A 72,089-nucleotide genomic window follows, 5' to 3' on the forward strand; every position below is an offset into this window, starting at 1 on the left:
CTATCTAACTGGTGTAATCTTGTATCACTTCTCTGCAATGTTTCTGTTAAACTCATTTTTGAATGTTCTTTAACTTTTGCTTTCCAGCTGCTGCCAAGGTTTATTAATACAACAGATCATTTCTGCTTTGTTTCAGTGCCCAGGAGTCTTGGTATCATGCAAAAGAAAATAACGAAAGGCAGATAAGTTTGGGAACACAGGAGACACTGAGGCCCGCCCAAGCCAGAGTAAAGTTAGAGATAAACACTAGGCACTCGTTAGCAGTCTCGCTAGGCTAATTTTCTTCTTCGTTATAATTGGCAAGTGGAAACATACAGTAACGCAAGCACCTGAGACCTTTCCCCTGGAGTCGGCAGTGTGAGAGATGTGTGTTGCAATTAAACAAAGACTAATCAGACAGAGCTGAATCCCAGAGCACTGGGAGTATTGGAAACTGCAATCTCTGAGGTCCAAGCTGTTATTCAGAGTCTCTGCTAAACCTTCTATTGTAACCTCATAGCTTGTCATTCATACAGTACATGCTGCTGTCAGACACCAAGTGACCATACAGTATCTGTCCTGGTGCTTGCTGGGTACACTAATGGCATTGACAAGCTGGTGAAGCTAAATTAATTATGCCATAATCACCTTTATTGTCAGTTTGAGATATTAATATATTATTGCAAATACAGCACTTAGGATGTATGAGACAGGTGGATGGGGTATGGGACATTGGGTTGACCCAAATTAAGTTGACTACTTATAAACTACTGAAGGTCGACAGGCCTAATACTGGCCACACATCAGACCAACTTTCCTCCAACCATCCAACTAGTTGGTTGGACTGAAAATCTGGTACTGTATGAAAGCAAATGCCAATAAGCAATTTGCTCACAAACTCAGGAGAATGGATACAAACATTCAGTGAATTTGTTTAAATCAAATCGGTCCAACTACAGTACATTGTGTGAGTGACAGTTGTTGTCCATTTGGGAAACAAATGACTTAATTACAAATTACAGTTGCTCCTATCCAGTACCAGGTTTTTATTCCATCCAACCAACTAGTTGGATGGTTTGGGGAAAGTTGGTCTAATATGTGGCGAGAGTTCCCTACCTGACCCTCTCCTTCAGGGAGAACATGCTCTGTTCCTGGACTTCCCTGGTAATGTATGATTGCCATCACCTGTGGTGACACACCTTTGTTATCAATTACCTGGCTCCCCACAGGTGATGGCAATCCTACATTACCAGGGAAGTCCAGGAACAGAGAATGTTCTGCCTCATGGAGGCCTTAGATTGGTCAACACACGCATAAGGTCGACTTGAGTTTTTCATGTTTTTTTAACCCCTGAATGTCGACACAGTCTAAGTGTACCATGCCCCCTCGCATGGCTCACTATCCATATCCAAGTGGACGTAGATAATGCATTGGGTATTATAACGATCTTGGTATATATATATATATTTGTGCACATGCGCAACTTTTTTCTCGAGCGTGCATACCTCATCACGCGAACGCATGCGCCGGACATGGTTGCGCCACCTATCCCTGCTTGCATCACTATGTGATGCCCCGCTCTCTCCTGGACCCCAGTGGCACACAGAGAGAGCCGCCGGATCCGCTGCATGTCCAACGGCTCTCTCTGTTTGTGATCTCAGGTGTTTGCTTTGGAAACTGTGCTGTTTACAATGTATGGAATAAATAACAAAAAAGCCCCACCCTTGATAATGTGAACAGAGGCCCTTATTCTGGTTGACTCACAAGGCTGCGAGTCTCCCAGACGCTGCCTGCTATCCTCTTTCACCCCCCCTTAAACCTGCAATCTTTGTGATGCATAATCATCTATTCACAGCCTAAGGTGCGGAGGAGAAATCATTCTAAGGTCGGCAACCAATGAATGATTTCACCAGCATTCACAAATCTGAGACACCTCTATGGAGTGCCCTGTGCGGTGAAGTTGGTCGGGCAGCTTACAACTGCTGAAATCAGCTGTCCGGCCCTCGCACCCGTGTCACTGGAGAAATTTGCATGGGAACACCAAACATTTTCATGAGAACAGCCATTAAATGCTGGGCGTTCCCACGAATCCCAGGGGCACCACCCCATGCCCCCCCCATGGCCCCCGTCAGGACTTCTGTGTGCGAGTGCTATAAATTCGCCAAAAATTGGTCCCCCCGTGCGAGCGCTCAGTCAGATTCAATGAGAATCACCCCCAGAGAGTAGTGGTAAATGGTAAACATTCCAGTTGGGGAAAGGTCCAAAATTGAGTCCCGCAAGGATCATTATTGGGTCCCACCTTGTTAAATATATTCATGAACGATATAGGGGATGGCCCAGAAATGAAAAGTGCAATATTCGCAGAGGACACAAAACTGAGTAAGGACATTAACTCAGAAGGGGAGGTGGAAGCACTGCGAAATTACTTAACCCTTTGAGCGCCAACGTTGCTGTGAGAGATCCTCAAAATATCCGTTAATAATGCCAGCGCCGCTCACAGCAACTGTTCTTTTTTTGGGTGCAATATTTAACTAAACTTCAATTCATTGACTTGGCTGTAATTGTATTCCCTGCGCTGGGAGAGCCAGCAGAGAGGTGCTCCATCTGATGGTGACGCGCGAGCATCTCATATTCATACATGTCCCCGTCACTCAGCGGCGGGGACCGAAATCCCTGCATGTCTCCATTTCAGGGAGATGTGCAGGGTTAGGGGGGTGTGGGAGGCTGCGGGCAGTGGGGCTCAGATGGAACGGGCGCGGGAGTGTCTCGTGCGCTCGCGCCCCCCTCCATCTGATGGTGGATCCTGGCAGTTGGCGATAGAATCGCCAGGACCCGTAAGCATGACAGGCGCTCCATATGTATATATACACTGGAAAAACGGAAGTTGAGAGGAGATATGATTAGTATGTTCAAATAAAGTATTGGAAATCATAAGGAACTAGGGGGCAGATTTATTAAGCTCGGTGAAGTGATAAAGTGTCTGGTTTTTATCACCGGCCAATCAGCCAACTGTGATGTTACAGGCTTGGTTTGAAAAATGACAGGTAGGAGCTGATTGGCCGGTGATAAAAACCAGACACTTGATTACTTCACCGAGCTTAATAAATCTACCCCTGAAAGACTTATTGAGGTACAAGACTGAACTTAGGACGCACGGGCATGCACTGAGGCTCAAGGAAGAGAAATTCTGTACGAAATTAAGAAGGGGTTTCTTCACCATAAGAGCAGTTAAGTTCTGGAACTCTTTGCCAGAAAATGTAACAGAAATTACAGTAACTGAGTTTAAAGTAAAACTAGATATTCTTGGCCACAAACTGAATCATACTGTATAGTTATGACTTAGACTAGTTAAACAGGTTGAACTCGATCAACTGACATATGTTTTTGACCTAAATTGCTATTTTACTATGTATGACCCGAGTTCAGGCCTCGGGTATCACAACAATACTATTTTGTACTAAGTTTGATTGCAATGCAAGGTTTGTGAAATACGTTTCTGGATGCACAAAAATATTTTTATTTACAAGTAAGTTTTAATATTTTTTCAGCTAGACCAGTCTGAAGCAGGATGAAGTTCTCCACTGAAGCTTCTGGTGACCCCAAATTAATCCCACACATCTTGCGCTTGATTTGTGGGAACACAAAGAAGTCACAGGTGGCCAGGTCTGGACTGTACAGTGGATAACCAAGCTCCAGAAAATCCAGCACTTTTCTTGTGGCCAATAGCATTATTTTGTTGTAGAATGGCACCACAAGAGCAAGTTCTTTAATGGCATATGGAAATGACTCCCAGCGGCAGCTGGAAGTAATTTCTATGATTGTGCAGGCATTACTTGGCAGTCCAGTCCCTAGTTGTATGGTAGTTACATGATTAGTCTTGCCCACAAAAATAGCCATCATCTGCTTGTCCATACTGCACTCACATCAGAGAACGTCTGTGGTGGTGCGCCTCCAAGTGTGGTCCACTCAAGGTCAAAAGTGTAGATCCAAGATTCTTTGTCACCTATGATCTCCCAGGCAGAGTTTGAGCAACTTCCATCAAACCAGGCCAGCATTTTGCACCTCCAAGTCACCAGAGCTTGGAGCTCTGCAGAAACCTTGATTAGGCCAAGATTTTGATGGTGTATGAAGCAGATGGATCCCGTGAGATGCCTATCTCCTTCTAGAACTTCGCCATTGCTGTCCCAGTCAACTATGGCCTGCATGGCAGCAACGTTGTTCTCAGTGAAGGCGAACACAGGTTTACCGCAGTACTCCTCTGCTTCCAGGGATCGTCTCCTGCTCCTGGTTTGGTATGGTGCCATCTTCCCAAAAGCATCTCACAGTCAAAAACCATCTGCTGTCACAGACTACTTTTGTAATCGTCAAAAATCACGGTTCACAAGTGGCGTCTGATGAGCTCCATAACGAGCTTGTGAAGTATAAACATGCTTCTTTGGCGTGCAGTGCAATAAAATGACAGTATTTCAGGGGGCAGAAGAAGGATGCAACCGTGACTTAGAGAAAACATCAGAACAAAACAAAAATGTGTATAATCTCTATCTGCAGGCCGGGCCCTTATCGCCGCCGGCTGACCAAGGACCAGGGGTGAAGTCAGAACTTGTATCCATCATGGACAGCAGTGGCATAACTACTAAATGAGTCTGCTGTAGCCATTTTGTGACGGTCAGTTTTCATAAGTAGCAGGAGCCAGGAGGAGAGCCGGGACCACAGACAAGTAAATCTGTGGGTCCCGGGCACAAACGTGGCAGGTCCCGGCAGGCGGCAGCGGCGTAATAATAGCCCCGCACCCCCCTCCCCCGCGGGCGCTCACACTTCTCAGCACCTCCCCACCGCCACGGGGTCTGCGGGGCTATTAATACGTGATCTTGCTGATGGACAATTCCCGAACTGTTAAAGTTACTGTGAGCTTCTTATCACTGTACTGACCATTTACTGCCCCACTTACTGCATTACTGTTGTCTAATAACTACTATTACTCTGTTTATTATTACTTTATGCCCTAGCTACTGCTTTTGTTTTCGCCATGTAGTTTCACTGCACTTAATACATTTGTGGAGCCGGCGGTTATTTTGGGATCCTAATCCTAGCGTCAGGATGCTGTAACCACCAAATTTGTATGATCTCTTCTAGGTAGGACCTGTTCCTCCCGGTGGAATCCTATTCCCATTCACTGGACAATGTGCCGGATCGGAGGACATATAGGGGCCGGTTCATACCCATTCGTTATGGGGCGAATTTGTCCCCATCCCCCGATATTCGGGGTTTGCACATGAACATGCCAAAGCCCCGGGAGCGAGTATCTTCGGCGAGTTTTACACTCGCTCGATCAGTAAGGGGAGGAAAGGGAGCGGATAGGGCGCGGCAGCACGTGAATCGCCAGTGTTTTATGGGCGTCACTCTGGGTCCCTCTGCTAACGCAGACATGGTGATGCCTTCCCCAAATTCAGAGTACAGTGGCCATCTGAAAAATGTAAGTATTGACTTATTTTCAGACCAAAGGCAGGAAAAAATCGATGGTGCCTGACCATCGAATGTTTTGTCCTGCAGCTTATACCTAATTTGCATGTACCTTCTCAGGCTGTCAAAATAAATTCCTTGATCTGTTTGTCCCTTTCAGTGCTGACCAAATGAAAATTGCTGTTATACAGTGAGTACTGTGCACATGGACATGTGGTTCTTCCATTTTACAACTGATGCTCAGGTATACAATGCATTTATTGTCCAATCCTGCCATCTAGTGGTGTAATGCTACATTGCTGCTATAATGCAAAACGTTACTTGATCTAACTTCTCAGATTACCAGTGATAGAAATGAGTACAGAATTTGCCTTATACATAATTACTGCAGCTACTATCCTGAACCCCCACTAATGCATAGTATTCACATGCTGAAAACATAAGATGCATTTTAAGTGCATTAAGCACTAGCTGTGTATCAGTTGTATATATACAGTGGGCAGGGCCAGAGCCGGATTAAGCCTTCGGGGGGCCCGGGGCACTTTAGAAAGGGGGGGCCCCTCCTACTTGTCATTACTGGCCGCAAACTGCAAGGGAGAATATTACACTGAGTAAAAGCAGTATAAACTTGGTTAATAGTCAATATATATATATAGGTACTTGTTTCCTAGCACGGCCACAACGATCATAATCGCGGTCATCGGGGGTAAAATCGGGGCCATCGCGGGCATCGCGGCCGCTAAAAAAATCGGGTGCGATGGGCCAGACGCGATGCCCGCGATTTCCCCATAGAGAACAATGTTAAATGCCTCAATTTACCCGCGATGACCACGATTTCCCATAGGAAACAATGTGAAATGGCTCAATTTAGCCAAATTATCATAGAAACAATAGTAAATGGGCCAAAAACACCCCTGAACATTGAAATGTCCCCCCAAAAGTAGTTGACGTCACCCCGCCATCAACGTGAACCCGAAGCGTGGCGAGCGCAGCGGTACGCGTCCTCCGACCTTTTCATGCCCTACTATCCACTAGGGCGTGGAGTGAGAATAGAATAGTGTGGCGAGCGCAGCGAGCCACCGAGCCCGAAGCGTGGCGAGCGCAGCGAGCCCCGCGAGGGGAAGCGGATACCTTCACAGTTATACGCGTCCCCTTGCGGGCTTCCCAGGTGTCCATGGCGACGCGGACACCTGGGAAGCCCGCGAAGGGACGTGTTTACCTGTGAAGGTATCCGCGTCCCCTCGCAGGGCTCGCTGCGCTCGCCACGCTTCGGGCTCGGTGGCTCGCTGCGCTCGCCACACTATTCTATTCTCACTCCACGCCCTAGTGGATAGTAGGGCATGAAAAGGTCGGAGGACGCGTACCGCCGCCCCTCGCGGGCTCGCTGCGCTCGCCACGCTTCGGGTTCACGTTGATGGCGGGGTGGTGTCAACTACTTTTTAGGGGGACATTTCAATGTTATGGGGTGTTTTTGGGCCATTTACTATTGTTCCTATGCTGATTTGGGTAAATTCATCCATTTAACATTGTTTCCTATGGGAAATCGTGGTCATCGCGGGTAAATTGAGGCATTTAACATTGTTCCCTATGGGGAAATCGGGGGCATCGCGTCTGGACCATTTAAGCATTTTTAGGTGCACACGACGCGACCGACCCGATTTTTCACTGTTTTCAATGCATTTCAATGGAAAAATCGGGGGCGTCGCAGGCCACTCAAATTACCCCCGATGGCCAAGATTTGTGGCCGTGCTAGGAAACAAGTACCTATATATATATATATATATATATATATATATATATATATATATATATATATATATATATATATATATACCACATGAAAAGCCTGTGTTTGTCCCTCTGTACCTTACTCTGTAGGAGCCCTGAAAGGCTCAGTGCTGCCTCTGATTAAAAACCCTCCCATGACGAGGCAGCTGCTGCTGCTGCTATCCTTCACTGGCCTGAGAAGCATATGATGACCTCTTGAGCAAAGTCTTATGGGACTTAGTCAACTCCCAGTAATGCACTGCACACTTGTGCAGTCAGTGTGCCTTGACTCCTGATGCTCAGCAACATTAATCATTGTCACATTGGCAGATAGGTGAAGCTGCAGCACTACCCCACTGCCATGCACAAAACAGTAGTGCCAACTCTTCCCAACCACCCAGTGTGTCTACAAACGTAACGTTTTTGCAGCAATTGAAGAATAGCCAAGGATCCAACAATATTTCATATTAAGTTCATCACATATACTGTATAATAATGTATATGTGTGAAGGGATTCTCCCAATCTCACAATTCTCCTTTGGGTCATTGCCTGACTCATGGACAGATAGCTCATTAGTTAGTGCGATGATAGTAATAATATTAATAGGCCCAGTCAGGACCTATAGACCTTTGTCCACTCTGTCACATAGTAAGGCAATGATGAGACCCCCCCCCCCCCTCAAATATATATATATTTAATTTTCTATACAGCCGTCAAGGTGGTGCACGCTGCACAGGTAAGGGGGTAGCGGGTAAGGAGTGGAAGGTGCTGGGGACGGCTGCTGGTAGGAGTGGGGGGTGTCAGGTGCAATTGCACCCCCCCCTTCTCTGGGCCACTGGCTACAGCCAATGAGAATGCAGTTGTTCAGTCTTGCTTTTTAATTATTATTGATCTGAAGCTAAGTACATGCTTGAACGATGTAACAAAGTAAAGGCGCATATACACTGGGCGTTTTTGCCCGTGAGCGATGTTATGAAAATCGCTCTCCGATAAATTGCTCAGTCCATCAGCAACACAGCTGATGCCATATATATTTGAAGATATATCCTCGCATAATGCTGTGTGTGCGGACGATTCGCCGCCCACCCGCACAGCGGTTTCAGGAGCAGCCAGTGAATGACAGCTCAGTGGGCAGGCGCCCGCCCATTTTGGATGTCAGTCTCGAGGGATCGGGCAGGCTGCCCAATCCGTTTGTAGATATATCTGCAGATTGATTGATATGCAAATAAATCTATTAGTGTGTACCCAGCTTCACTAGCCAGTCTTTTCTTCATCTAGCCCACAGGTTCTCAGACTCAGTTCTAAAGCTGCCCATATACGCTGCGATGTTCTCCGTACTTTTTATACTGTGCGATGTGATGTGCGCAGGAGCACACATTGCACCGCTCAGTGGAAAATGCTCAGTGCTTGGGCACCTTTAGTATACCTCCCAACATGACCCTCTCCAGGAGGGACACAATGCTCTGTTCCTGTGCTTTCCTCTTCATTTAGGATTGCCATCACCTGTGTGGGACTGGGTAATTGAAAAGAAAGGTGTTTTACCACAGGTGATGTAATCATACATTAAGAGGAAGTCCTGGAGAGGGTCATGTTGGGTGGTGGTATGTTTTAGGACTTTACACAGGGCATGTTTTCAGGTCTAGTCACTAGGGACTAGTCTGGGACACATAATAATTACACAGGTTTTGTGGCTGGCTTTCACCTGGTTTTAAACTGCCATAGAACCTGTGTAATTAATATGTGCCCCGGATTAAAGGGATCAGTTGGTAACCCTACTAGTCACAGATTCGCATGTGAAATAATTAGCTCGACTTGTGCATATTTTAAAATGTGTCAGTAAGTAATGAGTAGACCTGTGCAGCTGCTGGACAACCTGGGAAATGTGTCAGTGAGTAATGAGTACACCTGTGCAGCTGCTGGGTGACCTGGGAAATGTGTCAGTGAGTAATGAGTACACATGTGCAGCTGCGGGACAACCTGGGAAATGTGCCTGTGAATAATGAGCACACCTGTGCAGCTGCTGGGTGACCTGGGAAATGTGCCTGTGAGTAACGAGCACACCTGTGCAGCTGCTGGGAGACCTGGGAAATGTGAACTGTGTGGGTCCCTGAGGACAGAGTTTGAGAGCCACTGATTTGGCCTAACCAAGATGGCAGAAACATATACTGCCCCGCCCCTCCCCAATTAGGCAGAGATAGATCCTCCTGCAAACTAGAATGCTTTTCTGTGAGAATTATTGTGCAGGGCCAATGTGGAGGTTAAAATGTTCCACCTCACCATTAGAGACGGTGGAACTCAGTTCCACCCCATCCCCCCTCAGTTTAACCACTGACTGTATATAATATACAGGATATTGCACACACCTTATGTTACATACAGCCGATCTGACATAAAGCTGTAACAGATTTAATCCAGGGACAGATTGTATACAGTATGTTTTATGGAAAAAATATTCCAAACTAAAAAGGTTGTGAATTAAAGTAGTGTAGGTGAATACATGGGGCCATGCCATTTTGTGCCGGAAGTGCCATTTTGGGACATCAGCCAACAGCAGCAGCGAAAATTATCCTTCATATTCCATAGGAGTGCAAAAAAATGGTCAGTGTTGGGTTACCATATTGGCCCTTGTTCTGGTTCATTTGCAAAGGCAAATTCCTTCTCAAATGGACAAAACCATGTGCACTGCAGGTGGGGCAGATGTAACTTGTGCAGAGAGATTTAGGTGAGTTATTTTGTTTCTGTGCAGGGTAAATACTGACTGCTTTATTTTTACACTGCAAAATAGATCTCACTTTGACGTAAAACCCCACCCAAATCTAATTCTCTCTGCACATGTTACATCTGCCCCCCCTGCAGTGCACATGGTTTTGTCCATTTGAGAAGGAATTTGGCTTTGCGCGTGAACCAGAATAAGGGGCATTGTATGGATGTGAGTTGTCACACATTTCCATGTTTAGGAGCAAATGGTCAAAATTTGGCGCTACACCACTGAATGAGTGCACCTGTGCAGCAGCTGGGTAACCAGGGAAACAGGTCAGTGAGTAATGAGTGCACCTGTGCAGCAGCTGGGTAACCAGGGAAACAGGTCAGTGAGTAATGACTGCACCTGTGCAGCAGCTGGGTTGTCTGGAAAATGTGAACTGTTGGTAGCTCTCGAGGACTGGAGTTGGCTACCCCTGGTCTAGTGTGTACAGGCCTTAAGGAACAGAGGTGCTGTGAGCACATGGAGGGGAGAGTGGGGGTTTCATTACCCAGGCTTGACCTTTTGATATAACACTAGTGTAGCTGTAGGTTTCAGACAACCCCTCGAGACTTAAGTGCTTGAACAAGTAATCTTTTATTCCAGTACAATGGCTTCATACACAGGAATACCAACAGCAACTCCAGAGCATAAGGCTGCAGCTCATACTTGCTTACCTGACCCTCTCAGCAGAGGAAGGGTTAACATGCCGGAATCCCCATACACGCAACATCACACACAATGTGAGTTTACACATACGCGTTCACTAAGCTGCCCCGAAGCATTTTTATTCATCATAATGACCTGTAATGTTACCTTGTTTAGGAAATATAATCTTTTTTTTTTACACAACATTTTTTATTTGAATTTATATATCTCCTTTTTATCAGCGACCAGAGATGAAACTGCCGGGGGAGCCTGGCAGTGGTAATCAGCTGGTCGCAGGAGCATGTTCCTGCGACCAGCGATCACCACAGGGGTAAAAACGGAAGCGCGCACACGGCGATATACGCCGGTGCACACTCCCATCGTGGGCAATATGGTCGCTCAGCGATCATATTTCCCACGATATTATACAAAATCGCCCCCGTGTGTACGCACCTTTAGAGGTGGTGGAACTCAGTTCCACCCCGTTCCCCCTCACTTTAACCCCTGTTTATACAACTGGGAGTTGTATTAAGATTTGAAAAGAGATGTTAAGCAAAAGCAACCAATCAGCTTCTACCTGTCATTTATGTGCTACATAGCTGATTGGTTGCTTTGAGCATCTTCTTCATTCTATCTTCTGCCAATGCTTGATACATTGCCCCCACTGTATATAACATTGCTTCCTTAATCTGTGCCCTGGGGTGCGGATCTTAGCGTCAACAATACGTAGATCCACAGTGTGTAGATTGATATGCACAAGGTAGACACTGGGAAAAGGTTGACACTAGCCAAAAAGTCAACACAAGCTAAAAAGGTTGACATGGAAAGCCGACATCCACTTTTTACCATAGTCCACCCACAGTACAGTGTGAAAAATGTAAAAGCTCATGTCAACCTATCTGGTTCTCCCCCATCGATGGCAGAAGTATTCGATATCAGCCGTCAACCATCAATGATTATGAATCATCTGTGGACTAAAGCTACAAGGCTTCTGTAAACTAGTGGCAGCTGATGTTGCTAGATACAACGGGGGTCATCAAGCCCCTGCTGAGTTACTACTCAATTCCACTGCATGCCCAAAATAAATGTGCTCATGTACAACGCACCTCATCCATTAGAAGTAAAAACATTTTTAATATTTAAATGAACTATTTGCAGTTCTGACCATTTGGGGAAAAAAGTGGGGAGGGATAACCAACCAACCAATCAGCTCCTACCTGTCATTTTTCAAACTCAGCCTGTAAAATGACAGGTAGGTGCTTATTGGCTGGCTGTTTATCACTCTCCGCTTTCTCACTTTTTGAAGCTTGATACATCTGGCCCTTAGAAGCGTTAGTAAATTAACTCCCTGGTAGCATTTATGTAGAACATTCTAGGAAATGCTAGTGCGCTGCAGTTTGTCTCACGCCAGTATCAGCAGCTTCCCTGAATGTCTCATGTAACCACTGTCTGTGGTCTGCAGTGTGATAACCCTTCCTTCCAATGACCCCAATACTAACATGTCCACATAGATCCCTGGGCATGTTCTATCCGTGACCCAGAAATTGCATTCAGATGAAAGAGCCGTCAGTCAGCCTCCTCATTCCAGCATCGTGTATCCTATGCCGTCCTCTCGCCCAGCATTCCACTCCATCTTTTATAGTCCCTGTTCTGAGGATGCTCCTCGGTTCCCAATTAACACGTTCATTCCCGGCATCGTCCTCCTCCTCCTGCATCCAGTGTGTGTGGAAGCACGTCAGCTGTGGCTCACATTCCTGCATCCTGATTTTGCAGCATTCCCTGATAGATGGGGAAGGAGGGGGATGCGGAGAGATGATGCTGTGGATGCAGAAGGTATAATCTTTATCAGAGCTGGTGCTGATGCTGAGCGTGCGGTGAGGTCTCTGTGGCGCAATGGACGAGCGCGCTGGACTTCTAATCCAGAGGTTCCGGGTTCGAGTCCCGGCAGAGATGGTTTCCACTGTTCTCTTTTGTTTTACAGGCAATACAATAGTATTACATTTCTGTGCAATTGCTGCAGCCTCCTGTGCAGATATTAAATGATCAGTGCTGGGGAGAGATCTGTATCGCGCTCTCCTCTGTTACTATACAGTAGTTCTCCGCAATATGTCACTATTTTGTTTGTATGTTAAACTATACATTGTTACAGCAGCAATGATACAATATGAATAACTCACACAGTACCGTACAATAAGCATAACATGTTAGATGTTCTATTTGATTTTATCGTACTACAATAAACTATTATTATTATTATTATTATTTATATTCAACTAAATGGACTTGTCTTTTTTTTCCCGACCCTTACTATGTAGTTATGAAACAACTTAATAGATTTTGTTGCAAATTGGCCTAAATAAATATAGCAATGTGGTAGAGAACGCAGGTATCGGATCTGCGCATAGTGGGGCTCATTCTGATCCCAAAGTATTTGCCTACTGTGAAAGTTCTGTACATTGCGCACACGCAGGACCTGTTCTGCGCCTGTGCAAATGGGTCGTGCGACACAGGGTGCGATATGGTGTTGGACTGACAGAGATTGACAGTCTGGTGCCACTTGGGTAGACGGTGGTGATTTCCTCCATTTTTAAGAACGGAGGCAGGTTAATGGGAGGGAAGAGGATCACCGTTCGTTGGATGTAGATTTCCTGGCCTCTAATGAGTATCGGTGAGGGGCCCCCATGGGTGCCGCAAGTGATCCGGTGCTGCGGACTAGGATACTATCCTAGGAAGGTATCCGGTTGATAGGTCTACATTGTCTAGGTCGACAGTCAATATGTCAAAGGTTGACATGAAAAAGGTACATTGATAAAATGTCGACATGAAAAAGATCGACACTGACAAAGGTCAACATTCAAAAGGTCAACGTTCACAAAAGGTGACATGAAAAAGGTCGACATGTGAAAATGTCAACTTTTTTCACTTTTTTGGTGGGACTTTTCCATACTTAAACATCGATGCGGACTTCTACTGGCAATGGTAAAGCACAGTGGGGCAGATGTATTAAGCCTTAACAAGAGATAAATCTGAGTGTGATAAGGAGAGATAAACGTCCAGCCAATCACATGCCAACTGCCATGTTACAGGCTGTGTTTGAAAAAAGTCAGTAAGGAGCTGATTGGCTGGACATTTATCTCTCCTTATCACACTTGAATTTATCTCTTGTTAAGGCTTAATACATCTGCCCCAGTGAGTGAAGCGAGCCATGTGAGAACACACTCAACATTATTGTGGGATCCATGTCGACAGGTGTCGTCATTGATACAAAAAACCTTTAATAAAACTCATACCTATTTTTTCATGTGCCTACTTTTTTCATGTCGACATTCTGCCTGTGTCATCCTTTGAACCATGTCGACATTTTTAATTTATACCTTTTTAGAGTCGACCTATTGATTGTCTACCTAGACACTGTAGACCTTTTCATCCACACCCCTTATGATACAGGAGTAATAGCAACTTCAACCACATGTGAGGAGCAGCATCCATTCTCTAAACTATAGATTAGTGTATTGAGCAATGGGGTGAACATGGTATAAACCAAGGCTTATATCCTGTCATTCTCAACAGTACGCATTTCTTTTGGGACAGCATAGACTATGAAAGCAGTGCTGTAGAAGAGCACGACCACAGTCAAGTGAGAGGAGCAGGTGGAGAAGGCCTTGCTGCGGCCTTGGTTGGTCTTTATCTTTATTATCGAGTATATTATAATAACATACATGATTACAACAAACAAAAGGATGAAAAATGTGGCAACAGTGCTGAGCAACTGGTTAGCGGCATTAATTGGTGTAGTATCGGTACAGACTACACTCAATGAGTGGTGCCAGGTCACACAAGTGATGCTGCAAGTACCATGATTTACAATATGGAACTCGGATGGTAAGAGTCAATGGCATGATGGCCACGAGGAACCCATATGACCAGCATATTGAGGCCAGAATCTTACATACTCTTTTATTTATGATGCTTGTATACTGAAGAGGGTTATATATGGCCGGGTGTGGTATAACACACCGACAGTCGGGATTCCGACAGTCATTAGCCTGACATCGGAATCCCGACTGCACAGCGGGGGAAGCGCAACAAAGCCCCTTGCGGGCTCACTGCGCTTGCCATGCTGCGGGCACAAGGGCTCGCTGCGCTTGCCACCTATTTTATTCTCCCTCTTGTTGTTGATCAACAGTATCAATAGGAGTTTCGGGAGTGGTGGAAACATATAACATATGTAAAGGTTGGGGTTAGACCAGACCACCAAGATTATGATGGTGTTTCCACAGACAGTCAGGAGGTACACGATGAGGAAAAAGATGAATAGATAAAATCTGAAACGCTCAAGATCGGCAAAGCCTACTAAGAAAAAGTCACCAAACAAGTCAACGGTTTTGTTCACCTCTTCCATATCATAGTGGTTTAGATGGAGCAACTATGTGTGAAGTTAAAGCAAGATTTTATTTACTTGATCAGACCTGTAAAGAGAAACAAACCTAATTATTTAGAATTTGGCTTTTTTTTTTTTTTTTTTTTTAAATACAGTGTGTATATTAAAAATGAGAAAAAATATTGACATAATCAAACAAATAAGTGAAATTTACTAATTACCGTTCTGACTCGAGTAAGAGAAAAGGAAAACGAAAATTCATTGGAAGTCATTCCAATAATTTCGAGGCAAATGGGGAGGGGGCTGGGCAACATGGAGAGGGAGTCTTTATCCAGAGATATTTTTGAGTGGACAGTGTGAGAGAAAGAATTTAATGAGATGCAGGAAGTAGAAGCAAGAACAGAGGAAGAGTATGAAGTGGGAGAGAATGATCAATTGGACATGTGATGGGGGATGGTTACGATAATAAGGAAAGGGCTTCATCAGGGAAAAAGAAGGACAGTTGAGAATGGCTAGTATTATATAATGAGGTTTATTGATGAGAGATCCTGATGGATATTGGCAATATTCAAGGGCCTTGAGGGGAGGGAGAGAATGGAGGGTGGTTCTGGAATTTGAGCTTATCAAATTCCAGAAGCACCAACATAAACATCAAAAACTTTTCTATCCAATTCACAACCCTACTGTACAGTTCTCAAATATCCTCACATATTTTCTCTCTCTTCACTTTCACATCCTCCTTTGAATTTTTTGGGCTTTAAGCAGGAGGTGTCAGAAGGTGACATTGCAGTTTGACCCTATCATGCAGCACACTAATAACCTTTGAAATCTGGAGGTCCATTATGCAGTAGATAACAGCTATTCTTGTGTATCAATGCCTATTTACCTATAGATTGTAAGCTTGCGAATATTGCTTCCTACCTCTATAGGCCCCCATACAGTACATTAAGCTGACTTGTACGAAGGACAAGTCGGACCTAATCTACTGACAACTCCCCTGGGGGGGTCACATACGATTTGGCACTTGATGTGCCAGGTTTTGCATGTGATAAATCGCATGCGATTTATCACATGCAGTCCCCCCGGGGAGCTGCTGTCAGCGGGAGCCGGGAGCTGAGCAGGGCATGGGAGCTGCAAACAGGCAGCGGACGCAGCCTGTAGTACCTGCAGTGTAGGGAGCCAGATGCAGAGCGGGGGACTGCAAGCAGGGAGCCAGGCAGAGGAGGCAGTGGGCGCACTGGTCCAGGCGGTGAACTCCACGAGGGGACCAGAGAGCAGAGACCGGGTAGCGTAGGGGAAACCGGGCAGCAGCGGGCGGACATAGAAATGAATTAACAGTCAGTGATTGGCTGAGAGCTCTCTCAGTCAGAGAGCTCTCAGCCAATTACTGGCTGTCCATTCATTTCAATGTGCCCGGCTTCCCCTACGCTACCCGGTCTCTGTCTCTGATCCCCTTGCGGCGTTCACCGCCTGGAAGTATCTATTTGTGGCATTCCCCCCCGCCCAGGATAGTGCGCCCACTACCTCTCTAGCCCGGTTCCCTGCTTACAGTCCCCCGCTCGGCGACCTCCACCGCATGTACTATACGCTGCGTCCCCTGCCCGCCTTGGGCTGCACATAAGATTTAACAAATCTTATATGCAGCCCGTCCGACCTCCCGAATCCGACCCGATGCGCACGGGACCGCGCATCGGGTCGGATGGGATGTCTGCACATGCGATTTGGCCCGATTTCACGGCCCGATTCCTCCAAATCGGGTCAAATCAGGCCCAAATCGCATAGTGTATGGCGGCCTTATGACTGTCTTTATTACCCAGTAGTTTTATCAATGTTGTCTCCAATTGTAAAGCTCAATGGAATTTGCAGCACTATATAAGAAACTGATAATAATAATAATAATAATAATAATAATAATAATAATAATAATAATAATAATAATTATTATTATTATTAATAATATTAATAATAGTTATTATGATGATGATGATTGGTTTAAATCAGCTGATTTTTTTACCTTTCCAGACTAAAGGTGGAACAAAAACCTGGTAATATCTAAATGAGTTTGGCAGTTTTCCAGCATTTCTAATCAAATGGTCAACTGTCATTTGCTCTCATCCATTACCAGGTTTTTGTTCCAACCAGCCCAATCTGACAATCGATCTGTAGATGTATGACCAGCTTTAAACTTTTTTAGTTAAATCCTTGTTCAAAAGGTTTGTGAAGTAAGGATTTGGTTTCTGACATTTTTTCTACTAACCCTTTAGCAATATTTTACTAAATAACTTAATTAACTTAATCACACCTATTTTTTTTTTAAATCGATCCAAAATGAAATATGTGTACATGTAGCAAGTTGGACCTTTTGATATGGCATGTTCTGTATATATGTAGGTATACTTGTAGAGAGCTGGAACTCTTGATGAGCCGGAGGCCAATATACATAAAGTAAGTTGGACATTTTGATGTGGCAAGGTCTGTATATGTAAAGCAAGTTGGACCTTTTGATGTGGCAAGGTCTGTATACATGTGTTAGGCGCCGGTACCTGCGCCGCCATGTCCCTGTGTGCCCAACAGCTGGCAGCACCGTGATCATAGGGACAGCGGCATTTCCGGGGGCGCCGGGCAGCTCTGGGCGGAAGCATCGGGTCATTGCCTAGCAATGCCCCGAACTTCTGCCGCTTGGACGGCAGTCTGGGGACGCCTTTCTCAGCTGCACCCAGCGTCACTTCCGAAGTGGGAAACAGTGAATTTGAATAAAAGCTGACTCTGCCTGCAGTCTGATGCCGGTTATAGCGTCCAGACGCAGCCTTGTTATTGCTCCTGCAGTGTGTTCCTGGCTCCTGGTCCCGTTCCAGTCTGTCTCTCAGCTGCCATCCGTGTACCAGTGTCGCTGCTAGTTTCCTCCTCATCTGTGGTTCCATCATCCAAGATAAGTCAGGGGGTTTTCCCTGCAGCTTCTATTAGCTTTGTTTACCAGCATTTTTGTTTACATTTATTGTTGGGGCTATTACTCTTGTGTACCATCCTTGTGCATTGTTGCACCCTCAGCGTATACTTTACCACTTCTGTATAACGGTGAGCTGTTTAGTATTCATACCATCCCTGTGCATTGTTGCACCTGCACTGTAACTTAATCCAAGGGATGACCCGAGGGGATATACCCACCGAGTGACCTTCGATAGCCGGCCATTGTTTGAATTGTACAGGTCTAGCAATTCCCACGATTCTGGTAAAGTGAACAGAATGGTAGTAACTAAGGAAGTGAGGGAGTTATAAACCACCCCTATCTCGGCTGTGGACAAGGACTCTTTAAGAGATCTTAGGTCTGCGATTCATCCAGACAAATTTACTCACTACACTTTGCAATTCTTTAAAGAAAGAAGAGGGTATTGTAATGGGGAGGGCTTGGAGTAAAAATAGTATTTTGGGGAGGATATTCATCTTTATCGTGTTAATTCTGCCTAACCAGGATAGTTAAGTACAGTCCATTTTGGAAAAGAGGCTTTTAAGCTGACGAGCAAAGGCACAAAATTAAGTTGGAAGAGATTTGAATTATCCCTAGATAACAAGACCCCTAAATATTTAATGTGTGTTGGGTGCCAATGAAAAGGAAAACAGATTTAGTAAAGTTAATTTTGAAGTTAGATAGAAGTGCAAATTTCTCAAATTCTAACATCAAAGATGGCAGAGATATGGTAGGACTCGAGATGGATGCCAATAGGTCATCTGCATATAGAGCCAATTTATGTTCATTTCTTCTGACCTGAACACCCTTGATGTTTTCGTTCATACGTATCGACCGCTCCAGGGCCTCCATGCACAGTACTAATATCAGGGGCGATAAGGGGCAGCCCTGGCGGGTGCCAATATGAATCCCGACTGAGTTTGACAGGGCCTATATAAGGCCAGGATAAGGTGGAGACATCTCGGACCCAACCCTATGTGTTCAAGAAGGGTCTCCATGAAGGTCCAGTCTATCCTGTCAAAAGCCTTCTCTGCATCGGTGGACAGAAGGACCACGTGGGCTTCTCCAAGTTTCACGAAATGGATCAAATCAATCACCTTGGTTGTATTGTTTTTTGCTTCTCTACCAGTGACAAAGCCCACCTGGTCCCCATGAACCAACTCAGGAAGAAATGGTCCAAGCCGTAAGGCGAGAAGTTTGACAAATAATTTCAGGTCTGTGTTTAAAAGTGAGATAGGCCTATAGCTTGAACACTGAGCCAGGTCTTTTCCCTCTTTCGGGATGATAGGCTTTGTGAGGAGAAGATTGTTTCCTTTGAGATGGCGTTACATGCCTTTAGAAAGATGGACATCAATGTCGAGCGGAAGGACATATAGTAAATTATCGGGAATCCATCTGGGCCTGGGCTTTTTCCAGAGGGAGTATTAGATAAAGCCTGCTCTAGCTCCTCTATAATGAACGGTCGTTCTAGCAAGGATAGATCAGTGACTTTTGGAAATCGGATTGATGTTAAATACTTAATATACAAAACAAGTGACAGTAAATACGTGGCGCAATGCTGCCTTAGATCACAACCCCTGAAGCTACACCTTAACTTCAAAGATACAAAATATGGAAAAAAATGGGATATAGATACAGTGGCGCAAATATAAGAATACTTCAAGGAATACTTTCGGACTCCTCTTTTCGTGAGATGAAGTGGATCTCAGATCGCCTGTTTTAGTAAGAGTTTATCTGATGGGGAAGATCCTCCTCTTAAATTATAACGTCGAGTATAATACTCTTCGACAGCTTTTGCTATCTGGGTGAAGGTATGTACCCGTTTCCCCTCAACGTTCATTACATTCTGGACATAAGTTTGTTCTCTTTGGGTTCTTAAGGCCCTTCCTAGCATGGAACTGGGTTTATTACCCCATAGGTAATACTTGTGTCTGCACGTGCACAGCTCAAGTTTAGTCTTATCCCTCATTAGTTGGTTATGCATCAATCTAGTCTCCGTTAATTCTCTTAATGTGACTGTTGAGAGTGTAGACTTATGGGATATTTTTAAAGATTTTATCTGTTCAATTAGTTTCACCTTCCTTGCTTCCTTTTCTTTCTTCATTAAGGACCCCAGTTGTATGCACTTCCCCCTAAGTACACATTTATGTGCCTCCCACACCGTTATTGGAGAGGTTAGGTCATTATCATTGTTAATGATATAGTCTGAAATTGCTGTAGATAGTTCCTTTTTAAATTTTAGGTCAGAAAGAAGGAGTTCGTTAAACCGCCTGGACAAGGGATGTGGAGAAGAAGGGACATCAACTGTGATGTAGACAGGGGTGTGATCAGACCAAGTGATCTGTCCAATTTCACTATGTGTGAAGCGTTGTAGAAACTGGTGGTCCACCAAGAAATAATCTAGATGAGTGTAAACAGAGTGGGGAGGGAGGGGGAATAGGTGTAGTCTTTAACTGAAGGATTGTGAATCCTCCATGCATCTATCAATTGGTTGTCGTGTAGAAGTTGCTTAATTTTACGGTGATCACGTATACGAGGGGAGTTAGGGATTGGATTGCAGTCCAGCAGAGGATCTGAGGAGCAGTTGAAGTCTCCACCTATCACGAGACAGCCTTCTCTGAATGACTCAATAAGTCACAGGACTCTACTAAATTGCCTCTGTCTTGTATTAGGGAAGTGAACATTCACAAATGTGTACAGTATTTTTGTGAACAAGCTGGAACTCTTGATTAAGCAAGGTCTGTATAAATAAAACCCAATGCTCCTAGCAATATAAGCATATATATATATTTATGTTTTCTAGTTCTACATAATGTATCATTCATACATGTTGGACATTAATATAAATCGTAATACACCACCTTAGTTTCTAACATTATTACTTTAAAACAAATTAATATTCAATTATGTATAGTTTCTTCTCACATTTACTGTATATTTTCCTGGTACAGCCATAAAGTAAGATTTTAGACTGCGAAACATGTTCCTTGTCCTTGTTTAGGCCTAGTCTCTGATGAATTGCAGAATAACTTTTCGAGAAAGATTATCATTTGATTTATTTCCAGAGTTTGCAAAATTTAGTCATTTCTTGCTTATTAAAAGGTTCTTCTCTACACACTTGATTATATATTTCGGCTAAAGCAACAGACCTCGTAGCATCGTGGGAAAATCATTTCAGTTTAAACTGTGAGTACTGAGCGCTTTAAGCTGACTGCTGATGTGGGGATTTTTAGAGACAATGCAAAATATCATACTGTATCTGTACAGTGGTGGAGGGAAGGAGACAAACTGAACATAGGAGCAGCTCCTGAATAAAATTGTCAAATGCAATAAAAGTTAAGGAGCCCATACACGCTCCGTTTTTTGGCTCCGTTATGTACTTTTAAAGTACACATCGTATCGGATCGCATGCCTTGTGCATGCATTGTGCATGCACTACGATCCGATACGATGTGTAGCTAGTACAAAAAGTATGTGCAGCACATACTTTTTGTACCGTACTATGTGATGCGCGGGAGCGCGCATCGCATAGTACAGAATGGATGCCGGCGAACGGCTCCGTGTATGGGCAGCTTCAGAATGAAATGAAAGTCTAGATTAAAAATTTGATAGATTTTTTTTTTCTCCTGTATGTTTTATTTTTGTGTTCTAGTTTTTAGCTTGTTCTGTCTTTTTTACAAGAGTAACAATGAAGTTATTTTGCTAAATTGTATTATTTGTTCAAGCAAAAAGTCTCTTTTCGAAATGTTTCCCAAAACATTATATTATCTTTAAGTTCATTGACCCCCATTAACTTTGAATCACTTTTGAAAAATAATTCTTGGACACTGTAAGATAAATATTATTTTTTTCTCATCCCTTTAGGACTCAGATGGTAATAGCCAGATAATAGTAAGGTATTGGTGATACTGGAAATGCAAATACAGTGATTTTCCCTATGTTTTCCGAGGCTATAGCATTTACCATTTTCTTAGTATATTTAGTTGTGTCATGTAGATCACAATATGCCACCCCATCTGCCTGCTCTCTAGAAGAGCAAAGTGTGGACAGTTACTTGCAGGAAGGTGACCTTGTCATAGGTTTTCTCCTAGATATTTTCTCCATAATAAACGTTAAGCAAGAAAATTTTACACAAAAACCTACCAAGGCAAACGCAAGCTTTGATATGTAAGTAATGATTAATCGAATTCCATTATAAAATACGGATCATTTATTTTCAACCATAGAGGGTAATTCTGTTGTTTAGGATAAAGCAAAATTAGGATCTTTTTGAAAAACAGATTGAGTATTATTTTTTAATTAGCTGATTATTTATCCCTTTTATTAATTTCTACTCTTTTGTAGTTCCTATGAAAATAGACAGTACTTATTTTATATGACACGGTCAACTACAGTAAATAAAGTACATTATTTGTTAAAACATAACCATTGGTCACTGAGTTCAATTAAATAAACTTTTTAAATGATTTAAAACTGATTTGAATTTTGAACATGACACAAAAATCTTGCAGATTTCTGGTGGTTTTTAACTTATTATCTTTTACATAAGGAAATTTGCTACCCCCAATAATCTCCGGTCTATATTTTATGATATGGGTGCTTAGGGGTTCACCAATGCTGGAGAACCACAAGCTAGGAATACTTTATCTGTATGTCAATACAATCTTTGATAGGACAGTAGTGGACAGTTAGTCATTTGTTATTGTTGGAATACATTTGCATGTTGTATAGATGTTTTCTTTTACCTTTCTCACACTATTTAATACTTCAACTTTTTTATGAAAAACATACATTCAGAATTTAAATAATATTTTCTTGTTTGTGTGATACAGTACATTGAGTATCACAGTAACTGTCACACAGTATACTGAGCATCTCAGTAAATACCGTACATTAGACAGAGCAACCCAGTGGAGACCTACAGTAATAATGCAACACAATCCAATACCCTGTTCCTTATTTAAAACCTCTTTAAAAATATTTTACTCCTTTGTATTCATTAACTCCTTTGTACCCATTATAAACCCCCACATTTTCATCACCATTAAAAGAATTTTCACAAAATAATTATAAAATTGTTGGAGTATTCTATGGGGGTTTTCAATCACTGCTGCTATGTCCGACAGGGGAAATGGAGAGTTGAGATCACTGACAGATCTCGATAATCCATGACTGTTTTCGCATACACGCCCCATTTTTGCCGATCGGCAGGCGGAATTCCGCATTGAATCAGTTTGCCGATAAACTGGTGAGCAGCCCAAAAACGGGCCAGGGTCCTGACTGTCGGGACGTATCCACAGTCAGGACCCGGGATTGAATACCCCCCTAAGAGTAAACCTTATTTACTTATTATTACATTTTTATATTAACAGTTCGAAAAAAATATATAATGTGCACATAAGAATATTACTATAAATAAAATAGGTTGAGTATTTTTTTATTTCCAGTATTAAATTTACTCAGGTCATATTTCAAGTTAAATAATTAAGATAAACAAGGAATGATAACTACTTTAACATATTACAATTGTGTTTTTGCTTTAGCATGTCATTTGCATACTACAGTCATTTTTTGGGTGCCATCTTTGCTATTGATGAGATCAACAAGAACCCCAACATTTTGCCCAATGTAACTTTGGGATTTCATATCTTTGACTCTTTGAAAAATCAGAGAATGACAGTGGCTAATATACTCAGTATGTTTACACGGGGAGACAATGTTGTCCCTAATTACACGTGTTATAAGAAAGGAACTCTAACTGCGATTGTTGGGCATGTTTCATCCTATATATCTTACATCATATCTCAATTTTCTCAAATATACAAATTTCCCCAGGTAACATACAGTACTAGAAAATATGATGTTTGTTTTGATTTGTATACATAAATGAGATTATGACGGTAAAGTAAAAAAAAAAAAAAAAACTAAAATCACCATGGTATTATAAATATCTTATTTTATTATTTCATGTTCATGCAATTTTTTTAATATTTTTTAAAATAAATTCATGATACTTAGTTGATATGATAATTTCCTAATAGGTAATTCCCCACTCCCCACATCTGTGCATTTGTAACCCTATTATTTTCTATGAGCCTTATTTTTTTTTTAAATCCAATCTTATATTCACTATTATTCATGCACTTGACATTGGAACCTAATATGTGACTTGTACTGACGTTTGAATTATTCACTTATTTTAATTGGTCTTATTTTACACATTTTTCTTTTTTCACATGATATACACAAATGTTTACCTACACAAATTCCTACTCCAAAGATAAGCACCTTTCTCTATTTTATTTTAGAATCCTGTCTTTTTACTTAAAAAAATTTTTATACCAAAATTTTTTTTTTTTTTTTTTTTTTTTTTTTTTAAATTGTTTTTTTTTTAGCGATCATTGTTTACTCATTACTCTTTTATATCGAATTTGTCAACTATTAAAAAAAATTTTTTATATCTATAAACCCGCCTTTTTATATATATATATATTGTAGCTCTTTTACAATAATTAGTCGCCGATATCTTTATACATTACCTTTAATTTCATTTTAGAGTAATATACCCTTACTTTTATTTAAAGATTGGCAGACACCCTATATAACCAAAGGGAATATTATTGTTTTTTATACGCAAATAGCACAAGTGGCGCCTTTTATCCATAGCATATAGACAAATATTTATATATTTGCTATTTCATAAACAATAAAGTATATATGTTATAATATGATATTTTTCCTTTTGTTTAGAGATTTCACTAGTAACATTTATTTTTTGTAGTACATTGTTGTAGTTTGGATACTTTATTAATATTGTTATTTTATATTATATTCATTATATATATATCTATATATATATATATTTACATATTTTACGAATTTGAGCATATTAATATGTTAGGACACAAACATTAAATAGAATTCCACTTATAATATATGGATTATGACACATCAATTTTAAAGCACATCTAATAAAATTTTGTTTTCATACTTTTATTGGAGAGGGGACATGTGCCCTTTGTAAACTACCATATATACTCGAGTATAAGCCTACTTTTTCAGAACATTTTTTATGCTGAAAAATCCCTCCTGGCTTATACTCGAGTTAGGGTCCCACTTGAGTCAATACGTTTTCCCAGGTTTTTTTTTTGTTGTAAAATTAGGTGCCTCAGCTTATAATCGGGTCGACTTATACTCGAGTATATACGGTAATTACTTTGCACTATTTTTAATGTTTGTGTGTTCAAAAAAGTAATTGCCATTCTTTTTTTTTTCTGGACAATTAAGTTACATGCATTTTGCAATAGTCACTATTTAGCCCCAAGCCAAAATATTGGATATTTCTGAAGTTCCACAGAAAAAAGCACTTTGTCACACAAATAATAACTTGCATATCATGTTACAATTATTAAAATCAAGCATAGATCTTTATAGTGCCATAGTCCAATCCCATTCTAAATTGAAGGGATACAAATGCACACTGTTTCCAGAATATATTTTTGTTATGAAAGAAAAAGTGCAGGCTGCTAAAAAATTTAATTAATTTCTCATTTCATCACATCATTTTATGAGTGCAGAAAATCAATGTAATTTAATTAGTTGCCTTTTGCCCAGAGGTCCAAATCGTTTTTCTGTAAAGCATATAAATTCAGTGACACTTAGACATTTTGGGCATAATTCAGTATCAGTTGTAGTTTTAAGAAACAGTTATCCTATTTTAGAGAGTATCATGTAGTCACATTCCATTTTTAATTGTTAAATTGTATTTAAAAAAAATAAAAGTCATCTTCCACATGGCACCAAAACCATGTACAACCCATGATGCATATATTTTTACAGTTTTTTATTAGCAAGTTTACATGCTTATGTTATCTCTAGTGTAGCATAGAAATACTTCTGGATTTAAAAGCACAATTATGTAACTATTACATAATTTAACTTAAAATTTAAATTTACAGTCCATTTATGGCAACTACCATTTCCAAATTGTCTATTGTGAGTAGGAATTTCAAAGATTTATTCACAAAAAAATAATTGGTAGCACAGTAGTAGAATCCAAAATTTTACATATTTGAAGTATCATATTATAACTAACAAAAAGTGTCAGTTTCCACATGAGGTTGTAATGTCTATTTTTTAATGGCAATATAAGATTGAAGCAACTGCATGTGGAACATAAGCACTGTGTCTAGTAGTTGAGATCAAGTATTTATGGCAAAATAACACAAAATGTTGGTTAGTACTTTGGATGCCTAGTGTCTCAATATTTGTAATTGTGTTGTTGTGTATAACACAGTTTTGTTTAATCTGTATTAATTAGGGATGGTGCATCTAAAAACACAAGCCAGTATTTTAGCGCCTATAGACACTGACAGTGGAAATGACAGCCTTTGCACAGATGGACACACCAGGGAACAACTTTGTAGTGGCATCTGCATAATTGCAGATTATTAAGTATATTCAATTAGAGTCAGAAACTGCCTTTTTTCGAACAGGTTTTGGCCTGTTCCCAACAATCTTAATCTGACTTTAAAATAAATCAGATTAATTAGATGAGGCAGGGAGGATGGCACTGGGTAAGCAGCAGCAGCAGCTCACCCCACACTGTCCTCCAATCTGCTGTCCTCCCACCTCCCAGCACCGTCATCCCACTTCTCACCTGGTACCGGCGCCAGGCCTTGTGAGCAGCAGCAGCTCATCCGGCACTGTCCTGTCATCCATCATCTTCCCGCCTCCCAGCACTGTCCTCCCATCTCTCACCCGGTTCCGGCCCTGTGCCAGTTGAGCAGCAGTAGCCAAATCTGACATTTGGAGTTGGCTCAAATACAACAGTAGGTTTTGGCTCAAATCAGATTTGGTTGCATTGAATAGGTACAGTATTGTCAGATCCATTCCGACAAATGCCTGTCAGAATGGATCCGACTCTAAGTATATAATTTTGTCTATCATTTTCTAGAATGCAATATGGATATGATAGACAGAATCTGATTGGTTGCTATGGGAAACTTCACATCTTTTCATTTTTAGAAGCATTAGTAAATTTACCCCTAAGTCTTTGTTTTCATAGTGCTACAGATATATGCTAATTAATTATATAAGGCTATTCTTATGAATAAATATTTTAATGATAAAGACAACATTTTATGCTAATAAATATTTTTTATAGATAATATAGCTCCAGTTACTTTCTAGTTTATGACGTTATTTTGCTTTTCCATTAAGTGGTTGGTTTTGCAAAACTAAAACATGAAGATCCAGATTCCGCCCAAAAAATGGGGGTCCATGCACACCTCTAACTATGGTGTTTTTTTATTCATAATTGAAAGAAATACAGTTATTTAGCAAAAATCTGTTTATTGATTTAGTTATGATGGTCCCTTTTCAGATTAGTCACGGAGCTCAAGATCCCATTTTTAATGACAGGCAAAGGTTTCCGAGATTCTACAGAACTGTGGTGACTGAAAACAGACAATATAAAACTATAATCCACATTCTTAAAACATTTAAATGGAACTGGGTTGGGATTGTGGCTTATAAAGAGGAAAACCATAGGAGAGCCGGTGAGAAATTGAAAAATACACTTGTCAAACATGGCATTTGTGTGGAATTTATTATCTTTGCCTCTGAGAAAGATCCCAATACGATCACCATGTTTGCTAATAAACTAAGTCATTCTACATCTCATGTTACCATTATTTACACCCCAATGATACTTTTTTTACATATTATCGTGTGTTTAAAATCCTACCCACTGAAAAGAATTTTGTGGTTGGCTTGTTTTGCTACATATACTATTAATAGTAATGAAAAAAATTTTTGTCACGATATCATTAATGGATCAATTATTTTAGATGTTCACAATCAGGAAATCACTGGATTCAACAATTTTCTACTGAAAGCTAGTCCTTTGCAATTTCCAAATGATACCTTCACTGCAGCTTTCTGGTTGAAAGCATTTTATTGCAGTACTTCACAGGAATTAGTACAATCTATGGGCAGTGTATACTCCCTTTGTAATGAAAATCATACAATACAATTTTATGAATCTTCAAATTTTCATATAGATGACTTCCGAATGCCCTTCAACATATATATCGCTGTTTATAGTATTGCTCACGCTCTACATAGTATGCTTTCTGAGAAATCCAGGCATGAGATGAATGTTATGATTTCAAAACCAGCAGCTCATATACGTATGCAGGTATAATTAGGTTTTAGAAAGCAAAATTTTATTATATACAATACATGAATAAAACTAAGTATTATGTGCCAAATGTAATAGGGTGAGAGTCTCAGAAAGTGAGAGTTTTTGGGAAAGTTTTCCCATTTTTTTTAAAGCAGCAATCAATTACATGGCAAAATCAACCTGGTTTTGCAGTGTAAATGATTGCTGCTTAAAAAAAAATGGGACAACTCTCCCAAAATCTCTCACTTTTTCCTCCTGTTACATTTCGCCCAATGGTCATGATTCAAAGATGAATGCTATTTCGATGTTGTATGTAGTCCAGCTATGTTTTCCTTGCATTGGCAGTTGCAGTGTAGAATAATTAGCAATGTAATTTACATTCAGAGATCATTTGTGGGCGTTCATGGGAGGGTACAAATGAAATGCAGATTTTGCATGTCCATTTTGCGGGTGATGACACAATTTACAACTGCGTTCTTCGACACAGCAAATAATCTCGCTTCTGTTGGCTGGACGATCGTGGGGTTACTCAGAAGGTCATTTATCAACCAATGTGTATCAAATGGTGGCATATTCAAACACAATTGACAGATCCAGTGGGCTTCTTAATAAAAAATTCAGATGGCAGCAACTAGAGAATCCAATCCCGGGGCATTTTTTCAATCCCCAGATTATAAAAAAAACTGAATTCAAGGATTCCAGGGATCCCGGGATTGGCCTCCCTAATATGCTGGATGCCGGCACCACAGGGGAGAAAACTGGAATTGCAGCCCTGGGTGTGACACACTATTATTTGCAGTGAGTAGAAATGTACAATTGCAGCCAGATTCAGAATGTTTCCATTAAAAAAAGGCCACCTAGATGTTAGACTGAATCATCGGTCACCAAAATGCCATCAATGGTGTGAAGTTAGTCCTCCAGTTAGTATACTGTGCTGATCAAGCTTTTCAGAGCTGTTAATAGTTAATAGGATATAATCTTTGTTTGTATATTTTAATGACTAGTATAGATGAATCATAACAAGCAAGTGGTACTTATGCTTTCCAAGTGTTGGTGCGCTCTACTATTCACAATGAGTTAAGGCTCCATGTCCCTGTTCTTATCCTTGAGAGTGTTGGGTATCAATCTGGCCAGTCACCACCTTTACACATTTCTCCACCTACAGTATATTGATGACTTCCTCAGAAGGCTACACCTACTGGACTCTATATAATAAAATTGCTACTTAGTAATACAGAGTCTGCAACTTATTAGAAGGATTTTTTTTAATGTGATGTTATAAAAGTTTTACTATATATTGGCCAAAATAATTGTAGTGTATTTGACTAATTAAAGTCCGTAAGCACTTTTCAATCTAAGTACGCTGTTTCATTAATCTTTTTGGTGGTCTATTCTAACTAAGAATAGGATATACCCATTGAAGCAGCCTGCAATTTGAACAAGTTTTCAATCATCTAGTCATTTCTGTTTTGTGCCTTATAGTTAAAACACTTCTTAAAGAATGTCCGCTTCACAACTCCCACTGGTGAGGAGATATATTTTGATGAAGATGGCAGTGTTCCTGGACATTGTAACATTCTCAACTGGAATTATTTTGATAACGGAACAGTAATATCTAGACAAATTGGAATCTTTGATCCATCGATGCCACTTGGAAAACAATTTATCATCAATCAAAAGGAAATATTATGGCCACCTTATTTCGATGGGGTATTTGGTCCTTTAATTTATTATTTAGCTACTGTAGTTAAAGAAATATAAATTGTGCGTTAAATTAAAACTAGGGAGTTTATTGGACCATAAATAATTGGAGGTATTGTTATAATTTTTGTCTAAGTATATCTATTTGGCCACCAGGAAGTTGGAGTTTGGAGGTGGTAACTGCCCATTTACTGGAAGTTTTATTTCTTCCAAAATGTCAGGCGCTAATGTGTGATATTTTAAAACTGGATTTAACAACCTCCCTGCCGGTTAAATATTATTTTTCCACTGCAGGGATTTTTCATGTCAATGACTACACGAATCATCAAGGAATCCTTAACTGAGGTTTACTTAGAAAGAAGACTAAATAAAAACTTGTAATATTGTGCTAATCTTTATATATGGCTTTGTTCACCTGCTTCAATAAATCAAGTATACACATGAATATGAATAATCTGTAGATTAAAATAGCACAGATAATAATAAGTGGGCAGCCATCTTCATAAATAAAAATTAAATATATATATATATACATATATATATATATATATATATATATATATATATATATATATAAAAACAAAATCTTAAATCCAATAGTGAATATATAACTTAAAATAATGGGAATACTCAGAGTAAAATAGATAACTATAAAATATATAACTCATTTATAAAGATCGATTCAATATCCACAATTTTTGATCCACTTAGTAATTGGTATAATACCTTATCCGTTTATTACTGTCTCCTCAATGGAAGGTCTATTCCTACTCCTTTCTATTCCTAGTAATCTTTATATGAATGTATATAACAAATGTGAGTGATGCTGGAATTTTTAGCAGATATTATGAACATCTCTCTCAGAGATTTTGTCACTCAAAGAGTTAAACCATGTTGCACTGTGGGGCGGTGCTGAAAGATTTATAATGAGAGATGTGGGAGGAATGTGTCCAAACACAAATCAATATTGCAGTTTTAAATAAAGATGGCCTTCATCCAAAATACCCAAATATGCCAGCATATCCACCACTTAGTAAATTGACGTCTTAAATGCATTTCCACTAAACTCCAGATAAGCACCAGTACAGGATGTTTCAAACCAAAAGTTGTGTAATTTCGAAAAGAAAGTCACATTTTGTTAAAATTTCATTCAACTTTCTGTAATCCTTAGATCCCATGTTCTACATGCAGTGAGAGTTGTCCACCAGGATTTAGAAAACTGTTAATGGAAGGGATGCAAGTGTGTTGCTATAACTGTATCCAGTGTGCTGAAGGGGAAATATCCACCTCACCTGGTGAGTATGGGCAAATGCAGAGATGATAGACCATCAACAGGGGCAGTATTTTCATTGGGGGGTATGCATACATACATACATATATACATATATACACACAGCAGACACACAAACACACACAGTGGGCCTGTTTCAGAGCTGCAATTTTTTTAGTGCCCAGCGATTAGGTAAACATCGCCCTGTGTGAGTGAAATCCCATCCATGTACTGTGAATGTGATTGCAGCGATGCGAAGAAGGGGAAATTCATTTGACCATGAATTAATTCCCCCCTCCCCCCTCCCCATGTGCAATGCAGTGCAATCTGAAGCGTACTCGTTGTTGCAATGGCTGTAAGGTGATCGGGACCGCTAAGGATGTCAGCATCCTTCCCTTTCAACAACCAGAAGCCACCTGCGTTTTCTGGGAAACACAGGTGTTACGTCCCCAAACACCCCGGCGCCTGTCAATCAAGTTGCATACAGCCATCACTGGCTATGATCACAAGAATGCTTTATATAGGGATTACACACTGCGCTGTCATTCAGGACAATAGTTATATGGATGGAAAATGGTACATATCACGCTTAAGCACAATGAAGGAGGACACGCTGTGATTAAATATAAAATGTTTTATATAGACACAAATGATATAATAAAGGTCAAGGTGGGTAAAAAACAGAAATTGGAATATAATTAACACATATACATACACATATACATACAATATATAGCACTTAAATCTGGACCAGTAAAACACTGTATATTAAAAGGGCAGACTTGACACAATTCCTATCGGGAGATTTGCTGGCGTCCCAGCAAAAATAATGCAATATCAGTAAATGGTATTGATCCCCTCAGAGAAAGCCGTTAGATGTACACACAGTTAATAGCCTTATAGCAGCAGGTGGATTAGTAAGCCAAAGTAACCCTGGGTTAGCGAGTAAGCTGACACGCAATGAGTTCATGCAGGAATTGGCATTTAAATCAGGTTGCTGATGCCTGCGTGTTAGTATGGGCAGGTAGACAAAGTTAGTAATGAGCCCAAGCTGCAGCAGTCCCGTTTTAAACGCTCATGGTTGTGGGTACAGTAACACTCACTGAATTTGAAGAGTTGGAGTGGCACCTCTGCGGGCTGTTTGAAGACCGTGTAACGGAGGTATGCACGCTGGCGGCGGCTTTACATGTGGTGGTGAGCGCCGGAGTGCACGCTGGTAGTAGAAGCGGAAGACCGGCCGGGTGTAGAAACGGCAAAGGTCTCTGGGGGTATGGGCGAAAGTCTGTGTCAAGTCTGCAATCAGCACTGGCGGAAGGTGGGCAACGCGTTTCATCTCCCAAGCAACTGGAGACTTTTTCAAGCTGTGGTGAGCCATTGCTAGTGCTTCATATTTTAGGCCAAAATCAATTGGATAATGAGTCAATAATACAATTAATAGTACTTATTTCAAAATTACGTAATTTACTAGTTAAAAAACTAAAAGCATACATACACATTACAGCGTGTCCTCTAAATTTACAGGTATAGACAGAAGAGAAAAGATATTAATGTTAGGTGCATCGATTGTGAACAGAAACAATCAAAATCATTAAATAACGTTAATTAGAGTATGATAATTACAAGAAGTGGTCAATATATTTGCATACATTCAAAAGAGCAGAAAGAGAGAGTACAGATAATATTCCTGATCTATCTATATGAGGAGCAAGAAATCATTCTAAGCAGAATTATTATAAACGTTAGGATCATATTGAGTTGAGATCTATAATTACACACTAATAGGTATATAGATAAAACGATGTATATCTATTATGTCACTATTACATATAAAATAGGGGACAGCAGAGATGGATAATAAATAGGCAGGTATACAGATGGAGCGGGTCTCTTCTTTGCAGGGGATGGCGATGGTGACGCCAGCCACCATCCCCCGACACCCGCCATCTGTATCTGCGAAAGGGGATGCACACGAGATGCACACGCATCCCCTTCCGACGGCTTCCCCCGGGTCCCCGCCGGCTTGTCAGCGGTCACCCGGGGTCCCTACCGTCTCCCCGCACCCCCCCTAACCCTGTCCGTCTCCCTGAAGCGGAGACAGACAGGGTTCCTGTCGCCTCGCCGCCCGGTAACTGAGTCTCAGTCAGATGGACACCGGGCTGCTGGCAGATCGCCAGCGGTGACGTTCTGGCGATTCGCCAGCAAGAGGGAGCCCAGCTCCATCTGTATATCTCTATATTTACAGGAACTAAACAATTCTTATTAGATGTAGATCTTATATACCAGTAAGACAATAAATGTATTTCCCTAGTCCGGATACACATATCAATTAAGTTTTCCATATAGAGTTATCTGTAAGGAGCAGAAGGAGAGGGAACTGCAAACCCTATAACAGGGTAGTTCACTGTCCCTCTGATCCTCACAGCAACCTAAGATGGCAATAAACATAGGTAATGATATATTTTATGTTGTTATTAATAATAAGGTAAAGACACAGGGTATTGAACCAATATAATTATTGGAAGGTCAAATTTCAGAGATGATGTACTGAATACAACCATGTGGAAGATTGAAAGGGTGAGGAGAGGAAATGATTAGATAACCGCATAGTGGTGGACCCCGACTTATGCATCATCAGATCAAACCCCCAAAGTCACCTAATTCACTCTAAGCAGGAAAAGTCAAGGGCCTCATTCAGGCCTAAGGAGCTAAGGGCCTTATTCTGGTTAGGTCGGGGAAACGTATGTACGGTCCGTCTCACCGTACGTTTTCCGTACACTCGCGGTGAGCGAAAGTCCGCCCTCAGAACAGCCGCACACGGACGGTCACAAACACCGACAATGGGGAGTGGCGTACACTTGAGCGTACGCCACCGTGTAAGGACGGATCTCCCTCTTAGCCACCGATACCTGGCGTACATCAGAGTGTACGCCAAAGTGCACGGACGGATCTAGTCCATTTTCCCACCGACACCTTCCGTATATCTGAGCGTACGCCACAGTGCAAGTAGAAATTGAGACCAAAAACATCATTGTTGCTCTTAGAAGTGGTTTATGTGTATTTTTCCTAAGAAAAAACTGGTATGTTTGTGTTACAGTGAAAAAGTTGACACGTCGACTTCTGTGAATTGAGTGTCCTGCTTTTTAAAGTATACAAAAACACTTTCTGATTGGGTGTAGATGGTTATAAACTAACTACCTTGACATATATAAGCAGGTCTTAGAATGAATATTACCTAAAATTAAACCAACCTTTACATGTTGAGAAGTGTAGAAAGGTAAGGTTCCTTGTGTTCGAGGGCTGTGTGTGGCTTGCAGGTAGTGAAATAATGGTTTTCACTTAAGAGCATGCATCATTGCTTATTACATTCAGGTGTAGTAATCAGCGTTAATTAGCAGACCCAGGCGTCCGCTCTCATACGGTATGTCTAGGGGTGGTCTGGAGCTATCTTTGGCGTCCGCCTGTTTTGTACGGTGCGTTCGCCGATCGAGGCGGTTGTGGCACCGTGCATTTTGTGTGCACACCCCTGTGTACGCCCATGTTTACGCCCAGTTTTCCTCATTATTCCGGCCGCTCCCCTAAAAACGCCCACTTGCCGCCCACAATGACCATGCTCTTGTGGACAGGTTTTTTCGCACGGAGAGACCCATCCGTGAGCGTCGTGTGAGCACATGCGCATTGCGAAAGCTACACATGCGCAGATGAAGAAAAAAAAACGATCTGCCCGTATACGGTCCCAACGTACCAAGCAGAATAACCCCCTAAGTGTATCAAGTTTAAAGATCCATGAGGATTCAGCTAAACACAATCTTTTAAATCTATCTCCTCCTCTTTTGGTAGATGTAATATGTTTGATACCTGAAAATATGATGTCTTTTGGATTTCCTTCATGAACTTCAGAAAAATGGCGCGATACACTATGAAGCTGGAATTTTTTAAGTATATTGTTCCTGTGTTCTCTGAAGCGACTTTTCAGGCTACGAGTAGTGCGACCAATATATTGGAGGTTACAAGAGCATTGCAACATATAAATGCAGTAAATTGTATCGCAATTCATAAATTGTTTGATGGGGTGCACACTAGAATTGTGTGGAGATGTAATTATATGATTTTGGTTTTTCATGTAATTACATGTGAGGCAGACAGATTTAATGCATTTATAGTTACCGGTTTGGACGGTAGCCAGGAGGTTGTGGTTATTGTGGGAATTATGGGTTCTTGTCGTAGCATACTGGGTGCTATTAGGTCTCTGGTCTTGATTTCTCTTGAAAACTATTTAAGGTTTGTTGAGGCATTTAGATAATATTTTATCATATTTTAAAATTTCTAAGTTATTTTGAATAGCTCTTTTGATGGAATTAGATCTAAGATTATATTTAGAGGTGAAAAGTGGGGATTATCTGGTTGTTTCAAGGAGGGCTTGCTGGAGGGGTTTTCTGGTTTTAATAGATAGAAAATTGGTTCTAGGGACCAATTTTGATTCTCTGAGAGCTTCGTCCAATAGCTCATCTGGGTAACCTCTATTTCTGAAGTGGTTATGTATAACTTCAGATTGAGTCTCAAAATCTTTGTCGGTCGTGCAATTTTGTCTCAGGGGGGTATTCAATGTCAGGGGCACGGCTGTCGAGCTAGCGCGACAGCCGTGCCCCTGTCCCGTTCTCGGGCAGCTCGTCTGGAGCTCGGCAGTAGGGATTCAATGTCCCGGCCGCCGAGCGGCGAGAAGGGGGCGTGGCCGCGAGTTGATGACGAAAATAGACGAGCTCCGGCCAGGAGCTCGCCTATTTCCGGCTTTTCTCGGCAGAACGAGCCCAACAGCTTGTGATGTCGGGCTCGTTCTGCGAAAACCCCCTGTTCAATGCTTCGGGGAAGACAGCATTGAATAGGGCCCCGCAGCCATCTCCCCCGTCGGGAAATGGCTGCGGGAGCTCGAATGACATTGAATACCCCCTTCAGTCTGAGAATTAGATTTTTTGGGATATTGAGGATCCAGGGTTTATGGTTGCTACTTTTAAAATGTAGGTAGTTCCCTGTTCCTACTGGTTTCATATAAGTTTGTTTTGTAGAACGGAGAATGTGATATCCAGAAAATAACCAGAAATTAAACTAAAGGTGTGAGTGAAAACTACAGTATGTGCCTATGCACATCCTTGCTGGCGGGTCGCCAGAACGTACGCGCTGGCGACCCGCCAGCAGCCTCGCCAGCGAGGAGACTGAGACGCGCGTGCGTCTCACGCGCACGCGCCTCACGCGCACGCGCGTCTCAGTCTCCGTCGCTAGCGTGGCGGAAACCCTGTCCGTCTCCGCCTCAGGGAGACGGACGGGGTTAGGGGGGGGTTAGGGGGGATGCGGGCAGGCGGCGGGGACCCCGGGTTACCGCCTGCAAGCCGGCGGGGACCCGGGGAAACGTTTGGAAGCGCCGTCGGAAGGGGGCGCGCGCGCCTCTCGTGCGCGCACGTCCCCTTCTCACGATCGCCATGGCGCTGGCGGGGGATGGTGGCTGGCGACGCCAGCGCCATCCCCTGCAAAGATGGGAACAGACCCATCTGTAAATTAAAAGTGTTCATGTTAAGGAAATTAACAAATTCTAAAGCTTTGGTGAGACCCCCATTCCAAATGATAAAGAGGTTGCTATGAAACGGCCATAGAGGACCAGATTCTCTCTATATGGGCCACCCCATATAAGTTGTTCCTCTAGGCGTCCCATATAGAGGTTTGCAAAACTGGGTGCAAATCTGGTCCCCAGTTGTTGTAGGTAAAATTGATCTTCGAAAGTAAAATAATTGTGTTTAAGAATATACAGAATTTAGTTTAGAATGAATTGTTTTTTGTCAGTAGGAAGGCTGGCATCTGTATCTAAAACATAACTGACGGCCTCAATGCCCTTGGAATGGGGGATGTTGGTGTAAAGGGCCTGGACATCTAAAGTAAGAAATGCCCAGCCCTCAGACCAATTAAGATCCAGTGTTTTATTTAGAATATGTGAGGTGTCTCTAATATGTTAGGGGAGTGCCATGACAAATTTTTGTAAAAAGAAATCAACAAAATGTGACAAATTAGAAGTGAGGGAACCCACACCTGAAATAATGGGACTACCGAGAGGTGAATGTAAACATTTGTGATTTTTTGGTAAATAGTAAAATACTGGAGTGACTGGGTGAAAGGGAAAAAGAAAAGAAAATTCATCTCTGGATATCACATCCATCAATAACGCTTCATCAAGCATACATTTAAATTCAGCTTGGGAAGAACTAGTTGGGTCAAAAGATAATTGTAGATAACAATTTTTGTCATTCAGTTGCCTCACAACTTCTGAGACGTAATATTGTCTATCTAAGAGAACTACCCCCCCCCCCCTTATCTGCTTGTCTAATAACCAGCAAAAAATCATTTTTAAATTGCTTTATGGCAGAGCGTTCTGTTTTAGTGAGGTTATCAAGATATGGAAAATTCTTGTGGCCCCTAGTTGATTGAGACTGAGTACAAATCTTCTTGAAATCTTCTAATGTTTTATTGTAAAATAACGTAATTGCTGGACTTTCTGCTCAATCGGAAAATATTTTGATTTCTTTTTGAATACAGGTTTGATCTTTGTTTTAAAGTAAGCATTAATCTCAAATAATTCAATTTCTGATGTATTTAAAAAAAAAAAAGATTCAAGAGTTTGTAAGCTTTCTCTATCACTTTTATCTAGAACAATCGGGATAGGGTCTAACCCATATTGATCTTTATTTTTGCTATTATTTAACTCTTTCATGGCGAAATAGCGTTTTCTACAGAGAATTCTGAGAAATTCCAGAAACAGGTAAAAAATTTTAGGTTCCCTTGCAGGAGCAAAATTTAGTCCTTTACACAGTAATCTTTTTTGATCATCTGAAATCTCATGGGTGGTAAGGTTGAATATACCAGCTATCCCTATTTGAGCCTCGCGTTTCTGAGTTCTCTTTCTTCCTCCTCTATTTCCTCTCTGTCTCTTTGTCTTTTTGGAGTTTGGATTGATAGACACTGGTAAGGGTTGTGGTCTTACCAGGCTTTTATTGAAAAACCTGATCTTTAGTATTAGTACTAATGGGGTGGGAATCAATATTTGTAGTGGGGGGGAGGGGATCTATGGCCTCCTCTTGTTGAGTGTTCTTGACGGTTAGAATAATTGGATTGTTCTTGGCGATTGGAGTAATTTCTAGATCTATTGAACCTATTGGGAGGTTGATAGTCTGTATTGGATCTATAATGGGACTGACCTGAGTTATGTTTAGATGATTGGTAGGACAGTTTTCTTGATCTGTACTGACCCTCTGTTTCTTTACTATTGTGGGTACTATGGTCCCTGGAAGTATAGCCGTTTGAGATATTTTGTTTGTTTATAACAGTCACGTTACCCCATTACAGTTCTTAGGTACAGATGATCTTAGTATACGGGAAGGAGGGAATGACAGAGGAAGAATTCCCGGAACTATGGAGAGGGCAGGCAGTGTGCATGGTGGGGAGGCCTGTAGAGAGTCTATTGAAGGGGAGAGGGGAAAGAGGAAGCTAGTAAAGAATTCAAATGGGTCCTGGGGTGAAACTAATCACAATATTAGAGCCATATCTAAAAATAAACATAAATTAAAATGCTTACTGGCTAATGCAAGAAGCTTAGTGAGTAAAATCGGGGAGCTTGAAACGCTGATCAGTAGGGATGATTACGACATCATTGGTATTACAGAAACATGGTGTAATGAGTCGCATGACTGGGCATTAAACATGGAGGGATATACACTCTACAGGAAAGACAGGGAAAATAGAAGGGGCGGGGTGTGTGCCTATATGTAAATAATAACTTAACATCATGTGAGAAAAATATGAGCACAGACCTGGAAGACGACAACTCAGAGACAGTGTGGGCAGAGATAACCGACAATAATAAGAAACCAAAAAACAAATTTATAATAGGGGTATGCTATAGACCACCAAATATAAATGAAAGGGAAGAGTCTCTTCTTTTAAACCAAATCAAACAAGCATCAAATCAGGGTCAGGTATTAATTATGGGGGGATTTTAATTTACCCGACATTGATTGGGAAAACGAAACAGGTAAATCAGCAAGAAGCAATGGGTTCTTAAGCTTACTTAAAGACCAGTTTATTACACAAACGGTAGAAACTCCAACTCGTGATGAGGCGCTCTTGGACTTAGTATTAACAAATAACACAGACTTAGTTTCAAACACAAAAGTAATTGAACAATTAGGGAATAGTGATCACAATATGGTTTCACTTGAAATCAACTTCAGTAAATTACATCAAAAAGGATCTGCAAAAATACTAAACTTCAGAAAAGCGAACTTTGAATTATTCAGGGAAGCCCTTACAGGAATTGGGTGGGAAACGGTTATGGAGGGAAAAAATGCAGAGGAAATGTGGGATACTCTAAAAAAGGTGCTTGATTCACTAACTATTGAATACATTCCTAAAGTAATTAAAGGTAAATTCAACAAAAAAAAGCCACCATGGTTGGACAAAGAAGTAAGGTCAGCTATCAACAATAAAACCAGAGCCTTTAAATTCTATAAAAATAACTTGAATGAGGAGGCGTTCGCAAAATACAAAGAATCAAACAAAACTTGTAAAGGGGTAATCAAAGCAGCTAAAATATTATATGAAGAGTGCATAGCCACTGAAAGCAAAACCAACCCAAAGAAGTTTTTTAAATACATAAATAGTAAACGTTTAATTAAGGAAAACATAGGCCCACTAACTGATACTAGTGGAAAAAGTGTTACTGAGGACAAGGGAAAAGCAAAACTGTTAAATGAGTTCTTCTCATCAGTATTTACTAAGGGAGAGCAGACTGTGGAACGAACATTTACCACAAATAAGCCAGATCTCATTGTGGATTTCACGCCGAAGGAAATAATACTGAGGCTAAGCAAACTCAAAACAAATAAGTCACCAGGGCCAGATGGGATTCATCCGAGGGTATTAATGGAATTAAGGGATGAACTAGCTACCCCCCTACATTATATTTTTAGCAAGTCACTATCGTCAGGTATAGTACCAAAAGATTGGAGAATAGCTGAGGTAGTGCCAATATTCAAAAAAGGAAAAAAGGAAGATCCCGCTAATTACAGACCCGTTAGTTTAACATCAATTGTGGGTAAACTATTTGAAGGATTTTTAAGTGATGGTATCCAGGAATATTTAGATAATCACCGTCTACTCAGTACTAACCAACATGGGTTCGTGAAAAATCGTTCATGCCAAACTAATCTACTAGGGTTCTATGAAGAGGTTAGCAAAAACCTCGATAATGGAAATGCTGTAGATGTGATTTTCCTAGATTTCGCTAAAGCATTTGATACTGTCCCACACAAGAGATTGTTTAATAAAATGGAGAACCTAGGATTGGGTGAAAATATCTGCAGATGGGTAGGGAATTGGCTATGTAATAGAGAACAAAGAGTGGTTGTGAATGGTGCCGTATCAGATATGATACCGGTACTAAGTGGAGTGCCCCAGGGCTCGGTTTTGGGGCCCATTTTGTTTAACATTTTTATTAACGATATTGGGATAGGGTTACTCAGCAATGTATCCATCTTTGCGGACGATACAAAACTTAGCAAAGTCATCAAATCACCAGAAGATGTCACCATGCTTCAAAATGATCTTGCAATTCTAGATGAGTGGGCTAAAAAATGGAAGATGAGGTTCAATGTAGATAAATGTAAGGTTATGCACCTTGGGAGACACAACCAGTGTGCAAGTTACAACCTTAGCGGAGAGGAACTGGGTAATTCCATACTTGAAAAGGATCTAGGAGTCCAAATAGACAGCAATCTAGGATGTAGTGCCCATTGTAATGTAGCTACAAAAAAGGCCAACAAAATTCTGGCATGTATTAAGAGGGGAATGGAAACTAGGGACTCAAGGGTAATTATGCCACTATATAAAGCATTGGTGAGACCTCACCTAGAGTATGGAGTACAGTTCTGGGCCCCACACTATAAAAAGGACATCATAGAATTAGAAAAAGTCCAAAGGCGAGCAACAAAGCTTATTAGGGGAATGGAGAATTTAAGCTACGGGGAGAGATTAAGCAATTTGGGACTATTTACATTAGAAAAGAGACGTTTAAGGGGGGACATGCTCAACATGTACAAGTATATCAAGGGCCAATATAAGGAACTGTCACACACCCTATTTTCTACTAGAAAGGAATCTAGGACGCGAGGGCATGAGTATAGATTAGAAGAAAAAAGATTTCATTCAGCTAGTAGAAAGAATTTCTTTACGGTCAGAACAGTCAAACTCTGGAACTCTCTTCCCAGAGAGGTGGTAATGGCTGGCTCATTAAATGCGTTCAAGGCAAAGTTGGACAAACATTTACTGGAGAAAAACATCCATGGGTACAAATAAGAAATATAATTTGTCTGTAAAATACCAGAACCTACCAAATCAGCAATGGATATCTATACCAGGTTGAACTAGATGGACGCAAGTCTTTTTTCAGCCTTATCTACTATGTAACTATGTAACTATGATGAGTCCTAATTCTATTCAAGCGATAGTCAGTTTGGTCTCTTTCCCATTTTCTCTTTTTATTTTGAAGCAACTCTCTTTCAAATTTTTCTACTCTCATATTAATCTGCTCATCCTTCTCTTTGAAGGGTGAATTCTCTTTAAACGATAAGAGTTCATCTTTAACTTTGTCAATTTTAATAATAGTTTTAGATACCTGTTCTTCTCTATATTGTACTAATAATCTCATCAGGGCAAGCGAACAACCATCCAGTGCTTCATTCCATTTAGTTAATAATTCAGGTTTATCAATTATTGATAAATGTTTGAAGACCCTAAGGCCTCTTGGAGTAATCTTTGCATCAATATATTTCTGCAGGGATATACTGTCCCACCAATTTCTCATTTCTTCTTTTAGATATGCCCTTTTAATATACAGTGTTTTACTGGTCCAGATTTAAGTGCTATATATTGTATGTATACAGTATGTGTATGTAAATATGTTAATTATATTCCTATTTCTGTTTTTTACCCACCTTGACCTTTATTATATCATTTGTATAAAACATTTTATATTTAATCACAGCGTGTCCTCCTTCATTGTGCTTAAGCATGATATATACCATTTTCCATCCATATAACTATTGTTCTGAATGACAGCGCAGTGTGTAATCCATACATAAAGCATTTGTTTGAAGAAAACCTTTTTTCTTTTATTAGAAGTCTGGCCGACTTCTTACTACTGCAGCAGCCATTCTGGGTTCTTTTTATACAAAAACACCTTATATTTGTATATATATATTTTTTTCTACCCATTAGTGCCGGGGCTCTTGGGAGATTGGGACCTTCCCTTTCTCTTAAGTAAAAAACTCCAATGATCACAAGAATGGCTCACACACTGCGTACCATGCAGAAATGATGCTTTCAAAGCAGGGCTTTCCCATTATCCATGGTGTTAATGTTGTTCAGTTTGTCATTGATATCCACTTGCAGATGGAACGTAGCTGCAGGGTGAGAGCTGCAGTGGCAGACTCCTAGATTAATGCAGGGTGAGAGCTGCCGTGGCAGACTCCCATATTAATGCAGGGTGAGAGCTGCAGTGGCAGACTCCCAGATTAATGCAGGGTGAGAGCTGCAGTGGCAGACTCCCATATTAATGCTGGGTGAGAGCTGCATTGGCAGACTCCCAGATTAATGCAGGGTGAGAGCTGCAGTGGCATCGTCTCCTCCGCTCACCCGGGCAGGTGCAAATTTGCCCGATGGATGTATCAAGTAGGTGCCTGATATATTTTAACACCCTTTTGGTCCGAGTGCTGCAGTAGCCGGTGGCCCGACTCTGGACTCTGTGCTCCACTGAATTAGTAGCCAGCCCAGCCTTTCCGTGTGCTGGTGTGGACAGCATAGATATCCAGTGCACACAGCGGCTGACACACTTGCTTCCCAGCCGGCTGCCTGCGTGCACAGTATAGGCTTGAATGCCGCAAATCACTATCAGTCAGCTGGCATAAGTACCACAAGCTTCTGGTGCAGACAGCGGCTGCTGGACTCACTTCCCAGCCGGCTGTCTGTGTACGCAGTGGGGACCTGAATGCCGCAGATAAATATCAGTCAGGCGGCGGGCTGATGGTATCGGTGTAGCGCCCTACAGGTCCTCAACTGCTGATCCTCCTCTCTGGGCTCCTTAAAGACGCATTTCGCTGCGCTCAGGCAGCTTTATCAATTTCAGGAATAAGGAGTATGGTTTGGAGGGTGGTTTTATACACACCACTTGATTTACCACAGGTGTGTTTCTCCTTTGCAGGTGGCAATTAAATGGCTAAAGTTCCTGCCTTCCTTAGCAAGGTTTTGTGTGTTTTTTGGTTTAGTAAATCGCTGTTGTGCCTCTTCCTGAAACCTGTGATAAACAGCGTAGCTTGCCTTGGAAGGAGCTGGGGTGCAGGAGATGCTGCTGCTGCTGTGGAAGGTGATGCATCTACCCAGTTAGCTGTCACAGTCATATAGTCCTTAGTTTGCCCTGATCCACTTGTCCACATGTCCGTAGTTAAGTGGTCAGTGGGTACAGCCGCATGTTTCAGGGCACAGAGGACACTATTTCTGACGTCCCTGTACAACTCAGGTATCGCCTGCCTAGTGAAGTGGAATCTAGACAGGATTTGGTACCGTGGACACAATACCTCCATCAACCGTCTAAATCCCACTCCACTGATGGCGGACACCAGACACACGTCTAACACCAACATAGCTGTCAAGGCCGTAGTTATCCGCTTTGTCATAGGATGACTGCTGTCATATTTCATCCTCATGGCAGATGACTGTTGGATGGTCAACTGCTTAGTGAAAGACGTAGTGTTCTTATGACTTCCCCTCTGGGATGATGACCAACTCCCAGCAGCAGCAGCAGTAGTAGGCATAGTGCTGCATGATCCTCCGGAGGAATCTCGGATAGAAGAAGAATCAGTCATGCTGGTAACGTGGCCTGCAGGACTCCCCCCCCCCCCCCGATCCGGATCAAGGAGGAATTTGACGAGGATGGAGTTGGTGGTGTGCTTTTCAGGCGCTTGGCTCCAACAGGAGGACCAAGGGATTTAGGTGTCCCTGGACTGCTAGCCACAGTTCCTGAACTAAACACTGATTTATGAAGGGTCCTCAGGTGACGTATAAGGGAGGATGTCCCTAGGTGGGCAAGATCCTTACTCCTGCTTATTGGAGCTTTACATAAGCTACATATGGCAATACATATGTTGTCCGGAATCAGATAAAAAAAATTCCAGACCGTAGAGGTGGATTTATTGGTCCTCTGCCCAGGCATGACGATTGGCTTTTTCATCCCATGGACAACAACTCCCCCCCCCCTGGTGCCTCATTCCCCCCTGGTGCATCATTTATGCAAACCACCTCAGCATTCTCCTCGTCAACTTCCTCCTCAGCGCCAGCTACATCAATATCCTCCTCCTGGTGTTCAACGTCACCTTCATTATTAAAATCTGGAACTAGACTGTGGGTGATCATTCCAGCATATGCAGAGGGTGTACTGCAAATGGTGGAAGGAGCCACCTCTTCATGTACAGTGATGGGAAGGTCAGGCATTGCAACCACCAACACCCTTGGGGATTTTAGCTAAAATATCTTTAGAAGGCAGAGTTGTTGGCTGTGGTTTTGTCGATGACAGCTTAACTCTCTTAAATTTTCTAGAGGGTGGGGGAGGAGGAGGACTTTGATCGTCGTGTGAAGCTGAACCACTTGCCATGAATATAGGCCATGGCCTTAGCCGTTCCTTCCCACTCCATGTCGTAAATGGCACATTGGCAAGTTTACGTTTCTCCTCCAATTTTTTAAGGGTCCTTTTTTTACTGAACTTTGGCTTTTTGGATTTTACAAGCCCTCTACTTTGACACTGGGCATCGGCCTTGGCAGACGACGTTGATGGCATTTCATTGTCTATGTCATGACTAGTGGCAGCAGCTTCAGAACTATGAGGAAGTGGATCTTCATCTTTCCCTATTTTTTTATCCTTCATATTTTGGATCTTCATTATTTTTGTGGAGTTATGTCACAGGACAGCACCACTGGAGTGCAATTATATATATATATATATATATATATATATATATATATATATATATATATATATATGTCATTAGGTATGCACCAGCAAGCAGGTATTACAGTTAAGGCACTACTAGGCACCAGCAGACAGGTAGTATATATAGAGAATGAGATACGGCAGTATTAGGCACCAGACAGGTAGATATGGCAGTACTAGGCACCAGACAGGTAGATATGGCAGTACTAGGCACCAGACAGGTAGATATGGCAGTACTAAGCAACAGACAGGTAGATACGGCAGTACTAGGCACCAGATGGTAGATACGGCAGTACAAGGCATCGGACAGATAGATACGGCAGTACAAGGCACCAGACGGTAGATACGGCAGTACTAAGCAACAAACAGGTAGATATGGCAGTACTAGGCACCAGACAGGTAGATACAGCAGTACAAGGCACCAGACGGTAGATACGGCAGTACTAAGCAACAGACAGGTAGATATGGCAGTACTAGACACCAGACAGTTGTATACGGCAGTACTGGGCACCAGACAGGTAGATATGGCAGTACTAGGCACCAGACAGGTAGATACGGCAGTACTGGGCACCAGACGGTAGATACGGCAGTACTAGGCACCAGACGGTAGATACGGCAGTACTAAGCAACAGACAGGTAGGTACTGCACCAGACGGTAAATAAAGCAGTACAAGGCACCAGACGGTAGATACGGCAGTACTAAGCAACAGACAGGTAGATACGGCAGTACTAGGCACCAGATAGGTAGATATGGCAGTACTGGGCACCAGAAAGGTAGATACGGCAGTACTAGGCACCAGACGGTACATACGGCAGTACTGGGCACCAGACAGGTAGATAAGGCAGTACTAGGCACCAGACGGGTGATACAGCAATACTAGGCACCAGCAGAACGTTATTATATTGCAGTAGGTACTGGTTGGCAGGGCACCAGCAGCCTGGAATTTATTACAGCACTGCAGGTATTATTAAATATAATAGCCTAGGTAGGCAGTAGCGCTGGCAGTGGCACCAGTGGACTGAGTACAAAAAATATACTCAGTAGGTATGTAGGTAGGTAGGTAGGGAGGTAGTGTTACCGGCAGTTTTTATGCAGTGCAGGCACTAGCAGCACCAGTGGACTATATATATATAATATATGTACAGCACCAGAGGTAGGCCCCAGCACAGAGGAGACAGTATTACGGACAGCAGAATATAACTTCAGTTTTTAACACATCTGTCCTTGCTAGTGTGATCCCACCCTAAGCAGAGAGGACAGAGTACACAGCAGCAGCACTGAGGGAGACAGGCCCCAGCAGACAGCCCCAGCGACAAGCCTCAGCAGCAGCACCCAGCCAACACACCCTCTCCCAACCTGCTCCTAGACTGGTGTGAAGATGGTGGGCACGGGATTTAAAGCATCATGAGCATCCGGTGCTGGGCGATGATGTTTTACCCGCGCGCCCGGATCCGAGTCAGTCAGGAAGCTCCGAGCACAGCTCGGATCCGGTCTCAGATTGATGATGTCCGTGCGGGAATCCGAGCCCGCACATCTCTAATATGTTATAAGCACTAGTTAAGAGGTGCTTATCTTCAAATATTTAGATTTTTGACCTTTCAAAAGGGATTAAAGAAGAGTTATTGCCAGCCACAGAACTTATGTTGGAGGAAAGTAATGTTTAGCCACCTTAATTGTGGTTTTCTGGAACCTGAACAGAGGGCAGCGGGGGACTGTGGGGACTCCAGTCCCGGGCCCAGACAGAAAGGACTGAAGTCTATATATTATAATTTGTCATAGACAAAGTTCTCAGTTCCCTTGAAGCAATGTAGATGTTGAGTAGTGCAGCCAGTGCTGAGAACATCAGAGGTCTCTCCAAGCATGCCGTGTTTGATAAAGGGAAGGGGGGCACCGCCTGTTTTCTCAGTCCCATGCCCCACAATTTCTGATGGCTGTCATCCAGTAAAAAAACAAAGGGCCACTAATTACATAGTGTAATACTTTACTAGTTAAAAAAAACCTGGATTAAAATTCAATGAATAAATAATCGATTCAATATGCCCATGTGGCTTATTGTTCAAATAACGTCAATTTTAGATTGTTATACTAACATGAGTGTTTGTTGAGTGCTTTTGGTGCATAGGTGTATTTGCAGCACTAGAAGAGTATGACCTAGGTGCAGTTTGACCACATGAGAGGTTCCAAGTTTATTCAGTTAAATAAGTTACAGATGGAGCGGGCATCATCCTTGGCCGGTGCTCGCCAGATCCCTTGCACTGGCGAGCGCTGGCAATAGAGACTGGGACGCGCGTGCGTCTCACACTTACGTGCGTCTCACACTTACGTGCGTCCCTGTATCACGGCGGCTGGGCAGCGTCTCCCTGCCCGTCTCCGCTTCAGGGAGACGCTGCCCAGGTTGGGGGGGGGGTCGGTGAAGCGAGGGCCAGCCTCTGCAAAGATAGAGCTCGCTTCAAGGAAAGTACAGATGAGTATATTAAATGGTGCACTGTGAAAAATCAAGAGTTTAAGAATACTACACTATTAATACACTCTCAGGGATCAATTTACTAAAGCTTCTAAAAGCGAAATGTATGGATGTTGCCCATAGCAACCAATTCAATTTTGTCTATCATTTTCTAGGATGCAATAGACAAATGATAACTAGAATCGTAACCAATTAGCTTCTCTTCTCATTTATCTAGGACAGTCTTTGAAATGACAAAAGCTGTTGGTCACTTTGGGCAATGTCTTCGCCTTATCTCTTTCCAAGTCTTGATACGTGTGCCTCTTCCCTTTAGTCTGGTCCCTTAGGGATCCATCAGCAACCAACTTTCAATGTGCAAACTCTCTACCCCTTTTCATCCCTATAGGCACCAATATCCTTAGGGACCAGATGTGCGCTTGTCCAACTACTCTGCTCCAAAATCTTGTACTTTCCTTCTTTCAGGGCTTACAGGTTTCCAATTTGATAATATTACTGTACCACTTCTGTTTGACTTTCCTTTGTCTTTATCTTGACAGACATGGACAACTGCATGAAATGCCCTGAAGACCAGTGGTCTAACAAAGACAGGGATAAGTGCATGATGAAAACAATTGAATATCTTTCTTATGAAGACCCCCTGGGAATTGCTTTGACATCAACGACTGTCTTCATTTCTGTTTACACACTAGCTACGTTGTTTCTTTTCATGAAGCACCACAACAGTACCATAGTCAAAGCCAATAATCGAGAACTCAGCTACACCATCCTCATCTCTCTCATGCTGTCCTCGTTGGGCAGTTTACTCTTCATTGGAAGGCCTAGGAAAGTGACGTGTCTGCTGAGACAAGCTGCATTTGGTGTCAACTTTTCCATTTGCCTTTCTTCTGTGCTGGGAAAAACAATGACTGTTTTAATTGCCTTTAGAGCTACTAAACCTGGGAGTACACTAAGAAAATGGGTTGGTAACAAGATACCGCGGTTAACTGTGCTCTTCTGCTCCCTAACTCAGCTTATTATCTGTACTTGTTGGCTGATCATCTCCCCATCGTTTCCAGACTATGATAAAAACTCCCAAACGTCAAGCATTATTTTGTTCTGTAACGAAGGTTCTTCTATGGCACTGTTCTCTATCGTTGGTTATATTGCTAGTTTAGCTTTCATAAGTTTCTTTTTAGCTTATCTCGTTCGCAAGCTGCCCGATATATACAATGAAGCTCAGCACATCACGTTCAGTATGTTGGTGTTCTGCAGTGTCTGGGTAACCTTTTTTCCAACCTACCTGAGCACTAAGGGGAAGTATGTGGCCGCTGTGGAAATATTTGCCATCCTAGGTTCAAATTTTGGGCTCATGAGCTTTATATTCATTCCCAAGTGGTATAATATTTTGACAGTACAAGATATGTACAGTAAAAGTCATGTTATGTCTTCAAATACCAAACCGGTCAAATGTGCATCCACAAAGATCTAAAAAAGCTAATATATAACATTATGTTATATAACATTATGTCTGGTATTAGTAATAAACTGTAGTGAAACATCAAGAATTATTATTTGTCTAAGTCACAACATCTGTGAAATTTAACAACACTATTGTTACACTTGAGTTAAATATTAGGTTTTGTGCTTCATTATTTGCACACCTTATAGTTGGTACTGTATATATAACAACCCAAAGATATGATGTTACCTTTTAGTCACTGGAGGCTTCAGAGATGAGAAGATGAGCTCAAATTCTGAAAGGGACTCAATTTATTGGTGTTAGGTAGGACACGGTTTTGCTGGCCTCCTGTGGGCTAAGACTTCACCAATAACAGCCACGTTTGTGGGGCAGAATTAGGTCCAGCCCCAGACCAGTGCCGCCTGGTCTTGAGTGGGACAAGGTGGCCCGCAGGAAGTGTAACACACGGCAAGGTGGGGTGAGATGGCGTACACACACAGCCTACCAAAGCTTGGGAAAAATAACCCCACAGGTGCAACAATGCACTAAGGTGGTAAGTAGGTGAATGTCCCTAAGTATACAATGGGTGCAACAATGCACAGATGGAAAGAGAATGATAAAACCCCTGTATACCTGCACTAGAGAGATTGGAACCCCCTGTGCAGGCAAGGCCTGACCCTTCTGTTGCAGGCAACTGCAACAATGCAGAGATGATAGCAAAAAGATAATGCAAAAATAAGGATGCAGGGAACCCCTGACTTATCTGAAATGAAGACTGACAGCAGGCTCTGGCAAGGACACTGCAGGCTGGACAAAGCAGGTATTGAGGACTGAGGCAACCAGGCACCGGGGACACTCTGGAGCAGGAACATTGACAAACAGAACTGCACTAAGAACTAAACAGAACTATAGCCGGCAGGGTCTTCATGCTGAGAACCTAACTAAATAACCTTGCATGCAACCACACCCAAGAAGCAGGGAATGCAAGAAACCCAGGGAGCTGGTCCACAAAACCCGGAGTACAGATCCAGGAAAAACACACAAGCTACAAACAGAATATGTAAACTTCACATTTACACCGATCCGCTGGAGGCTGATCGTAACAACTGGTTGGAAATAAAGTAATAGGCATACATTTAATAAAGCTTCTAAAATGTAAAGTGGTTATGTTGCCCATAGTAAACCAATTAGATTCTGACTATATTGTTGTAATACTGTATGCAATATAGAAATGACACAAAGAATCTGATTGGTTGCTATATACCTATTCAGGAGTGGATTGGCCTGCCTAGAAACCGGGCCATTTCCCGGTGGGCCGGCCCAAAACTCCTTAAAAACGGGCAGGCCACGCTACCCCCTGGGCTGGCTGCCCACATCCAAAATGGCCACGGGATAGCGCACAGCACCTCCCAATCGACCTACAAGTGCGGCGGCACCAGGACTCAGAGTCGTCAGAAAGCAGCAGGTGAGCCCCCCCCTGTCCAAATCCGCCCCTTTACCTATTACGAAGAGATTCCATTGAACTCACATTATTTTAGCCCCACCCCTCCCTGCATTTTCCCATGAGGGGGTGGAGCTTAGTAATATATCATACATTTGTTTGAGGGAAATGCAACAGAAAAGTCCTGCATTTGCCCTCAGGACCACTTTATATTACAGTGATGATTCCAGTGAGTGACACATACTGTTGAGCAGGGGTGGCCAAACCTGTCCTTAAGATCTACCAACGGGTCATGGCAACCTGTGGATCTATAATTGGAATGAATGCATCAAGTTTGTAAATGTGGTAGAAAAAATAGATATCAAGATATCAAAAGAAGGCGCTTTGACATGAGTGTGCTTAAGCCAAGCAGCAGTTTAAAAGAATGGGTAGTCGCTCCCAATAGTAAACAGAAAATGGTTCAGGAAGGGTAAAACTGTGCTGAATATATATTTAACATGTATCAACTTTGTAATAAAATGGTATACATTTAATATGACATATATAACATAAAATAGACAGTGATTGTAAGGAAACTATAAATAAAATAAGACAATTGATTGGAATGAGGAATTAAAATCAATAATGACGTGACATGAGTATATGGATAGTCACCCTTGTAGTGTCCACCAGTACTGGGGAGGCTCAAACGAATTTTGTGAGAGATGGATGGAGTTTCCAGTAAATAAGGAGGTGGGGTCTCTTCCTCTTCTTTGTAAAATGCCACCGGAACCTTAGGGAGGTGGCGTGCCTCCAATCCAAGTAGTTGCCACGGTATATGGAAGAGGCCAATGCCGCTAGTCCAAATGATAGTGCATTAGCAAACCTCAGCTGGATACAAATGAGTGTCAGTCACTTGTGAACATAAAGGGTGGCTTATCCGAAAAAGAGTCTGTATATTGCAAGAGTCTACGTATTTTGCCACTAAATGCAGCTTTTTCAAGGATATCTTGCTGAGTGAAGACCGGGTTTAAATAACCTCTCAATAAGCATGATGTCATACACCTGTTTAGGTAATTAGTGACTTAGACATTGAAAATACACATTAAAACATTAAAAATATACTTGTAATAAAAAGATAGGTGATAGACTTACTATAAGTATGTTTTTAGGATACATTTTTTATAGGGATTAGCTTTAAAAATCTCTTTTTGTAAGCGGCAGCTCATATTAGCGTTTCCGGAAATCCGGTAATCCCGTCACCATAGAGCTTCAGGGCGGTGGAACGCAGACGCTGTCGCACACTTCCTATATACACGAACAGCATCCTTCCTTGGCCGCTCCGGATAGCAAACAATTGGCTTCCGGTATTTGGACCACACAGATCTCTTTTATGTGGACCGCAAGTAAGTCTGTGGCACCTCAACCAATCACTGGAGCGCAGTAGTGTTGACTAAACACCTCGATATACAAAAAATTATAGTTATAGATATATTTAGGTATTCCCTATTCTTAAAAGCATATTTATGGACAAAACTATAAAGATATATACAAATATATATAAGGAGGTGGAAATAGAAAATGCACTAGGGTACAGAAAAGAATTTAGGAAGAGAGAGATTTGGTGCATATATACTATCTGCGTATGTTTGCAGAACACTACTGAACAGTACTGACTGAAGAAGAAATTACATCACTTAAACGAAAACTTAAAATTTATAAAAACACGATAGAATTTAGGGCCTTATTCAGATCTGAGCTCAGTACAAATTTGTTTGGAAAATGGGCAAAACCATGTGCACTGCAGGTGGGGCAGATGTAACATGTATAGAGAGAGATTTAGATTTGTGTGAGTTATTTTGTTTCTGTGCAGGGTAAATACTGGCTGCATTATTTTACACTGCTATTTAGATTTCAGTTTCAGCACACCCCACCCAAATTGAACTCTCTCTATACATGTTACATCTGCCCCACCTGCAGTGCACATGGTTTTGCCAATTTTCCAAACAAATTTGTACTGAGCTCAGATCTGAATAAGGCCCTTAGAGAGAGAGAGAAACAAAGCTCTCAATGGTCCTTATTCAGATCTGATCGCAGTACAAATTTGTTCTAAAAAATGGGCAAAAACATGTGCACTGCAGGTGGGGCAGATGTAATTTGTGCAGAGAAAGTTAGATTTGTGTGAGTTATTTTGTTTCTGTGGAGGGTAAATACTGGTTGCATTATTTTTACACTGAAATTTAGATTTCATTTTCAACAAACCCCATCCAAATTCAACTCTCTCTATACATGTTACATCTGCCCACCTGCAGTGCACATGGTTTTCCCCATTTTGAGAACAAATTTGTACTGCCATCAGATCTGAATAAGGGCCAATGAGAAAATATCAAGCTTTGAAGAATTTATAATAGAAATTAAATGCAAAAAAATCAAAAGAGACACAGAAGATCAACAGAGTAAGATATTAGAAACAACAGAGTAAGATCTTAGAAAACTAAAGAAAACATCCATCCCTATTATAATAAAGATATACAAGATAGAGTAAGTATCTCTAGCACAAAAATACCATCGTCGACAATCCAGGGGTGACAGGTCATGAGAAGGCATGGAGAAGAGAGGACGGAGACGGAGGTTCCACTACAGTCCCCACGCCCCGTGCACTCTCAAGACCGCACCCCTGTGAAATCCTCCAGGAACTATCGATTCCCGCAAATGGAAATCCCAGAAAACCCTACACTAGAATCTAGATCAATGGGGGCACATCTGAAAGAGAGGACAACCCATCTTGCACACGAGAGCAATTCCACACATGAGTTTTTTTTAGAGAGGAGTTCCCAGACAGAGAAACCCCTCTACAACAAGACCAAATACACAGGTACACCAAAAAGAAACAGAAGTCCAGTATCAGGGGAAGAAGGGGAGGAAAAGGGAAAAACAAAAGAAATTACAATCTTTACAGAGATTTACCCCACCAAAACAATCAGAATATAATCTATCATCCAAAGAATTATCAAAGTCAGAGTTATCACTTCTGAGCAAAGATCTTAAATTCTCCCCTGTAGAAACCCCAAATATCTTTGACCTATTTGTTGAATTGAAAGGTTTATAAGAGGCCTCTGCCGCAAACATTTTTTGCAAGACAACTCCTGAATAAGAACAGAGATGAAGCAGCGGCCATAAAACTAGATCAGGGGCATGTTCCGGCTCCAAATGCCTTGACGGAATTGCTAGAGGAATTTGGGACCAACTCCCCTGAAGAAATCAAAATATTCGACATTTCGAGGGAGTAGTTTCGGGTTAAATCCAAATTCTATCCCATCAAATCTAAGGGCTCAAATGTAGAATTAGATGATTTTAAAAAAACATGTGCAGATCAATAGACCAGCAGACAGAGAAAAATAAATCTAATATCACTAAACGAGAATCACAGGCTTTGCGGAAACAAACTAAATACTCTTCTATCATAATAAGGGAAGCAGATAAGGGGGGGGGGGGTCATAGTACTACATACTAAATAAAACAGACTATATATTACAGGTTAATAGACAGCTCAAAAATCCAACCTTCTATACTGTTTTAAGTAATAATCCCACACAAGACTTCGGCCTACAGCTCCTCAAACTACTAAAAGAGCCAGATGCTGATGGAGTCATATCCAGGGAGGAACTCTGTTTTCTATATTGTGAGTAGCCAGTAGTCCCCATCTACTATCACCTCCCCAAAATTTACAAAACCCTCACAAAATATTACGGGACGTGATATTATTTCAGGTATTAATTTACTTTCATCTAATATATGTAGATTTTATGTAGATTCTTATTTACAACCACAAGTGTTCACCCTCAGGTCTCATGTCAAAGACACATTACACTTTTTACAGCTTTTTGAAAATGTCATTTTTAACATTGGATATAACCAGTTTATATGCCAACATTTCCCATTTATTGGGAACACAGGTTATTGCAAAAAACAATTTCCCACAGATGTAATTCTTTTTATGCTCCAGCACAAATATTTTCTTTTTCAGGACACTTTTTATTTTCAATGGCGTGGGAATGGCCATGGGGACCAGGTTCGCACCCAGTTATGCAAATTTATACATGGGTGAATTAGAACAAAAATTTATCTGGGATGGCGAATACGCCGTGAACCTGGTCCTCTATGGCCATTACATAGACAATCTATTCATAATTTGGGATGGGGATTCACAGCTGGCATACCAATCAGCTTAACTCCAACACATATAAATTACAATTTACCCACACTCTACACCCTAAACGGATTTCCTACCTGGATCTGACTCTCGAAGTAGCAGGAGATAAGATTGTTATCTCCAATTTTACTAAAGAAGTTGGCTCTAATGCTTACCTGTATTACAAGAGCGCGCACTATCTCCCCTGGAAAAGAGGTACAGTATACCAAAGGGGCAACTACTAGGTATATACAGGAACTGCTCAGATATACAAACATTTGAGAAACAGGCGAAAGATATGATGTACTCCTTCGAACAAAGAGGCTACCCTAAGAAACTAGTACAACTAAAAAAGATCGAGATAGAATCAATCAGACAGCACCAGAAATAACAAAAAATCAAATAGTGTTCATTTCAACATACAATTATCACTCCTTGCAGATCAAAAAGGTTATTAATAAAAATTTCAAGATCTTAAAACAAGATCCACTCTTAACAGATGTGTTACCTCAGAAACTGGTCTTTGTATTTTGTAGAAATAGAATATTAGGAGATACGTTGGCCCCGAGCTTTTTGAAAACAGATGACTTTAAGATGCCACAAAGGGAGATGTGGCTCAACCCGATCCCTAAGGGTTTTTTTTAGGTGCGGCAGCACCAGATGCATGACCTGTACCCATATTATACAGAAATCTTTGTGCGAAGTATTAGATAAGGAAGATAAAATCGTCAAACTTAATCAATTCATGAATTGTAATACTTATTTTATTATTTACATGTTAATCTGTACATGTGGATTAAAGTATATTGGTAGAACAACAAGAAAATTGAAAATTAGATTCTTAGAGCATTGAAGAAATGTCTCTGGATTTGAGTATTATTGGTCTAGACTGCTAGAGGGGGCGGCCGCTTTAAAAAAACAAGAGGTTGTGTAAACAAGAGGTCTTCTGAATGTACAAAATGCAGACAATACATGAGCTGATGCTTACAAAAAGAGATCCCTATAAAAAAAAACTTATCCTAACAACATACTTATAGTAAGTCAGTCTCCTATCTTTTTATTACAAGTATATTTTTTATGTTTTGATGTGTATTTACAATATCTAAGTAACTACCTAAACAGTTGTATGACATCATGTTTATTGAGAGGGTATTTTGACCCGGTCATCACTTTTTTTCGGATAAGCCACCCTCTTTGTTCACAAGTGACTGGCACTCATTGTATCCAGCGGAGGTTTGCTATTGCACTATCATTTGGACTAGCGGCACCGTGGCAACTCCTCCCTAGTGTTCCGGTGACATTTTACAAAGGAGAGGAAGAGACCCCACCTCCGTATTTACTGGAAACTCCATCCATCTCTCACAAAATTTGTTTCAACCTCCCCAGTACTGGTGGACACTACAAGGGTGACTATCCATATAATCACGTCATTGCACTGAGTGTATATCATTATTAATTGTCTTATTTTATTTATATTTTTCTTACAATCATTGTCTATTTTATGTTGTACAGTATATGTCATATTAAATTTTACAAAGTTGATACATGTTTAATCTATATTCAGAGCAGTTTTACCCTTCCTGAACCATTTTCTGTTTGTAAATGTGACAGTACAGTAAGTAATGGCTACAGCTGTGAACCAACTAGGTGATTTGGAAAATGTGGACTGTTAGTAGATCTTCAGGACCGTTTTGGCCACCCCTGGTATAGAAAGTAGCAGTTTGACTGTTATACAAGACAAAGTTGATTCTAGTGGCCACTAAGAGAGAGCAATATTTTGACCACCAAACAATATCCTTCACTCGTCAATCATTTGACCCCATTTCAAAATAATTAACTATTTTATCATATATATATATATATATATATATATATATATTCAGTTCAATATAATTCTTTGAATTGTAATCTTTAGCTCTCTCTAAAATTGTGTTCATTTAACCACCACAACATTAGTTATTTCCAATTATGTTCAATAACCCTAATTATCTGATTCACTTGCATGGAAATTAACCCTTCATGTTAATCAAATACAGCAGGCTAAGATCCTTAACACCTACACCCTCATAATCAATTCCAATAATGTTAACTTAGCCCTACATTCTTATTGGCCCCGTATGAAAAACAATCACACTGGCCCTCACAGGTAACACAAATAAAATACATTGGCCTTTTACATGAAAAGAAGAGACCAGTAAATAACAGTTGATATGGTGGTGGTTGTTAACTGGTTTGGGCATCTCTAGATCTGAGGGCACACTTGAGAATAGCTCAAGGCACATTAGTGTGCCATGGCACAGTGGTTGAAAAACACTGCTGTAGATCATGGGGTTTAGCATTGGCGTTATTACATTATAAAACACAGAAAGCATTTTATTGTGCTCCATTGAGTAGCTTGACTGAGGTCTCAGACATATGTTAACGATAGTCCAATAAAATATGATCACAACCGTCAGATGAGATGCACAGGTGGAAAATGCAGTACGTCTCCCCTCTGTGGAGCGCATCTGAACAATTGCGAAATAATATAAAAATAAGATATTATAGTCAAAACAAATGACACACCAGCTGCAAGACCCCCCAATCCCAAAATGACAATAGCATTATATTTTGTATCTGTGCAATGCAACGTTAGTAATGGTGGCATGTCACAGAAGAAATGGTTAACTTCTCTGGAGACACAAAATGAAAACGTTGACCTAAATATGGTATGAACCATTGAGTAGAAGTATCCAGCTAGTCGCCAGTTTAATGCAAGCTGTGCGACTCATAATCAGTAACAGAGTAACAGAGCAGATAACAAATAGCCACATATTGGTCATAACCAAGGGTTAAAGTGGGGGCGAACGGGGTGAAACTGAGTTCCATCACCTCTGTTTACGAGATGGAACTAGTTCACCTCTGCATTGGCTCTGGCACAGTAATTGTAGCAGAAAAGCATTACAGTTTGCATGGGGGTACCGAAAACCCTGCCACTGGCCATGGCTCTGCCTAATGGAGGGAGGGGAGGAGGGGGGGTAATTAGGTGGCAGATGGAAAGGAGTTCCCCCACCTCTCTAGGACTACTTATGGCCCTGGTCATAACCCATAATGCTTAAAAGGAAACATTCTACATTGCCCAGGAAGTGGAAGAAATAAAGTTGAGTGAAACACCCGATATAGGAGATGTGATTTTGATCTACAAGGCGTTGAGACAGCATTTTTGGAACAGTAACGGATGTAAAAGTAATATCCAGGAGTGACAGATTGCATATAAACATATACATTGGGGTCAGTAGCTTATTAGTACTTTTTATAAGCACAATCAGTACTGCATTTTCTGATAAAGATGTTATGTATATAATAGTAAATACCACAAAAAGGGCAATCTTTGTTCTGGGATCATTGGATAGTCCAAGTAAAATAAATTCTTCTTTTGTAGTTTGGTTATTGGGATTCATAATGGGGATACCTAGAAAACAAACAGATCATAAGAAGAAATTTAGATCCAGGTAGTCAAATAAAAATATTTTTTTTTATTTTTTTTTAATAAAAATATTAACAATACAATTATGCAATTTACACACAGATAACCGGCCGGTAATAGACAATAAAAACTACTATAACTTTCACTGTAGCTGTTGCTTTAAAAGATGTTTCACAGGCAAATTAATTAGCATAACCAGAAAAAAAGCAGTGACTATAGATGCTTCTTATAATATATTTGAGTCCAGATTATTATAGCTGTTAATGCTCCATTGTTGTTATGCAAGCAGAAGAAATTTAGCAGGAAACAATCAGTCCGCTCTCTCACAGCTCTGTTCGTTAGTTGTTAATACCATGCATACCTTAAAGATTCAAAGTTCAGTCGGTGAAAAAACAAGGATTAGTAAAGCTCATGTGAGCTATAACCTGCCAGCCTCCTGATTGAGTCCCTTTGTAGAAGGTAGTAACGTCCCGGGTGCTGATTCCCTGCACATGCAATGCAGCCTTTCAGGGTTCCTCCACACAATCGTGAACGGGGCAGCAATGGGATCGGTACCTGTGCAAGTCTCCTTAACGTGTTTCTCTGACTCCAAACCGGTGACTTCTTCAGAAGGACGTGTATAAACAGCGTATAAACAGTATAAACAGATCATAAGCATGTCAAAAAAATATCAATAAACCAAGTTTGTTTAGTGCAAATTTGTCAATATGGTCAAACATGCATACAGTCAACATGGTCAATAGGCCGACGGCTTGAAATGGTTGACAATAGTCGAAACACATTTTTGTGAATTCTTGGGGGAATCTCGTCTGGACCCAGTGATTTATTTGTTTTTATTTTGCCCAGCCTCTTGAGGATCTCCTCTTCGGTGGATTCTATATTTACTTTAAGCAGGGTCAGCTCTTTAGGGTTGCCAATGTCACGTGTTCCACTGACTGCTCTTCCATAGCAAAAACCAATGAGAATTTTTTATTAATAGTTCTGCTTTATATTTATTCTCAATAATGCTACTTCCATTCACCTTGCTTAACTGGCCTACCGTCTGTTTTTTAACCATTTATTATTGATGTATTTAAAAAAAAACTTTTTGGGATTTGTTTTGCTTTCTATGGCTATTAGTTTTTCCTTTTTGGCATCTTTAATTTTTTCTTTACAAATGTTATTTAACTCTCTGTACTTTGTCCATGACTCATCGTAGCCTTGTATAATTAAAATGCTCTTTTCTTATTCCCTATTGCTTCCCTTACTTTTTTGTTTAGCCATGCCAGATTTTTCTTGTTGATGCTACCCTTATTTCCCTATGGGATAAATTGATTCGTAGAGGAGTCTAATAGTTTTTTGAAAGTATCCCACATTTCCTCTACATTTTTCCCTCAAATTGAAAATCCCACCTTATTTCCTTAATACATTCTGTAAGCAAACCAAAGTTGGCTTTCCTGAAATAAAATATTTTAGACTGTCCCTTAAATTGTTGAGACAGTTGAGAATGGCTAGTATGATATAATAAAGTCAGGACACAAGTAGGGTTTATGGATGAGATATTCTAATGGATAGTAGCAATTTTCAAGGATCTTGATGGGAGGGAGAGGATGGAGGATGGATCAGGAATTTGAGTGTTTCAAATTCCAGAACCACACACATAACCTTCATAAACCTTTTTATCCATTTTACATCCCTACTGTACTATTTTCTCTTACTTCACTTTTACATCCTCCTTTGACTTTTTTAGTTTTAAGCAGGAGATGCTAGAAGGTGACATCGCGGTGTGAACATATCATGCAGCACAGTAATAACCTTTGCAAAGACATGCAATAGAAAACACCTGTCCTCCTCCTCTCTCAACTTGTCATCCCACCCACCCCCATCAAACCCATTAACCTACTCTTATGCGCCCCAATTAACCATTTTCCAAAGGAATCGAACAAGTTGATTCTACACACGGCCTGCGCAGCTAAACATCAAATAGCTAGCAATTGGAAAAACCCAAATGCTCCTAGCCGACAAGAACTAGATAATAGAATGTGTTTCATAGCTAAAATGGAATATATCACAAGTCTACAAAACAACACTGTTCGTAAATTCCACTCTGTCTGGCTCCCATGGTATACATATCACAGCACCCCTCTACCTGGTCAATCTTAACACTTCCTTTCACATGCAAATAACTTATTTAGCTCTAACTTACTGCTTACTACTCTCGCCTCTTCCCATGACTTCCTTCTCCCCGTCGTTGGGACCCTCCTCCCTTCCCTCTCCCCCATATATCCCTTCAAACCATACAGCTTACCCGCAAACCTATACCAAGGTGCCAAGTGACAGTGATGATCCATTAATTTAAGCCCACATCAAGCTAAATTGTATAACACTTCGACCACTACCCTATTTAAGGAGATGTTGGGTAACATCACTCAATAACACCAAAGATCTCACTTCACTTTTGAAACATCACTATAGTCATGTTTAATTATTTCCGGTCTAATCTGTTCATTGCAATGACCCGCTATATTAATTACTTCAACTATCATCACAACTATATGTTTGTTTTGTTGACTATGTTAAGTAACTACATTCATTTGACTGTCTTTATTACCCAGTTGTTTTAGCACTGTTGTCTCCAATTGTCAAGCTCAACGGAATTTGCAGCACTATATAAGAAATTAATAATAATAATAATAATAATAATAATAGTTATTGATCTTGTTATTATTATTATTATTATTATTATTATTATTATTATTATTATTATTATTATTATTATTATGTTGATGATGATGCTTGGTTTAAATCAGCTGATATCTTTACCTTTCCAGACCAAAACCTGTTTTTATATTTAGTTTAATTATTTGTTAGAAAAGCTTTGTGAAGTGATTGGGTTTCTGACAATTTTTTCTACTAACCCTTTAGCAGTATTTTACTGAATAAAGGAAAGAACTTAATAACACACCTACATTTTTTTTATGTAGACTCAGAATGGAATATGTGTACATTTACCAAGTTGGACCTTTTCATATGACATGTTTTATATACATGTAGATATACATGTAGAAAGCTGGACCTCTTGATGAGGCTAAGGTCTGTAAACATGAAGCAAATTGGAAGTCTTGAGGTTTCAAGGTCTGTGTACATGTAAAAATTGGACATCTTGATGTGGCAAGGTCTGTATACTGTACATGTACCAAGCCAGACCTCTTGATGAGACAAGGTCTGTTTACATGTAGCAAGATGGACCTCATGATACATTTAGCAAGCTGAACCTCTTGATTAAGCAAGGTCTGTAATTAAAAGTTAAAAAACCCAATGCTCCTAGCAATATAAGCATATATATTTATGTTTTCTAGTTCTACATAATGCATCATTCATACATGTTGGACATTAATAATATACATCACCTTAGTTTCTAACATAATTTCTTTGAAAAGTCAATATTATTAGATTATGTATATCTTCTTCCATTTACTGTATATCTTCCTGGTACATCCATAAAGTAAGATTTAAGACTACAAAACATGTTTATTGCCCTTGTTTAGGCCTAACCTCTAATGAACACAAAAGAGTAAATAGGTATCACCGCGCCAAACCTGGCTGCTGCAACTAGTACACCCCTGGGATACCAACCCCACTTCCAACACAACCAGAACAAAAAGAGGGGGTGCACAATGATGCGCTGTCAGTACACAAGGATGGAAAGTTCTCCTCCTTTCTTGGACCGGCGTTATTCCAAGGATATGGGCTCACACCATAAAATGTAGAAAAGATGAAGGTGTTAGAACCAGCGGTGTAGCTAGGTGCAATGGTGCCCGGAGCAAGGGCATGTTTCCCGCCCCCCTCCCCGGGGGGGATCAGCACTGACCATAGATGCGCACACGCACACCCAGCAAATGGCTGAGCACATCGCAGGGATGGGTTCCTTTCAGTGCCTGTCCCTGCATGTGCAGGAAGATACATCCCCCGAGATAGGATTGCGATCCTGGGCGAGCATTGGGGGTATATAAAATGGGTCCTCAATGCTCTGCCTCTCCACTTGCTTTCACTGCTACAGGACCAGACAGACCCTGGCCAGAGAGGAAGGGTAAGTATATTTGCAGTAGGGAGGGGGGTGGTACAGAGTAGGGGGCAGAATGGGACTGATGTTGGAGCAGGACATAGCATAAAACTTAAAAGGGGGTAGGCCAGCACAGAGCAGGGAGGAAGACATGGCAGGTAATAAAACATAAAAGATTTTATATTCTGCAAAATCAATAGTAAATACATTCATCAATGAAACTATAAACCAGGTCTGTTGACCAGGGGTTAAAGGTAGCCCAGCTGTTGTATTTGGAGGGAGAGATGGTGAGAGGCAGCAGGGATGAGGCTGAGGTGAGAGTCACAGGCAGCAATAAGGCTGGAGAAACATGAAGGGAGTGAGGCATGAGAGAGAGGGGGGGAGTGATAAAACTGTAGACCCCCCTGTCGCTGGGCCGACCAGTCAGTGACCGGACAATGCGCAGGTTCACACTGCCGGCACTGTTAAACACCCCCAGTGCACGCCCGACATTGTAAAATTACCCCCTCTAGCTGCCACTTCCTGCGGAGCTGCATCGTCTTGCGGTGTGTTCTGACGGCACCTGCTCCGTCTTGAAGTACCCCAAGCCTGGTTACTTACTGGGAGGGGAGAGGACCTGTGGGCTCCCGCTAGCTTGCAGCCAGCCAGCACTGCATTTGAAAATACCTGGCGCCAGCCCAGCCATGGACATACACAGTGCAGGCAGGCGGGGGGTTGGGTCCAGGACTCAGGAGAGGGAGCCGAGCGCGGGTCTACTCCACAGTCAGCAGACACTGCTGTGCAGGGACGGCAACAGAACTCTTGGGGCCCCATACACTGATATCTCTAGGGGCCCCCACCCCCTCTATGCTGAAACAAACTGGATGCCCTGCAGTCTACGTTCCATCCCACTGATGCACCCCTCACCCTGCGTTCCATCAGTCTGACGCACTCTCTCACCCCGTGGCCTGCACTCTATTACACTGACACTCTCCTTTACCCTGTGGCCTAGGCTCTATCACCCTCACCCTGCAGTCTATCACACTGATCACACCCTTCCATACCCCACGGCTTGCGCTACAGTACCATGACAGGCTCCCTAATCCTGTGGCCTAGGCTCTATCACACTGACTCCTTCATCCTGTAGCCTGTGCTCTATCACACTAATGTTTTCCCTCATCCTACAGCCCACAGTAATGCCCCTTACCCACAATGACTCTCACCACAATAGTTAACCACCTCCCAATGGTATACACTTACCCACCCTCCCCTGAGACGCAATTGCCCCCCTCTCCATAGTAGGCAGTTAAAACCCCTTCCACATATTTCACAGATTCCAGAGGAGACTCACAGTTCTGACTCTGCTATACACTGCAGTGCTCAGAAGACTCCAGGGGAAGCTCGGGTCTCAGGGGGCAGTATACAGAGCATCCTCCAGGACCTGCTGCTTCCACCAGTGCCGCAGCTCCCCCTGCCTCCGCCAGCCACATAGTTGTTACAGCGCTGGCTCTATGTAAGCGGCAGCTGGGAACTGCTGCCCGGTGGCTGGGAGGAGACTTTCCCCAGCCGCTGCGAACCAAGACAACAACACTCGGCTCCCGCAGCGGACCTCCCCTCCTCCCGGCCACTGTACCAGAGAGCATCCAGCTCCCACGGCCGCCGCGGACCTCCCTCCCAGCTCCAGCTGCAGACCTCGCCTCCTCCTGGCCACAGTACCAAGAGAGCACCCAGCTCCCGTGGCTGCCGTAGACCTCCCCTCCTCCCAGCCACACTGTGACTGTACCCGGTCCCAGAGAGCACCCAGCTCCTGCCGCGGACCTCCCCTCCTCCTGGCCGCAACCTCCGAGGCCGATAATCCCAGGCCAGCGCAACAAGTAGGTGTTATGGGAGCAGACATTGGGGGACTATATTTTGCCCACTCTAAATCTGTCTTATCCCAGGGCCCCTCTTACCCTCGAGGTCCGTCACGGTTCTCCCCCCCCCCCCCGCCGGGCCTGCTGCTGTGCTGTCTCTCTCCCCCATGCCTGACAATAGCTCCCAAACTGGCGCATGCGCAATGAGAGTGCTGGCCGGGTTTTTTTCTTTCACAGGGCAGGACTGGGCGAGCAGGGCAGGGGAGCCGGCGGCAGAGTGCAAAGCTCCGGCTCCAGGTGACATCACCGCGCCCGGAGCAAGTGCTCCGCCGGCTCCACCGTAGCTACGCCTCTGGTTAGAACATCCAATCCAACATAGACTCTCAATATTATTGATCTTCAGCTTTTACTGACCTGTATAACAGGCCCTATGTGCCCATAAAGGTATCTTTGTTATGCACCTGACAACACCTTTCCCATGAGATGTATGCTCACCTTCTGGCAATGCCCTATGTGCATACAAAGGTTTCTTTTCCTCCTTGGTCGTCTGAAGAATCCACTCCAAACCGTTTCCACAAGTAATAACAGTTTTTTATTCCAGTGTACATCCAAGGCAGTAAAAACACAAAAAGATAAAAAGATAGCAGATGGTTCTGTGTGCCGATCCACCTCCAGACCTAAACCTACAAAACGCTACATTATAAAACATTGGTAATAAATATGAATAAGTTAAAAAAAAAGTCAAAAAGAAATACATGAGCTCAATAGTATAAGGATCGATTATAATCCATGTCCGTTTCTTTTATAACGCTCAGCAGAGTTCACGCCGTCTGAACTAGCGCTGTGTGTCTTCAGGCGGAAGCGGAAGTGACGCGCGCTTCCTGTCAGCGCTCGTGAAACGCACGATGCTGTATTCTGAAACTCTGCTTCCTGATGTTGCCTCTGTGGACCGCACATTTGGAACGCAGGGGTAGATCATAATAACGGAGCTCCAATTTTCTCATTCACAGATAAACAAGTAGCGGTATGGATCGCAAAGGATCCCCATGTTCACATAAAACCATTAAAAACCCTGTCACCCTCTGGTCTAAATATGGATTTTGAATTAAAATGCTTTTTATAATATTTTTATCTTTTTATGTATTCTATATTACTCATGCACTTGCACTTTTTATATAGTTATATTTATGTATAGTCACTTTAAACAAGTGAGGAAAAAAAACGGGTTAAAAACGTCATTATGTTTACATCGTTTTTATTATGCACTGTCACTTTAAAGAGGGGTATGCAGCATATGGATGTATCACTTGCACGAAATAACTTGTGTGTGATTATTTTCTAACATCTGATATATCTCTTCTCTTTATGTGAACATGGGGATCCTTTGCGATCCATACCGCTACTTGTTTATCTGTGAATGAGAAAATTGGAGCTCCGTTATTATGATCTGCCCCTGCGTTCCAAATGTGCGGTCCACAGAGGCAACATCAGGAAGCAGAGTTTCAGAATACAGCGTAGTGCGTTCCACGAGCGCTGACAGGAAGCGCGCGTCACTTCCGCTTCCGCCTGAAGACACACAGCGCTAGTTCAGACGGCGCGAACTCTGCTGAGCGTTATAAAAGAAACGGACATGGATTATAATTGATCCTTATACTATTGAGCTCATGTATTTCTTTTTTACTTCTTTTTAACTTATTCATATTTATTACCAATGTTTTATAATGTAGCGTTTTGTATTGAGAATGTGCATGTGTTTTTTTTATCAATTTTTGAGCATGTATTCCGGAGTGATCCGGTTCTTGTTTTAGGAATCATTGTTATTATGTTTAATACTGGACAGGTATAAATACCAGGTCCCATATCATGTCCTCCATACCTTGAAAAAGGACCTGTTTGGTCCGAAACGCGTCGGTGCTGTGGAGGAGTCCTTGTGTTCCAGTGCCTGATACACCTCTTCACCTATATCCCTTTTTTTACCAACTTTTGGGAAACCTTCATCCGCATTTGTACCCAGGCAAGTGGGTGCAGGTTTAGGTCTGGAGGTGGATCGGCACACAGAACCATCTGCTATCTTTTTATCTTTTTGTGTTTTTACTGCCTTGGATGTACACTGGAATAAAAAACTGTTATTACTTGTGGAAACGGTTTGGAGTGGATTCTTCAGACGACCAAGAAGGAAAAGAATCCTTTGTATGCACATAGGGCATTGCCAGAAAGTGAGCATACATCTCATGGGAAAGGTGTTGTCGGGTGCATAACAAAGATACCTTTATGGGCACATAGGGCCTGTTATACAGGTCAGTAAAAGCTGAAGATCAATAATATTGAGAGTCTATGTTGGATTGGATGTTCTAACACCTTCATCTTTTCTACATTTTATGGTGTGAGCCCATATCCTTGGAATAACGCCGGTCCAAGAAAGGAGGAGAACTTTCCATCCTTGTGTACTGACAGCGCATCATTGTGCACCCCCTCTTTTTGTTCTAATCTCTAATGAATTGCAGAATAACTATTAGTTATAGAACATCACTTGATTTATTTCCAGAGTTTGCAAAATGTCATCATTCCTTGCTTATTAAAAGGTTCTGCTCTACACACTTGATTATATATTTTGGCTAAGCCAACAGACCTGATAGCATCTTGGGAAAATCATTTCAGTTTTAACTGTGAGTACTGAGTGCTTTAAGAGCTGACTGCTGATGTGGGGATTTTTAGAGACAATGCAAAATATCATACTGTATCTGTACAGTGGTGGAGGGAAGAAGACAAGTTGAACATCGGAGCAGCTCCTGAATAAAATTGTCAAATGCAATAAAAGTTCGAATGACATGAAAGTCTAGAATAAAAAATTGTATAGATTTTTTTTTTCTCCTGTATGTTTTTTTTTTTGTGTTCTAGTTTTTAGCTTGTTCTGTCTTTGTTACAAGATTAACAATGAAGTTATTTTTCTAAATTGTATTATTTGTTCAAGTGCAAAGTCTATTTTCGAAATGTTTCCAAATACATTATATTATCTTTAGGTTCATTGACCCCCATAACTTTGAATCACTTTTGAAAACTCATTCTTGCACACTGTAAGATAAATATTATTTTTTCCTCATCCCTTTAGGACTCAGATGGTAACAACCAGATAATAGTAAGGCATTGGTGATACTGGAAATGCAAATACAGTGATGTTCCCTATGCATTCTGAGGCTATAGCATTTACCATTTTCTTAGTATTTTTAGTTGTGTCATGTAGATCACAATATGCACAAAAATGCCACCCCATCTGCCTGCTCTGTAGAAGAGCAAAGTGTGGACAGTTATTTGCAGGAAGGTGACCTTGTCATAGGTTTTCTGCCAGATATTTTCTTCAGCGTAAACGTTGAGCAAATAAACTTTTACACAAAAACCTACCAAGGCAAACAGAAGCTTTGATATGTAAGTAACGAATGATCGAATTCCATTTTAAAGTACAAGATCATTAATTTTCAACCACAGAGGATATTTCTGTTGTTTAGGATAAAGCAAAATTATGATCTTTTTGAGAAAAAAAAAACAGATTAAATATAATTATTTAATTAGCTGATTATCACTTTTATTAATTTCTACTTTTTTGTAGTTCTTATGATATTATACAGTACTTATTTTATGTGATACAGTCAACTACAGTAAATAAAGTATGTTATTTATTAAAACCTAACCATTGGTCACCAAGTTAAATTAAATAAACTTTTTAAATGGTTTAAAACTGATTTGAATTCAGAGCACTACACAAAGCATTAAGCAAGCTTAGTTTTCTGGTGGTATTTCAATAATTAACTTTTCATTGCACAAGGCAATTTGCTACCCAAAAAATCTCTGATCTATGTTTTATGGTATCAGTGTGTAAGGTTTCACCTATGCTGTAAAAACACAAGCTAGGAATACTGTATCTGTATGTCAATAAAATCTTTGATAGGAAAGCAGTGGACAGTGAGTCATTGTTATTGTTGGATTTCATTTGCATACTGTATGATGCAGCCAACAAAAAAATGCACAAGCATTGAATAAAACACCAAATCAGCTTCAGAATGGAATTTGCAGCCAATCAAGAACATGTTGGTGGCTGTCATCATTATCATCATTGTGTAGAGTTGTGAGCTGTTCTTCTTTTTAAATTTACAGGTGATTGAGCTTCTGCTGGAAAAAAAGGGGCTATTATTAGTTTAATACAGTACATAGTGAAAGAACCAGGCAGCTTAACAATACTTTCCATGAATGAATAAAGTAGATTGTAGGGGTGCAAACAAACCATATATTCTGTATACAATGTAGTCCAGGGGTGGCCAAACCTGTCCTCAAGATCTACCAACGGTGTATGTTTTCCAGGCAACCTGTGGATCTATAGTAGGAATGAATGCAGCATGTTTTGAAATGTACTACAGCTGTGCACCAGCTAGGTAACCTGGAAAACGTGGACTGTTGTTAGATCTCAAGGACCGGTTTGGCCACCCCTGATGTAGGCAAATACTGTATGTGACAATGAAAAAAAAAACAAGGAAAGAAAAAGGATGAAACACTTGAGGCAAGTAGTCATAAAAAATATGAACTTAAATGTTGTATAGATGTTTTCTTTTACCTTTTTCACACTGTACTTTAATACTTCATTTTAATATGACAAACATACATTTAGAATTTTAATACAATTTGACTTTTCTAATGCTATTTGCCCCAAGTGAACCCACAAAATAGCTTTTTTTTTTCTTGTTTGTGTGATACAGTACATTGAGTGTCACAATGACCGTCATACAGTACACTAAACATCTCAGTAAATACCATACAATAGACAGAGCAACCCAGTGATTGATTAAATAGCACAACACAATCCCATACCCTGGTCCTTATTTAGTCCCTCTTTAAAAATCATTTACTCCTTCTTTTTCATTAACTCCTTCGTGCCCATTATAAACCCCCACATTACAATCACCATTAAAAGAATTAACACTAAAAAATAAAATTGTTGGAGTATTCTAAGAACATACTTTATTTTGTTATGTCACCTTCTTGTGTTGCAAAGATATATATAAAAAATACTGTACTAATGAAGTAAACTTTTGATTTAGTTTTTTTTTTATTGTATATAGCACAAGTTCTCAAAGTCGGTCCTCAGGGCCCCACACAGTGCATGTTTTGCAAGTCTCCTCACAGAATCAAGTGAAATAAGGAGCAGACTATATCGGCCAAGTGTTTCTTATCTGCCCTCTATGAAACTAGCTCCACCTGTGGATCGTTTAAAAGCGACCGGATATTTCATGTGGAGCCCCCCCCCCCCTACTACAGAATCAGTACTTGGGTGTAAGATGCAGTTCTGTCCTTTTAATTCCCTTTTATTTTATTTAAGTTGTATCAATGTGTGTACTTTTAAAATCTTTGTAACCATCTTGTAACCATTTATATCACTAAAGCTCTGTCGTATTTTTTTGGAATAAATAATACATAATTCCAGTTTCTGATTTTGTGTTCTGAGGACGCCAGAAGAGAACGCTATAACCTTCTTTATATATTGTATCCAGACGTATGCAAGTGTCCTTTCTTTAACTTGCATTGGTAGCAGTGACCTTATATAGGGGATCGGTGTGTCCAAAGTGAACCCCAATCACAGCCGAAGCTGCTCAGTTTGACATAAATGAAGGAGCGACCAGTGGGTCCGTGACATCCAGTATTGAATTTACTCAGGTTATATAATGCTAGTTAAATAATTAAGAATAAATAAACACAAGGAATGATAACTAATGTAACATTTTACAATTGTGTTTTCATTTTAGCATGTCATTTGCATACTACAGTCATTTTTTGGGTGCCATTTTTGCTATTGATGAGATCAACAAGAACCCCAACATTTTGCCCAATGTGACTTTGGGATTTCATATCTTTGACTCTTGGCTAATATACTCAGTATGTTTACACGGGGAGACAATGTTGTCCCTAATTACACGTGTTATAAGAAAGGAATTCTAACTGCAATTGTTGGGCATCTTTCATCCTATATATCTTACATCATATCTCAATTTTCTCAAATATACAAATTTCCCCAGGTAACATACTAGAAAACATGATGTTTGTTCTGGTTTGTATACAGGAATGACATTACGACTGTAATGTAAAAAAAAAAAAAAAATACCATGGTATTATAAATATTTTTATAACCATTTTGGTTTTCCTAAGCAGTGACAGGGAGGTGGTTACAAACAAAAAAAAGACCCATACAGAGGGCGGTGGTTAAACAGACTCATGAAGATGCTTATGGGTAAATGTATTAAAGCTTCTAAAAATGAAAAAGAGATTATGTTAGTCATAGCAACCAATCTGATTTAGTCTATCATTTCTCAAATGCATCCTAGATTCTAATTGGTTGTTATGGGCAATATCACTTCTTTCTAGAAGCTTTAGTAAACATACCCCTTAGCATACATGTAACTGATGTGTTTGCATAGACCGACACTCAAACATTCACTTTGGAGGCCAAACTCCAATAGACAATTTGCACCTGACATAGGGATAATGCTAGTTTCAAGCATCCACCGCTGAATATCTACCTTGACATTAACTCATTATAGGGGTTATTTTGGTTCACTGTTTCTGACAAATTCCTTCTTAGATAGACAAAATCATGTGCACTGCAGGGGGGCAGGTGCAACATGTGCAGAGAGAATTACAAAATACGACCAAATACAACACAAAATCTCTAAACTTGCGCTATTATATTCTAAAATTTATGTTGGTCGCTGTTGACACTTAGGGTGAGATTTAATAGGATGAGAGATTCAGAAAGTGAGAGATTTGGTAAGAAATCTCCAGTTTTTTTAAAGCAGCAATCATTTACACTGCAAAACCAGTTTGATTTTGCAGGGTAAATGATTGCCGCTTTAGAAAAACTGGAGATTTCTTACCAAATCTCTCACTTTCTGAATCTCTCATCCTATTAAATCTCACCCTCAATTCCCTACTAGCTGGCACTGTAAATACCTCAAATACACAAACAATAGTGTCTTCAGTGCCCTTTACTTGTAATGTCCATACAATAAAAATTAATACAGTGATAAAATAATTAGATACACTTCATAAGTAGTTCTTTTGAAGAAAATTTTCTTTTTCAAAACCGTGACCAGTACCCAACGCGTTTCGCCTCGATAAGAAGCTTCATCGGGGGTTTATGATCTTGTATTTGAAATTTAGCACTTAATACCCATCAAAGTCAGGTCATATTTGATTGTGAACAGATATGAATATCTGTGGTGGCCCAGTAGATATTTGACCAAATTAGAACCTTATTTGAAATTTTTTTATATTTTGCAATGCATTATGGGGCGATTCCTCATTATGCATTTATCTTGCATCACAAACTAAATAAGAGTCAGTTAATTTTCACGTATATATATCCACATAATAAGACAATATTTAGGATATTTTTTATTATACACTAAACGGAAAAGTTTATATTTAAAATAGATTAAAATCACACCACTCAATTAAAATAGGAAGTGATGTCATAGACAGTTCCCTATATATACACAGTCCAAGCTCAGCTCCCCTCACTTGCTGGCTGGATCCTTAGGAGAGCACACATCCCCACATTAAGGGTAAGGTACACATTAAGTAGGTTCAAACCTATATGATTGCAAAGTATGGTATCAGTTAATATGCAAATATGTATTATATTCTTTGTTGTTAGGAATTATTCCAAACATATGGTGATTAACCTGTGAAGTTTATTCGGTTTATGGCAATTAACCGGTGGAGTTGATATGGTTGAAATTATCACTGAATATGCCCCCAAATAAATCCTAGGAGGTATGTAACAAAGATGTTTCTGTCGTAACAGATCAAATATTGCCATTTCAAAAAGTTGTCAAATTTTTAAAGAATTGTCTATTATGCAACAAACTATCAATACAGTATGCTAGATTGTAATTGTAATATGGACATTGAGAGAGAAGCTTGCTCATTGAGGGGCAGATTTATTAAGCCTTTATTATTGCCTTTAGGAAGAATATACTTCTCTTACTGTATATCTAAAAAAGAAATGCATGATAATAGT

At 41.0% G+C, this 72,089-nt stretch overlaps 1 protein-coding gene and 1 non-coding gene across 2 annotated transcripts; both read left to right on the plus strand.

Moving 5' to 3' along the window:
* The first annotated feature begins 12,474 nt into the window (after nucleotides 1–12,474).
* TRNAR-UCU (transfer RNA arginine (anticodon UCU)) lies at nucleotides 12,475–12,548 on the plus strand. Its single transcript has one exon. It is a non-coding gene; the product is annotated as a tRNA-Arg (tRNA).
* Nucleotides 12,489–49,105, plus strand: LOC146049519 (vomeronasal type-2 receptor 26-like). Its single transcript, XM_083166058.1, has 6 exons — nucleotides 12,489–12,576; nucleotides 13,188–13,263; nucleotides 14,166–14,232; nucleotides 29,610–29,735; nucleotides 31,000–31,123; nucleotides 48,174–49,105. Exons 1-6 carry the CDS (start codon nucleotides 12,489–12,491, stop codon nucleotides 49,103–49,105), a joined length of 1,413 nt encoding a protein of 470 aa, XP_083022184.1.
* Nucleotides 49,106–72,089: the final 22,984 nt, after the last annotated feature.

This window comes from Crinia signifera, chromosome 12, assembly GCF_055691185.1.
Source record: "Crinia signifera chromosome 12, ASM5569118v1, whole genome shotgun sequence".
In the NCBI taxonomy this organism is placed as follows: domain Eukaryota; kingdom Metazoa; phylum Chordata; class Amphibia; order Anura; family Myobatrachidae; genus Crinia; species Crinia signifera.

Bases quoted from the DNA above. Each gene is read 5' to 3' on its own strand.
- LOC146049519 (XM_083166058.1), top strand. From the start codon at position 12,489: ATGGACGAGCGCGCTGGACTTCTAATCCAGAGGTTCCGGGTTCGAGTC. The intron at 14,233-29,609 runs GTGAGAGGAGCA...TGTGCCTTATAG, and splicing joins AAGAGCACGACCACAGTCAA to TTAAAACACTTCTTAAAGAA. The intron at 31,124-48,173 runs GTGAGTATGGGC...TTATCTTGACAG, and splicing joins GGAAATATCCACCTCACCTG to ACATGGACAACTGCATGAAA.